At 38.7% G+C, this 72,089-nt stretch overlaps 3 protein-coding genes and 2 long non-coding RNA genes across 7 annotated transcripts; 4 read left to right on the forward strand and 1 right to left on the reverse strand.

Moving 5' to 3' along the window:
• Positions 1-16,190: 16,190 nt before the first annotated feature.
• LOC113359796 lies at positions 16,191-16,844 on the forward strand. The gene has a single exon (XM_026603374.1). It carries the CDS (start codon positions 16,191-16,193, stop codon positions 16,842-16,844), a length of 654 nt encoding a protein of 217 aa, XP_026459159.1.
• An 18,241-nt stretch (positions 16,845-35,085) lies between these two features.
• On the forward strand, positions 35,086-37,630 carry LOC113359797. Its single transcript, XM_026603375.1, has 5 exons — positions 35,086-35,367; positions 35,468-35,677; positions 36,213-36,450; positions 36,701-36,897; positions 37,052-37,630. The coding sequence occupies exons 1-5, from the start codon at positions 35,086-35,088 to the stop codon at positions 37,628-37,630; spliced, it is 1,506 nt and encodes a 501-aa protein (XP_026459160.1).
• Positions 37,631-47,493: 9,863 nt separating this feature from the next.
• Positions 47,494-49,744, forward strand: LOC113361520. Of its 2 annotated transcripts, none has more exons than XR_003365161.1 (6): positions 47,494-47,604; positions 47,858-47,921; positions 48,026-48,112; positions 48,458-48,552; positions 48,670-49,156; positions 49,271-49,744. It is a non-coding gene; the product is annotated as an uncharacterized LOC113361520 (long non-coding RNA). The 2 variants fall into 2 exon arrangements; XR_003365160.1 differs by having other exon boundaries at positions 47,507-47,709.
• Positions 49,745-51,159: 1,415 nt separating this feature from the next.
• On the forward strand, positions 51,160-52,876 carry LOC113361521. Of its 2 annotated transcripts, none has more exons than XR_003365162.1 (3): positions 51,160-51,341; positions 52,383-52,465; positions 52,627-52,876. It is a non-coding gene; the product is annotated as an uncharacterized LOC113361521 (long non-coding RNA). The 2 variants fall into 2 exon arrangements; XR_003365163.1 differs by lacking the exon at positions 51,160-51,341 and adding an exon at positions 51,348-52,020.
• A 1,270-nt stretch (positions 52,877-54,146) lies between these two features.
• On the reverse strand, positions 54,147-54,676 carry LOC113359798. The gene is made up of 2 exons (XM_026603376.1): positions 54,197-54,676; positions 54,147-54,152 (listed from the first exon to the last, which is right to left on the reverse strand). The coding sequence occupies exons 1-2, from the start codon at positions 54,674-54,676 to the stop codon at positions 54,147-54,149; spliced, it is 486 nt and encodes a 161-aa protein (XP_026459161.1).
• Between the last annotated feature and the right edge of the window lie 17,413 nt (positions 54,677-72,089).

Consider the following 72,089-nt stretch of genomic DNA (forward strand, 5'->3'; position numbering starts at 1 on the left):
TCCCTCGTAATTCCTCTCTACTACTTAGTTGTTCTGTCTGAGCCTCCCCACCCTATCTTCAGTGGGTGGCGTCCCCGAGCTGATATGGCTTCGAAACGAAAGGGACCGGCAAAAATCTCGTATCAAAGATCTGGTCGAAAAAATTAAGAGCGAAGCCAAAAAGTGGGACGCTCGAGCTGAGGGATGGCGCGCAAGGCATGTTCAGATGGTTGATATGCAGAATTTATATAATCATGACCGTACTTTGTTCAATGGTACGCTGCTGTGGACACGTGAGAATCTGCGGGAATCCCGTGAGCGTACTTCGTTGTTGGAGTCTAGAATACATCTTCTGGAAGAGGAATTACAAAAGGCTCGCTCCCTTCCTTTTCCGGGAATTAAGGAGAGTATGTTGTGCCTTACTAGAGAAAGGGACGATGCCAGAGCCGAAGTTGGGGATCTCAGCAAAGCCCTTGCCGCGTCTCGCGCTGAAATAGCCCGCCAGGATGAGTCTGAGAGGAATATTGAAGTATGTATGTACAGACTTAGCAAAGGGGTAACAGAGATAAAAAACGAAGTCAACCACCTTCGTCACATGGATTCGATGAAGCAGGTAGAATTAGATGCCAGTCAATTTACTCTCACCAACCTTCAACTAGATTATAAGAAATTATCCGAGGAATATGACTATCTTGATGAAGCACGAGATGCGGTTGTTAATGAGTATGAAGAGGCTTCGGCTTGTGTCGAAGGTATAACCCTATTTCGTCGAGTGTGATTGTGTCTTTTCTGTGCTAACTCCCTTGTGTTGTTTTTTTCAGATCTCGAGGGACAATACCGCGTTGCAAATGAAAAATTTGAAAAGGCTCAATCTTCCTTAGCGCAGCAGGAAGAACAGACTAATCATTTTAAGAGTTTGGCGGCATCCCACGAGGAGGCCGTTGGTGCTGCTTCTAAAGAAGTGAATCGTCTATCTTCGTTGTTATCTCAAGCCCACCAGCGGACGACAGTTATTATGCATAAGGCTCGGTGTCAATTGGATGAGGAGACAAACAAGATGCTGGAGAAGATTGAGCTTGGCCTTAAGATCGAGCATGGCCTCGTGAAGAGCTATCCGTGTCGTCCTGTACCTTCCTCCTTGCCTGGCTCCTCGGGACCCTCATCTGGTGGGAGCGTCCCTTCAACTCTTCGGAACAACCCTGCTGACGGGGCAGCATCATCTAAGTAGAGACCGCGACATCATTAGCCTTCCTTTGGATGTATATTGTAAAAAGAATATTTTTGATGTGTTTTCCTTGTATTGGCCTTGCCGCTTTTTGTAACCAACCTTTATGAAATGGATCATTCTTTTGATATACCTGCAATATCAGTTTGTTGTTTATTTTAAGCATTGTTAGGAAGGACATTAAAAACAAAAGAAGTGTTTTAAGTGTTTGGGTGCGATATCGAAGGGAGGTACCTTCGTGATCGTCTTGAGACCTGTCACCCCGCTGGCGAACCCTTGGCCAGAGGATTCCCAGACGGTGGGGGTCGAGGCAACGTTCTAGGATATGGGGTAAAAATGTTTACATACACCCATTCCGTCGACCCGTTGCCTTAAGATTGGTTGGGTATCTCTTTCTGCTGGGTGCCTTCTCCCCGGTCTTACACTTATGGACACTGATGGGAGAGCCCTGAGAGATTGTAGGTTGACTACTTTCCCCAATATTGTTGATTATTTTTTTTTACTCGAATTTCAGAAAGCTTGTTTGATTGATAGGTTGAGGCTCGCTACTCCTCGTCCAGAGATAGAAACATGTAGAGCGGTTACGCTGCCTTCTTCTTCTGGGATTCTTCACGCAGATGCAAAGCTGCGTTGCACCTATGCGTAGTATGGTTTGAGCCACTTAGCATTCCAAGGATGTCGCAGAACCTCGCCTTTTAGATTACGAAGATGGTAGGAACCGTTCCCCGCAATGTCGTGTATTATAAAAGGTTCTCCCCACGTAGGTGCTAGCTTTCCCCATTTCTTTTCTCGTTGATACTGTGGGATTGTTCTTAGCACATACTTCCCCTCTACAAAATTTTGAAGTTTTACCTTTTTGTTGTACTCCCTTGCTAGTCTTCGTTGATAATTTTCCATCTTTTGCAATGCTGCTTCCCTTCTTCCTTCCAGGTCGTCCAATCTTTCCAACATCATGTCTGTTATGAGATTTTTCTCCCATGCTTCAGTCTTTGTGGTTGGCATGAGGATCTCTGTTGGGATGACCGCTTCAGCTCCATAAGTAAGGAGAAACGGGGATTCCCCAGTGGCAGATCTTCGTGTTGTCCTGTATGCCCATAAAACATTGTGCAACTGTTCACACCATCGCCCCTTATGTTCGTCTAATTGCTTTTTGAGGATAAGGGCGAGGGTCTTGTTAGTGGCTTCCGCTTGTCCGTTGCTTTGAGGGTATATGGGGGTGGATTTGTTCTTCCTTATTTTGAAAGTATCGAAGAGCATGTCTATATTTTTCCCTTGTAGCTGCTTACCATTATCGGACACGATTTCTGCTGGTATGCCGAACCTGCAAATGATGTTTTGGAATATGAAAGTAAACACATCCACGTCTTTGATCCTGGCTAAGGCTTTAGCTTCCACCCATTTACTGAAATAGTCCGTGGATACTATCAAAAATCGTCTTTTCCCTGATCCCTCGATGAAAGGACCGACGATATCTATGCCCCATTTTTCAAATGGCCACGGGCTACCTACATAATTTAACGTTGTTGCTGGCGCGTGTATCTTTTTGGCGAAACGCTGACATTCTTCACATCGTTGGGACATTCTTGCGGCATCCTGTATCATTGTGAGCCAGTAATATCCTTGCATTTTTTCTTTGTCGGCTAGTGATCTCATGCCGCTATGATTCCTGCGTCGCCATAATGGATGTCGTTTAGAATTCGATGCCCCTCTTTCCTGGACAAGCAGCGTAGTAACGGTCCGAGGAAGGATTTCTTGTACAGGATTCCATCCCGGAGGTCATATCTTCCTGCTTTGGAGAGTATTTTCCTGGCTTGTTTATGATCCGCGGGTAAAGTTCCTTCTTGGAGAAACGCATGGATCATTCTCCAATCATCTTCGTTGCTGAAATCTTCGTCTTGATTTGCTCTTGACAGGATGTCCTCTTCGTCAAAATCGTTATGGATGTCTTCTCCTACCTGGTCTTCGATATTTTCTTCCACTGTATCTTGATTGGTAGCGAAGGAGAATTGTGATGCAATCGAAGGCTCGTATACCCTTTTTTTAATAGCTTCGACGCTTTTGTCCTTCAGCATGGATGATATATTGCTAGGGCATCCGCGTGCCTGAGATCCCTTCTGCATAAGTGCCGAAACTTGATGTTTGGAATTTGTGATGCCAATGTTTGGACCAAGGCCATGTAAGCTGAGAGGGTGTCGTCGTACACATTGTACTCGAGCCCTATTTTCTGTATGAAAAGCTGCGAGTCACTTGTCAGTCTTACATCGGTTACCACCATTTCTATTATTAAACGGAGGGCATGTACGACTGCCTCATATTCGACGATGTTGTTAGTATGCTCTTTGAATTCTAACCTGAGTTCCTGTACGATCCTTTCTCCGGTTGGGGTGGTGATGACGATGCCTATTCCTGCTCCTTCCTTATTTTTGGAACCATCGACGAAGACTTCCCATTGTCTTTGACTCGCGGGTTCGAGGATATCCATTGGATCCTTGCTTTCTTCCTCGGCTTCTGGTATTCCCTCAATCTCCTCGTCGTTGTCCAGGGGGAGGTCTGCTAAGAAATCCGCCAAAACTTGGGATTTTCGGGAATGTTGAATTTCATGGATGATGTTGAATTGATCCAGGTGGGTGTTCCACTTGGCTATTCTGCCCACTTTTCCTGCGCTTTTAAGGACTGCTTCCAGTGGTGCTTTGCATGGGACCCGGATGAAGTGAGTTAGGAAGTAGGTTCTCAGCTTTTGAGTAGCCCATACCAATGCTAGGATAAGTTGTTCGATCTTCGTGTAGTTCCTTTCTGCCGAATTGAGGGTCTTACTGACATAGTAGATAGGTTGTTCTATCTTCGTATTGGTTTTGACCAAAACTGCGCTAACTGCGTCTTCCGTCGCTGCTATGTACAATGCCAAAACCTCATCAGGATCAGGCTTCTGCAGGATTGGAATTGAAGCGAGGTGTTCTTTGATTTTCTGGAAGGCCTCTTCGCATTCTGCGGTCCATTCAAACTTACTCCCTTTTTTGAGAATATTGAAAAAATGTTTGCATTTGTCCGAGGATCGGGCAATAAATCTGCCCAAGGCTGCTATGGACCCATTGAGCTTCTGCACTTCTTTTAAATTCTTCGGGGAGGCATTTCTACTATGGCTTGAATCTTCGCTGGGTCTACCTCAATGCCCCTTTTTGTTACCAGATATCCGAGGAATTTCCCTGAAGTGACACCGAAGGTGCATTTCTCTGGGTTTACTTTCATGTGATGTTTCCTCATTGCTTCGAATATATCTCTCAGATCCTGATGGTGATCTTTGCGCAGCTTACTTTTGACGAGCATGTCATCAACGTAGACTTCTAAGGTACTACCAATCCATGGCCTGAAGATAGCATCGACCATTCTTTGGTATGTTCCCCTGCGTTTCGAAGTCCAAAGGGCATTCTAGTATAGCAATAAAGGCCATGTGGGGTGTAGAAATGTGTGTAGTTGATCTTCTTCTGCCAGGGCTACTTGGTTGTAACCAGAATATCCATCCATGAAAGACAGCTCTTCGTATCCTTCTACTGCTTCAACCAGCTGATCTATGCTTGGCAGGGGATAGCTGTCCTTTGGACATGCCTTGTTGAGGTTAGTAAAATCGATGCATATCCTAACCCCTCCATTTTTCTTAGGAACGACGACCATGTTGGAGATCCATGTAGGGTACTTGACTTCTTTGATGAACCCCGCTTCTAGTAGTTTCCGAAGTTCTTTTTCCACTGCCTTATGGTACTCCGGTGCAACTTTTCTTATTTTCTGCCTGAAAGATGGCGTGCCTGGTTTGATGCGTAGCTCATGTTGGATTATTTTCGGGTCAATCCCCGGCATATCTCCTAGATTCCAGGAGAATACATCCGCGTATTCTTTAAGTAATTCAGTTAAGGAATCTTCTCTTCTTTCGTCCATTATGGTCCCTACTTTGATCATCTTCGGGTTTGCTTCCGTTCTTATGTTGATTTCTTTCACGGGCTCTACTGGTGTGAACACCGGCTTCGGATCCCCGAGGACTGGGACGTTCTTTGATTTCTATTTGGTATGTTTATGTCCTTTGTTGGCTGCTGAAGTACCTGTTTCTGTGTTTAGGGCATTATCATCCTTTGTCAAACCCCTCCCTGTGGTTTCCTTGAGGAACAGGTCTATGGCCTTTTCTTTCGCAGCTTCTTTATTTTTAATTCTTCGGGTTTTTTTATGCTCATGTTCGTTGTTGATACGATCCTGAGTGGCTTGGCACTCTCTTGCAGAGACTCGATCTCCCTTGATTTCCATCACTCCCTCAGGTGTAGGGAATCTGAGATATTGGTAGTAAGTTGCCGCCACTCCCTTGAGTTTATGTAGCCACTTTCATCCGATAATGGCGTTGTAGGGGGATGGGGCGTCAACCACGCTGAATCGTGTTTCTACTTTCATGGGTCCGGCGCTAACTTGCAACATGATGTCTCCCAATGGCTTCGTGGGTGCCCCATTGAATCCGTAGATGGTGTAATAAGATGTCATCAGCCGTTCTTCATGGAGTTTCATTCGTTTGCATGCGTCGTAGAATAGAACGTTTACTGAGCTTCCCCCGTCTATGAGGATCTTTTTGAGGTTACATCCAGCCACTTGTAGTGTCAGGACCAGGGGGTCGTTATGGTCTTCCATGTCTTCTTCGATATCTTCAGCGTCGAAGATAATAGGTGAGTCCATCCACTCTTCATGCTCGTCCATTTCTACACCATCAATCTTATACAATTCGCAGTGGTCCTCGAACTGTATCCGTAGCCTCTTTTCTATTTGTGCTGTAAGTGAGGGCCCCACGGCTTCAGAACACGAGATGGTATTGATTGTGCGGTTCCCCTCCGGAAGTTGGACTTGCTTTGTTCGTTTGGATCTGTCCTCGGTAACCTCCTTTCGTATGTATTGCTTGAGTTCGCCAGCATCAATCAATTTTTGGATCATTATTTTGAGGTTTTTACATTTCTCGGTCTGGTGCCCGTTGAAGCAATGATATTCACAGTAATCTTTAGACTTCTCGGATCTAGGGGCTGTTTTCCCTTAGACCATGGCCACTTCAAATTTTCCCTTCCTTTGATCTCTCGCAGGATCCGGGCATAGCTAGCATTGAGCTTCGTGTAAACTTGATCTTCGAATTTTCGATCGTCTTTTCGTCGTTCATCCCTTCGTTCCTTCCTTTCTTCGTGGGGCCGTTCTACTGAGCTATTCCTTTTGACCCCATTGGTTTGTTCTGCGGAATTGGTACGGTGAGACCTCTGCGGATACGCCCTCGGGTTTTTACGCTGGATTTATTCAAGACGAGCGTGATTTTCGATAATTATTCGAAGATCTCCCTCTGTCTTTGGCACGCTTCCATGAATCTCAACAAATAGTGGACTCATTCGGTCTAATCCCCACTTATAGCAGTTGATACTTACCACTGGGTCCACACTTCATATGGCTTGGCAGATCTTGTGCCATCTGTTAGTGTATTCCCTCGTGGTTTCCTTGTAGCCAATTGCTAGCAAAAAGAGCTTATCCATTCCGGTGTTAACGGCTTTGTTGTACATGTAAGTTCTCAAGAACTTTTCTGCGAGTTGGTCGTAGGAGTGGATGGAGTCCGGCGGCAAATTATCAAACCAAGACAATGTCGATCCCTTCAGGCTTGATGGGAAGTATCTACAGAGTACGGCGTCGTTATGACTCCATCTGGCTAAAACACGGTTATAATACCGAATATGTGCAGCGGGATCACTGGATCCGTCATATCATTCGAAGGTCGGGACAGGGCACTTCAGCGGAATAGGGGTGTTGGCCAGGCGATGAGTTAGGGGCGTAGAATTAGCCTCTCTCATGACCTCCTCTAACCTTCCCCCGCCTTGTCTAGCTTTTAACTGCTTGATCTCGGCATCATTTCATCACGCAGCTCTTCCATCGCACGGTGGTGCCCTACGCTCTTCTGCTCGTGATATTCTGACTCTGCGTCATTAGAATCCGAGTCGGACGCGCTACTTCCCCTAGCCGCGTCTCCCTTAGCTGCTACGATGACTCTTCGGTCTCGATTAGGTTCTGGTGCCTTTGAATTGGCTTCATCAAGTTGTTGGCTGGTCTTCGTACTTAGGGCAATCCGGTCTTTTAAATCTTGGTTTTCTCTGGCCAGCAGAGATACAACATCTGCGTAAACCTGCTGGCTCTTCTTAAACTCTTCAAGCTCAGCCATCAATCGATGTGATTGGTTTGACCCCTGATTGGGAGTCCCAGCTCGTTCTACTACGTCCATGGTGCCGCCTTCTTCTACGGTCTGTACTAAAGGTGGTAGAGGTTCAGCTTCGATTGTTGGAATTTCCAAATCGGGCTGAGTGCCCATCTGCGGTGTTAGAGCCGCCGGCACAGTTTGATTCTGATCGTTTGTTGATGGCATTCCGAAGGTTGGCGGGTGCGCGGGTTGATGTGTTCTGGATTCATCCACCTTTTCTTTTGGCTGATGAAATTGATTCGTAGCAAAAGTTTTGCTGGCTTCTGCAGCCTTCAGGGTTGCCGCCGCCGTATTGTACTTTGTCGCCGCTGCTCTGAGAGCCGCGGCTGCAACGGAGTTAGCATTCATCGGCGAAGTGATTTCCTCGGTATCTTGCCTCTGACTAGTCATTTTGGATTTGTCCCCTTTCTGCTTGCTTCGGGTGATGACCGGGGTTGTTTTTGGTGCTTCCTTTGACGAGGCTTTGGACTTTCCTGCTTTCTGCATCTTTTCCATAATGGTCCTTTTGTCGCTTTCTTTCTGCAAAAGGTAATTTTAAACAACGAGAAACAGAAATGTCCGTGCGGATCGAGTTAGTTTGTGAAATACCTTACTCCAAGACAGGGAAAAACTGCCCGATGGCCACAGAGAGAACTCTTAGGGAGGCTCATTCGATTAAAACACATGAGTTAAAATACACGGGCTAAAGTCTTACTAAAAGTGTGGATTCATTGAAAGTACGTGGAAACGCGAGAAGATCCCTTTTTCTTAAAATGCATGTAGATCCTTTAAAAATTTACGAAAACCCACCGGTAAGACATGTCCGCACGAGATCTAAAAAAAATGTAAATTCATGGATCTAGGTAGTAAATCTTTTAACCAATAAACAAAGATACTGCCGGAGCTAACGAAGATAACGGGTGCGTTTTTTTGAATATGGTAAAATAAATACTGTCAGAGCTAATGAAGCAGAGCAATCATATGCTAGTTTAATATGAAATCACAGGATAAGATAAATCTTTTACCGGGACAAAGTCCCTGTTTCTAGCGCCAAATTGTGAACACGTAAATCACGAAGGCATCTATATGTTCACAAACAATGTTCGCACTCTAGGTACATACTCGCATTGATGATACAATTGCATTGATTCCTTGGCTCAAAACCTTCGGGTTTATCATAGCCTCATCTAATAATATCGCGAGAGACGTTTACGCAGGGGAAGATAAAGAAAACGAAGTATAAAAGTAAAACTCATGGAGCGTTAGACGAATATAAGGTGCTGAAATGTAAATAAGACTGGGATTTACGTGGTTCAGCACTAAGGCCTACATCCACGGGGTTGTTGTTTCACTATGTACTTGATGATTACAGAGATAGTCGAATGACTTTGGAGTTTACATAGGTCTGTGTATTGTAAAGGACAAACTTACACTCACAATCCTTCTCTCTCTCCTTCTCTCCATCCTTTTTACGATCCCCTCACTCTTGGTGGAGAGGGAGTATTTATAGGGTTAGAGTGTGGGACCCATTTCTGAGGGCCGTTGGAACCTTATCTTCTTGTGTTTTTTGTCCATCACGCGGAGATCTTCGCTCATTACTTGATCACGCAGAGTCATCCTCGTTCGTTCCACGGGTTGATCGACACGTATACTGCTCAGAGTGTTTAATGCGGGTAGTTGAGACGCATGCTCGTGTCAGACAAGTGTCTTCTTCCCCTGTCGCATCCATGTCAGTTAACCTTCTCTTCACCGTTGATCTTAGCTTCTTTTGGGGATGGGATAAAGTAACTCTTCGGGAGTTATTTGGTGCTCCGCAGTACATCGTGTTTTCGATACATCTTTTAACTTCTGTCCTTAGATTTGTTCGGGCAAAGATCCGACGTCAACGGGACGGGCTTCTTGGCTGTGGGCGTGTGTCATCATGTTTTGATGACTTTGTCTGCATGCTCTCCACGTGTCTTCCTGTATACACATGTTTGATGATGAAATATATACACACAGGGAAAAAATAGATGTATATTGACAACAAAGAGTATCCGGTGCATCTATAAAGAAAATGTCCAATATGATCATATAGTCACACACTATGTTAAAAATACATTCTTGTTAATGTTTACAAAAATAATCACAGGAGATGTATTTACATTAAGTTGAAGCACATTAAAGCAGGAAAAGGACAATACAGACATGGTTCCAGAAGTTATTTGTCATGATAGCACACAAGAAGGTAGAATTAACATAGCTATTCCTGATGCATTTCTTCCTCCAGAAGGTTAGACAACTACAGCTCTCACCCAGTGAACATGAACAACAGTTTACTGAGACCTTCGACAGGAAGGTCTTCTACGCGGCAGATCTGCAGACAAAAGCAAGCAAGCGAAAGTAATATTAGAATAAATCATTTGAAGGAGGATAGGGAACAACAATTACTCAATTAGACATCGCAATCTTGTTAGACAATCTAAACATTGGAGTTTTGTGCATTCAGGATTTCCATGTGAGATTGTGCAATGAGGATTGCCACGTGAGGCTTAAGAAACATATTTGATCTCATGAGGAATAAAGCTGGCATGTTAGTTTTTCGGAAAGGCCCACACTCAGCTCATTACTTACACCTTTTAACGGTCCGCGAGTTATAATCTCAGAGGTGTCACCATCCTTCCACGAAAAACCCATCAAAATAAAAGTAATACAAAAACCCCATCAAAACAAAATTAACACAAAAATTCTAAATTTAAATGTTGGTTTCATCAAATTTATTTTGGTTTCATCAAATTTTGTAATGAAACCAAAATAAAATTTGATGAAACCAACATTTAAATTTAAAACTTTTGTATCATTTTTTAAAAATTTGGGATTTTTGTATCAATTTTTTTACGATAGAGTTTTAGTGAATCCCAACATTTGAGTGGGGTTTTTGTACCACAAGTTTGGTCACCTTGAATTTTTATGACTAGTTTTGTACCTTTAATGTCTTCTAAGCAATGTTACAATGCGCACCTTGAAAAGCTTCAAGTCAACTTCATCCGATATTTTGTAATCATTTCAAATTTTTAACTGAATAATGTAGAAAGTAATGATAACAAAAATCCTTTATAGGATAACCAAAGACACCTGGCCCAAAAGTAAATTGATCAACTCATTCAATTATTACGCTCTTTAGAAACAAACATAGAACATATGGAGTATTTTGATGGACATTAACATATACTTTTTACAATGTTCACAGTTGTTACTCCTTCTAAATGATAATAAAAGAAAAAAGTTTGGAAAAGTAAGATTGGAGAAGAGGAAACTTAGAGAAAGAAACTACACTGAGGTGGCAGAAAGCAGCGCATCATATTGAAAAAGCGGGGGTCTAACAACACCACCCAATATTTCGCTTAGCAATCTGTATGGAAAAACTCGAATATATTTTTAAGAGAATCAACAAGACTCAATAAATTAAAAGTATATCAACGAGTTTATATATCTCGCTTGATTTGATTTACTCAAGCAGGAGCTGCGAGTTCTAATCAAATACAAGGAATAACTCGGATGTTACCAAAGACCAATATCCGAGGATCAATCAATGACAATCAACAACCTAAGGTTGGATTACTCTAATTGATGATCTAACGCACAACCTGTATTATTTCAATTATAAAGATAAAACAACATAATGTGGAAATTGAAATAACACAGATACCAGAAATTTTGTTAACAAGGAAACCGCAAATGCAGAAAAACCCCGGGACCTAGTCCAGATTGAACACACACTGTATTAAGCCGCTACAGATACTAGCCTAATCCAAGCTAACTTCGGACTGGACTGTAGTTAAACCCCAATCAGTCTCCCACTGATCCAAGGTACAGTTGTACTCCTTACGCCTCTGATCCCAGCAGGATACTGCGCACTTGATTCCCTTAGCTGATCTCACCCACAACTAAGAGTTGCTACGACCCAAAGTCGAAGACTTGATGATAAACAAATCTGTCTCATACAGACAAGTCTATCGAAGGATTAATCTGTCTCCCACAGATAAACCCTAAAAGGTTTTGTTCCGTGTTTTGATAGTAATCAAGGTGAATAGGAACCAATTGATAATCCGGTCTTATATTCTCGAAGAACAACCTAGAGTTATCAATCACCTCACAACAATCTTAATCGTATGGTAGCGAAACAAGATGTTGCGGAATCACAAACAATGAGACGAAGATGTTTGTAATTACTTTTTATATCTTGCCTATCGGAGATATCGATCTCAAGCCAATCAATATGATTGTACTCGTACGATAGAAGATGCAAGGTCAAATCACACAACTACAATAAAGTAGTATCGGTCTGGATTCACAATTCTAATGAAGTCTTTAAGTTGTTAACCTGGTTTTAGAAGAAGAAATCCAAAGGTTAAAGGAGAACCGACTCTAGCACGCAGACTAGTATCACACGTAAGGTGTGGGGATTAGTTTTGCATTGATGCTAGATGTCCCCTTATATAGTCTTTCAAATCAGGGTTTGCCATTAAGTTACCTTGGTAACAAAGCAATCAATATCCACCGTCAGATGAAATCATGATTTAGATTCAAGCTAATATTTCTCAACCGTTAGATCGAAAACTTAGATTGTTACACACAATTGAAATGCACGCTTCTAGGTTTATTAACCGTACCCAAACGTATGCACTTTTTGGTTCAATAATAGTTAACCAAAAGGTTAGCCATATGAGCATTTCATATCAACCATGTTCTTCTTCACCATAACTAGTTCAGATGACTTAAATGAACTAGTTAGAGAGTTGTTCAATTGCAAAGAAATCTTATGTAACTACACAAGACACAATCGAAGCAAAGATGATTTGATTCACTTGAATCGGTTCATGAACTTTTATAGCCACGGTTTGCAAACTGCATTCCTTAGTATTTTTAAGTTGAAGTTCAGAAATCATCTTCAGATATATGACCTTCTTAAGTTCGTAGACTTGGTTTGCGGACTTAAGTTACAGGGCAGAGTTTAAAAACTCCAGCTGAAATTCTCGGGATGAGAACTTCGCCGGTTCGCGGATTGGGTTCGCGGACTGAGTTCGTGGACTTAGCTTCACGCACTAGTTTGTCAACTCCACCAGAAATTCTCGGGTTTGAGAACTTCGGCAGTTCGCGGACTTGGCTCACGCCTATAGATGGTGGGTTTTCGAAAAAGGCTAAAATCGTAAACCCATAATTATACGAACTTCTGATCCAGCAATCAGATGCGAGTATCGAGACACAGGTCTCTCATCGAATCTCTGACTAAGAATACTGTCTCTCATAGTACATGAAGATATGTAGTCTCTCGGCTAGGCAACGGCATATCTCATGAATACCGAACACTTCAGTAATTACTTCTATATAGAATCACGATATTGGATGGCTCCTAGACATCTTGCCTGCTAGTATAGAGCAATAACGTCTTCAGGATACAAACAACAGTTTTCCCTGACTATATAAAGGATGTGACGCTTCAACTAGCTCATGTTGCTCAGAATAATTAATTCTCCTAGACGATCGTACTAGTATAGAGCCATCAATTAATTATTCCTAAATTCTTGGATTCATCCACTTAATTATTGAAAATATTCAAATATTTTCGTAATATTTCGTTACTTCAATATATGGTTCTTCCCAGCAGAATTCCATGGGTTAGTAATAAAATATTCAACATACGGGCATCTGAGTTACCTTGGAGTAAGCCCCGACTCAAAAGGTGCAAGTGTATTCGACGATGATGCACTAACAATCACCTGAACGCACGAACGAGTATTTCAAAATACGACGAAAGATGAACCTATGCAAAATAGGAAAAAAAATAATAAATAATAAAATATTGACCAAGGCGATGGGGGACTGGGCCCACTGCCGGCTGGCCGTGCCGTGGCCAGTCCCATGCCAGTTTTATATTTTATCATATTTTTGTTATTTTCCTTGATCTTATGAAAATTCTTTCATTTGAACAAATATCCTTCGTTTCGAGGAAACTCCTCAGTTTCATGGTGTTTCCTTCGCACCAAGGAAATAATATAAAATTGGGAAAATATCGTGGGGCCGTGTTTATTGGCCAACCGGCCATGTCTTGATCCCGACCGGCCCCACACCTCATGGTTCCTTATTATTTTATTAATATTTCCCTAATCTCTTGAAAACTCCTTAATCTCATGGTATTTTCATAAAACCATGAAAAATATAATATAAAATTAGGGAAACTCGTGGGACCGGGCCCCGGCCGGCCGGCCATGCCCTAGCCGGTCCCACACGTCCATTTATTTTATTATTATTATTTTAAGTTTCCTTGATCCCATGAAATTCCTTGATTTCATGGTATTTCTCTCAAATTATGAAAATTCTTTCAAATCATGGAAATAATACACAAAAATTACATAAAATTAGGGAAACACACGGGACCGGGACCCAGCCATCCGACCATGCTCAAAGCCGGTCCCACACGCCCTTATTTTATTGTTTTAATATTATTTGTTTCCTTAATCCCATGGAAACTCCTTCACTTCAAGGAAACTCCTTAATTTCAACAAACTCCTTGATTTCATGATAGTTTCATAAAATCATGAAAAATAATATAAAATTAGGAAAAGGCACCATGGGATCGTGGTCACTGGCCGACCGACCATGCCTTGGCCTCATCGGTCCTACGCCTCATCATTCCTTAATTTTATAATTATTTTCCTTCATTTCACGAAGTTTCCTCAGTTTCAGCAAAACCCTGATTTTGTCATATTTTCTCAAATGGTTGCTCAAACGCACGCCAGAAAATATCAAATTCTCAGGACTGAGACACAAACGTTTTGACGACGTGAGCATGTTACCTTGACCAACCAAGGTTGGCTCTTTGGCTCGGACGGAGCCGGTCCCACGTATTTTCATGATTTGACCTAATTGCATGTATTAGGTCCAAAACTCCTCCAAATAATTTTGGAATTTTCATAGAGTGATCGTCATTCGATCCCGTGACCATCCAGGGCCGGTTTCATGACCCCTTGGTCGGTCCCTCACCTCTTCATAATTAATTATGTTTTATCACCTAAGGCTGAGACGAGCATTGCGTGAGGAATGATTGAACCAGCATTTGATCATTCTTTCACCAACTCTTCAAGAGATCTTGGTATTTGCTCACTCGAGCATTCGGGCGCTACATGGTCGATCACTGATCCCATGTAGCCGGTCTCTCCTTCATTCCTTGGTTTAATTTTCAATAAACCATGAAATTGGTCATCAATGGATCAAATTAGGGTTTCTGAGTCCAAGGATCATAATTCCAGATTCGAACGCTAATAATTTTGCGACGATCTCATGATCACCATTTTATTATACTCGGTTCAACTATCAGTATTCTAATTAATATTTTATTTTCGTCACGCTAGCAATAATTCATCAGACGAGCAACACTTGCTCAGATGAGCAATATTTGCTCAAACCAAGGAATATTGGTTCAACCCTCAATATTCAACAATTTATCGAATGAGCAATACTTGCTCGCCTCAACTATCAACGTGAATTATACTTCTGTCTCAACATACACGTTCAATTCATGAGTCTCAGAATATTTTGCAAAATCATGTTCAACTCAACAAATACATGGACTCATCGTCCCATGAAGTTATGAAGTCAACAACTGACTAATTACACCACGAGACGTTAATTGTGTCACATGGGGGGATATTAACCAGGATTTTGGTCAGGCGGTCTACGGCACGTGTGTTCATACACACGATAGAATGTGAGCAAGTCGTGCAATCAGTTGAAGGAGTTAACAAAGTAGTGGATGGAAAATCGACCAAGTCTCCGCACGATGAGCAACTGGTTTCAAACACGATTTCCATTTCCCTGCTCTTTGATTCCATCAACTGTCACACTTCATGAGATCATGGTGTCTACAATTCCAGCAATATAAATAAGTCTCTGAATCATGATTGAATATACAAGAATCTCACGTCAAACAGACAACACGAGATTAACAACTCAACATCTGAGTAATCACTCTCGACAGAGATTCAATCATTCAGAACTTATCTTATTCAGAATACATAACACACCTACAATCTTTGGTTACCATTGATTCCACACATTTCTCAGCTTCCCTCCTACAGATCGACCCATCCTCTCTTGTGACCGAATTTACTCTGGAACAACCATTTCTTGGTTTAGGACGGAGTAATACAGATTGATCTCTCGAATTCAAAGCACTCCCTTCTTGCAGTGCATCTGTGTGAGGTTGAACATTTCGCTCGGTTCAAGGAGTCTCCTCTGTACGGTCGTCTCCTTAATTCCGTAAAAACCAGCAAATCGTTTTTCCCCATCTACAGATTGGCGACCACTGTGGGAGATTAATCTCTCGGTTGCAATCTCAATTCTCATAAAGATGGTCGGTCTTAGGTCTTCATCAGAAAATCTAGATCCTAACCAGAGTATTTCAAATGGCGACACTCCTCATGCTCGATCGAACGACATTGGAGGAAATCGATGAACTATCTCGGCTCTACTGCCATCAATACCCCTCAAACCAACAGTTTCACTACTTACGAGAAGCCGGTTGATTAGGAAGTTACGCATTTCATCGATAGTTTATGTGAGCTTCTACACTTCTCCAGAGATCAGCGTACGAGCACATTTGCTGCACTCAACCAAATATCATCCGACGCGAAAGTAACTCCACCGTCTCCAGTCGTTGAGGTATCCATGGTATCTGAATATTCAATCGACAACATCACGTTCGGGGAATAAGACCGCATGGCAGATGAAGGACATAACCGAGCTCTATACGTAACCGGTCTTATCAAAGACTCTGAATTCAAGAGAGCTCTCGTTGACACAGGCGCTTCCAAAAATATCATCACTATGAAGACTCTCAAGGCGGCCAAATTCCCACAGAATAAGATTGTTCTCCATCCTATCTTGATGACAGGTTTTGAGGGAAGTCAGATTCATACATATGGGTACGCATACATAGACTTGAAGGTGGGGCCCATTCAATCAAAGACCAAGTTTCACGTGATCGAACAGGAGCCTGACTATCACATGATACTCGGACAACCATGGCTCTATGACAATAAAGTGGTCCCTTCAACATACCATCAATGCATGAAGGCTCTGCTCAATAACAAAATCGTTCGTATTGCGGCTTCAGCATCTCCTTACGCCCCAGTGTATGACGCTGAATTCCTCGAGTCTCAGCAGGACATCCCTGAACCTCCGAACAAGATTCACAGCACTCCACTCCCAATCTGGAAGTCCATTGAAGAAGAAGTCACGGATAAACCATCATCCTCAGACGTTAAGTCGATTAAGTCGTCTGCTACGCCGATTAAGCGCCGCAAAGGTCAAGTCTCAACTCCTAGATCTAACTTCATAACCAGTCATGATGCGGAGGGGAGAACCATTTAATGCAGACGCAAAGATTAGCAATTAACAGGGGAGAACGATGAAAAGTCTCCCCACCCCGAAGAACCATGTCAAAGCGAATCATCACTCGAAGAAGAGGTTCAAGACGCTCCACGACAACGGCAAGACGGTACTGAATCCACTACTGACGACCTCGAAACAATCAACATCGGAACAGAGGATGATCCATGGCCAATCCTAATTAGCTCAGCACTGTCACCAAAGGAGCGAGAAGAACTGATAAACTTATTGAAATAATATCAAGACACCTTCGCCTGGACGTACGAAGAAATGCCTGGTCTAGATGACAAATTGGTTACACATCATCTGCACATCACTTCGGGCTCCAAAGCTGTCAAACAACCGCCTAGGAAATTCAGACACGAAGTCAAGGAGAAAATCAAAGTCGAGATCCAGAAACTACTAGCAGCGGGATTCATCAAGCCTATTCAACATCCAACGTGGCTAGCAAATGTTGTTCCTGTCAAGAAGAAAAATGGTCAAATCAGATGCTGTGTCGATTTCAGGAACCTGAATAAATGTTGTCCGAAAGATGATTTTCCTCTACCCAACATTGATATGCTCGTCGACGCAACCAGTGGCCACGGTATGTTCTCGTTCATGGATGGTTACAGTGGATACAACCAGATCAAGATGTATGAGCACGATGCCAACAAAACTACATTCCGTACTCCCATTGGGAATTTCCACTACACTGTGATGCCCTTTGGATTAAAGAATGCAGGTGCCACTTATCAACGAGCTATGACTGCCATATTCCACGACATGATGCACAAACAAGTGGAAGACTATGTTGATGATGTGGTGGTGAAATCGAAGACTCGAGAATCTCACCTCGAGGTTTTAAGACAAGTGTCTGAGAGATGCAGAGAATACAAATTAAAGATGAATCCTCTGAAGTGCGCTTTTGGTGTTTCCTCTGGAAAGTTTCTAGGATTCCTGGTCACGGCTGAAGGAATCAAAGTCGATCCAGACAAGACGAAAGCTATCACCACCATGCCTTCTCCACGCACTGTGAAGGAACTACAGAGCTTTATGGGCAAGGTGAATTATATTCGACGCTTCATTCCTGGATTGGCTCAACTCATTACTTCGTTCACTCCTCTACTGAAGAAAGGAGCAAGTTTTACCTGTACGAATGTTCAACAAGAAGCCTTCCAGAAAATACAGCAGATATTATTGTCTCATGCTGTCATGAAGTCTCCAGTACAGGAACGACCCCTGATACTTTACACAGCTTCCAGTGATGTTGCTATTGGAGCGCTCCTTGCTCAGGAAGACGACGAAGGCATCGAACTACCGATCTACTACTTCATCCGCACAATGAGAGATGCTCAACTCCGATAACCAAAGGCTGAAAGAGCATGTATAGCATTAGTGCATGCGATCCAAAAGTTCAGACACTATTTGTTATCTAACAGGGTTGTACTCGTCTCCAAAGATGATCCTATAAAATTCCTACTATCAAAGCCATCCTCGATAGTAAGACCAGAGAAGTGGTTACTAAGAATTTGACATAGCTTGCACGCCACCTAAAGCAATCAAAGTCCAGGAAGTTGCAGACTTGCTCGCTGCTTTTCCAGGAGAAGATACGGCAACGTTACATGAAGATGTCTTAGTTATCAAAGAAGAAAACATGGATTCTATACTTTGATGGATCCGCCACCCCTAGAAATGACACCGGAGGAGAAGGCATAGTGCTGGTGTCTTCCTCTGGTGAAGTTTTCTCACATTCGTTCAAGTTGGATTTCCACTACACCAACAATTCAGCAGAATATGAAGCTTTCTTATTAGGGTTGTCCCTGTCCAAGCAAGCAGGAGCAACACACCTTGAAATAAGAGGAGATTCAAAATTACTAGTCAATCAAATGAATGTAACATACTCTCTCAAAGAAATCACGCTCGCTCCATTCAGAACTGAAGCTCAGCGGCTATTAACCCATTTTGCCGATGCCACGGTCGTCCATACTGGACGAACTAACAACAGGCATGCCGACTGCCTGTCAACTCTCGCTTCTAAGCTGCAATTCAAAGGGGTAGAGAAAAAAATCACCGTACAGAGTCGTGCCGTGTCTTCCACCTGGCTCACTCAAGTCGAAGACATTCCAGAAGATGATTGGCGAGCGCCCATCATTCATGAATTGAGCAGCTCGATTTCAGAAGGCAAAATCAGCCTCAAAGAATTAAAGAATTATTTCTTGCTTCACGGGGCGCTGTATCATCGAAACCCTGATAGATCCCTATCACGGTGCCTTAGAAACGACGAAGCAGAAGAACAACTTAAGCGCATACATGAAGAAATATGTGGGCAAATGCTAGTGGTAACACTTTACAGAAAGCTTCAAAGGGTGGGATACTACTGGCCTTCCATGGAGACTCAGTCAAGAGCCTTACAAGGGTCTTGTCCCAATTTCCATACACCTCTTCAACACTTAGAGGTTTTGGCAGTACATCACACTGGGGACTGGAGGGAACCTTACACCAAATACCTCCAGGACAATGAACTACCGCTGGAAAAGAAGCAAGCATTCAAACTCATTCACAGAGCTAAGAGATTTGTCTTTCTTGACGGAATCTTATACCGCAAAAGCTTTGGTGGAAACTTACTGAGATGCTTGGCTGAGCATGAAATCCCGAAAATTCTGAAAGAAATGCACGATGGAGAACATCAAGGAAAGAGAAAATTATTTCTTTAAGTTCATGAGAAATATTATTGGCCGACCATGGAAGACAATGCAGCTGCACACGTTCAGAGGTGTCACCAACGCCAAATCCATGGTAATCTCATCCACACTCCTTGTCTCCCATTGAATTCTGTGAATAGTCCATGGCCTTTCTATAGTTGGGGACTAGATATCATCGGAAAGATCAATCCAGCGTCTTCAAAGCAGCATGAATACATCATCACCGCAACTGAGTATTTCATTAAATGGGTTGAAGTTATTCCTCTTCGAAGCACCACCGGAGTCCCGATTGCAGCCTTCATCAAGGAGCACATAATATGCAGATTCGGAGTTCCTAAGCACATTGTTACTGATAATGGAACTCCTTTTGCCAACAAGCACGTGACTGAACTCCTCGAGGAATACGACATTAAACAAGTCTTCTCCACACCTATTATCCCAGGGAAACGGAAAAGCAGAGAGCACCAACAAAACTTTGATCCGAATTCTCAGTCGAACAATTCATGACAATCCTCGAACGTGGCATGAACAGTTTCCTATGACTCTATGGGCTTATCTAACCGCGCCAAGGAGCTCAATCGAGACTTCACCATATTCCCTCGTCTACGGATCCGACGCCATACTTCCAGCAGAGATCAAAATCCCTTTAGCAAGGATTGTAACGTCCAGCGGAGTACAATGGGATGAAGCCGAAGTATCCAAATCAAGAATCGCTGAGCTAGATATGCTCGAGTCAAGGATGGCTAAGGTGAAAAAATACGTAGAAGCCTACAAACAAAGGATCTCCAGAGCCTATAACAAAATGGCGCATCTGGTCCATCTCCTCAATGATCGGTAGCAACCCTGCAAATGTAGTCAGGAGGGTTGGTAGAAAACCTTTCCACACTTCGGTCGTAGCAATTTTCCCGTATCTTTTCCAAATTTTAGTGTAAAGGGGCGTATGACACTTGGGAATGACGAATCCACCGACTACTTCATTGTCCATGAAAGTATTGATCAAAGGAGCTTCAAACAAGAGGCCATCTGTTGGATATTCACGAGCATGAACTCTGTCTTCAACCTCCACGTATTTTGCAGAGTCTTCACCAACTCGGTTGCTGCTGTCTTCAACCTCAACCACAGTCACGAACTTTTCACTCCTTCTCCTTCTAGCATCGACGACGACACGAACATTCGCATGTGACGAAATGAGGAAGTGTTTAATTTTATCAAAATTGAACATGATAAAGCCTCGAAAGCTATAAGATTACTTACAAATGATCCATCCTCAGCATGAGCCGACCTGTACCGCGCAGGAGCTCTAACGGTCCGCTTGGGCCTCGAATTATGATAAGAATGATTCTTTTGGTTATCCTGCAACAAATGCAACAAATATTTATCTTATGATAAATAACCTCGATCAAACAGAGACGGAAAAGATGTGTAACTTACTGAGATGTACGCTTCTACTTCATGCTTCGACTGGAGTTCATTTCGGGAAGAAGTACTATCGCTGGACATAGTGATGGAAGGAATGACGATCAAAGTTTCTTCTGCGATAAAACTAACTCAAGAATAGAAGAAATATCTGCGCAAGTATTAAACCCTAAATCTTGAAGATATATACAAAATACAGTGGGCTCTTATCTTCTGCAGATAGTTAATTCAGTTGCGAGTTTTACTGAAACCCTAAGTCTCGAACAAGGTCAATATCGGAGGTGCGGAGTATAATAATACACTGGGGACTGACCAAAGATGAGCATGGTCATAAAGTCACACGGCCCCTATGTGTTACATGTCATCTGTGATTTTCCTTAGAGCAAGCAAAGGAAAAATCACGATGGTATCGGCGTATTTTCAATCAAGAAAAGCCAATATTAATAAAGAATATCTCGTTTGGAAGGAAAATTATTAATAAGAAGTCCTCCAAATAAGATGTCTACTACGAAGGCTAAAGAACATTCAAATGTTTAAGAAAGAAAAGAGGATGGAAGTAAAGCTACTCGTCAGACTCATCCGAATTATCGGATTTGTCATCACTGTGATTCTCGTCATCCGAGTTATCAGATTTGTCATCATTGTATTCCTCTTCGTCGGAATCAGCATCGTCGATAAAGTCTGGATGGGTATCAGGATCGTCTGAGTCCGAGTCCTCTTCTGCTTCAGCTTCAGCTTCAATTTGCTTCATAGTCTTCCGGAACTCTCTTTCATATCGGTCAGGCTTGATCTTACGCTCTGTAAACACCCACACAATTTCTTCTTCAGAATCATCAACATCAGAGTCAGAGGGTACCCCATCAAGGAATTGACGTCTCTCCTCAGCCTCTTGTATTCAACATCGAATTCAATCCTTTCAGTGATGACGATTCTCTGCTTCATCATCTTCAGCCTTTTTCTTCATAAGTTCAGCATAAGTGACTCTCCGATCATTCAAGGGTATGCTAGTTTGCTCCCTCATCATGAGTTATCTTAGCTTCGATTTAGCTAAAGAGGCTTTGGAATCCTCGTCAGAGGAGCTGGAGGAAGAAGAGGAAATAGCTATAATCGTAATCGCTGTTGTTGGGAGTTGACATTTTCTGGAACCAGGAGCACAAAATTACCAACATGCAAGTAAATCCATCTACAAAATGGTAATTCTTAACTCTTACCTTTTTTACGATTCCACTAACAGTAGTGATAGTAATGCAAGAGTTAACACCTCAAAAATCGTTCGTCTCTGCGAAACCTACAAAAACTAACGAAACTCGGATTTTCATAAAATCATGAACTTTTTTACTGTGTGAACATTCACCATGGAATTATGAAAACTAAAACATTATTTCATCATAAATAATTGTTTACTTTAAATATTACTCAAAATCAAACCTGGGTTTTGAAAATATATGTTAACAAAAGCATGAAACATAACTCGCGTTTTTTTTGTGAGTCGTAACTCACGCAAAAAAAAATTCCGTGAGCATGTCACGGTTTTATATACAAAATATTTTTCGTGGACATCACGATTTTATATATATATAAAAAAAAATTTCCTTCGTGTCGTCATTCGTCTTTAAAACGAAGGTTTATTTCAATTTTGTGAAAGCTCACACCTTATAAGATAAAGTTTTGATTTCCATGAAAGCTCATACACAAAATTTTATCACTGACACAAGTCTATATATATATATATAAAAAAAACTTTTTTCCTTCGTGCTATCGTCATTCTTTAAAACGAGGGTATATTTCGGTTTAGTGAAAGTTCACTCCTTTTGTGATAAAACCTTGGTTCTCATGAAAGCTCATAAACAAAGTTTTATCACTGGACCTAGGTCTATGTATAAAAAAAAATCTCTCATAAATCAGGGATTTTTATTAGCTTCTCAAACTAACGATCAAACGAACATACGTTTTCAAAGAAAAATGGGTTTTTCAACAAAACTCACACTCATATATATGCACATGTATATATAACCCAAACATGATCACTTCATGGAACTCTTATGAACTTCAAAAAAAAAAAAAATCCGTACCTAGTCGGCGCCGGCCGGACGGTGGCAGCGACGGTCGGCGGCGTTGGAAACTCCGGCGAAATTTTCTTCCTCCCTGACGTGAAGGTGAATAGGTGAAGTGAAAAAAAAAAGGATTAATTCCCTTTTATATCAAATTTTATTTCCAAAACCTAATTTCACAAGGATTTCCTTATTGGGCTCGGCCCCGCGAATCCTAAACGACCAAGGTCCCGTCGTCCAAATCAGCGGTTCAACACCAATTTATGCTCATTAGACGATGATCTATCATGCCACTGGGGTCTTCATTCAAGTCGTGGTTTGCTCGGACTATCAGAAATCCGGTAACATCTTAGCTTACGATTAAGTTCAATTACTTATATTGTTATAACCGGAAAATCACCATTTAATGCTGACTAAGGAACACGACTGTTCCTCACTAAGCAGGGGACTTAATGTAGATGGTGGATTTTCGACAAAGGCTAAAATCGTAAACCCATAATTATACGAACTTCTGATCCAACAATCAGATGCGAGTATCGAGACACGGGTCTCTCATCGAATCTATGACTGAGAATACTGTCTCTCAGAGTATATGCAGATATGTAGTCTCTAGGCTAGGAAACGGCATATCTCATGAATATTGAACACTTCAGTAATTACTTTTATATAGAATCACGAGATTGGACGGCTCCTAGACAGCTTGCCTGCTAGTATAGAGCAATAACGTCTTCCGGATACAAACAACAATTTTCCCTGACTATATAAAGGATATGACGCTTCAACTAGCTCATGTCGCTCAGAATAATTAATGCTCCTAGACGATCGTACTAGTATTGAGCCATCAATTAATTATTCCTAAGTTCTTGGATTCATCCACTGAATTTTTGAAAATATTCAAATATTTTCGTTATATTTCGTTATTTCAATCTATGGTTCTTCCCAGCAGAATTCCATGGGTTAGTAATAAATATTCAACATACGGGCGCCTGAGCTACCTTGGAGTAAGCCCCGACTCAAAAGGTGCAAGTGTATTCGACGATGATGCACTAACAATCACCTGAACTGACGAAATAGTATTTCAAAATACGACGAAACGATGAACCTATGCAAAATAGGAAAAAAAATAATAAATAATAAAATATTGACCAAGGCGATGGGGGACTGGGCCCACTGGCCGGCCGTGCCGTGGCCAGTCCCATGCCAGTTTTATATTTTATCATATTTTTGTTATTTTCCTTGATCTTATGAAAATTCTTTCATTTGACATGGTGTTTCCTTCGCACCAAGGAAATAATATAAAATTGGAAAAAATATCGTGGGGCCGTGTTTATTGGCCAACCGTCCATGCCTTGATCCCGGCCAGCCCCACACCTCATGGTTCCTTATTATTTTATTAATATTTCCCTAATCTCATGAAAATTCCTTAATCTCATGGTATTTTCATAAAACCATGAAAAATATAATATAAAATTAGGGAAACTCGTGGGACCGGGCCCTAGCCGGCCGGCCATGCCCTAGCCGGTCCCACACGTCCCTTTATTTTATTATTATTATTTTAAGTTTCCTTGAGAAATTCCTTGATTTCATGGTATTTCTCTCAAATTATGAAAATTCTTTCAAATCATGGAAATAATACACAAAAATTACATAAAATTAAGGAAACGCACGGGATCGGGCCCCAGCCGGCCGACCATGCTCAAAGCCGGTCCCACACGCCCTTATTTTATTATTTTAATATTATTTTTTTCCTTGATCCCATGGAAACTCCTTCACTTCAAGGAAACTCCTTAATTTCAACAAACTCCTTGATTTCATGATATTTTCATAAAATCATGAAAAATAATATAAAATTAGGAAAAGGCACCATGGGACCGTGGTCACTGGCCGTCCGACCATGCCTTGGCATCAGCGGTCCCACGCCTCGTCATTCCTTCATTTTATAATTATTTTCCTTCATTTCATGAAGTTTTCTCAGTTTCAGCAAAACCCTGATTTTGTCATATTTTCTCAAATGGTTGCTCAAACGCACGCCAGAAAATATCAAATTCTCAGGACTGAGACACAAACGTTTTGAGGATGTGAGCATGTTACCTTGACCGACCAAGTTTGGCTCTTTGGATCGCAAGGAGCCGGTCCCACGTATTTTCATGATTTAACCTAATTGCACATATTAGGTCCAAAACTCCTCCAAATAATTTTGGAATTTTCATAGAGTGATCGTCATTCGATCCCGTGACCATCCAGGGCCGGTTTCATGACCCCTTGGTCGGTCCCTCACCTCTTCATAATTAATTAGGTTTTATCACCTAAGGCTCAGACGAGCATTGTATGAGGAATGATTGAACCATCATTTGATCATTATTTCACCAACTATTCAAGAGATCTTGGTATTTTCTCACTCGAGCATACGGGCACTACATGGTCGATCCCTGATCCCATGTGGCCGGTCTCTCCTTCATTCCATGGTTGAATTTTCAATAAACCATCAAATTGGTCATCAATTGATCAAATTAGGATTTCTGAGTCCAAGGATCATAATTCCAGATTCGAACGCTAATAATTTTGCGACGATCTCATGATCATCATTTTATTATACTCGGTTCAACTATCAGTATTCTAATTAATTTTTTATTTTGGTCACGCTACCAATAATTCATCATACGAGCAACACTTGCTCAGATGAGCAATATTTGCTCAAACCAAGAAATATTGGTTCAACCCTCAATATTCAACAATTTATCGAATGAGCAATACTTGCTCGCCTCAACTATCAACGTGAGAATTATACCTCTGTCTCAACAGACACGTTCAATTCATGAGTTTCAGAATATTTTGCAAAATCATGTTCAACTCAGCAAATACATGGACTCATCGTCCCATGAAGTCATGAAGTCAACAACTGACTAATTACACCACGAGACGTCAATCGTCTCACATGGGGGGATATTAACTAGGGTTTTGGTCAAGCGGTCTACGGCACGTGTGTTCATACACACGATGGAATGTGAGCAAGTCGTGCAATCAGTTGAAGGAGTTAACAAAGTAGTGGATAGAAAATCGACCAAGTCTCTGCACGATGAGCAACTGGTTTCAAACACGATTTCCATTTCCCCACTCTTTGATTCCATCAACTGTCACACTTCATGGGATCATGGTGTCTACAATTCCATCAATATAAATAAGTCTCTGAATCATGATTGAATATACAAGAATCTCACGTCAAACAGACAACACGAGATTAACAACTCAACATCTGAGTAATCACTGTCAACAAAGATTCAATCATTCAGAACTTATCTTATTCAGAATACATAACGCACCTACAATCTTTTATTACCATTAATTCCACACATTTCTCATCTTCCGTCCTACAGATCGACCCATCCTCTCTTATGACCGAATTTACTCTGGAACGACCATTTTCTTGGTTTAGGCCGGAGTACTAAGATTGATCTCTCGAATTCAAAGCACTCCCTTCTTGCAGTGCATCTGTGTGAGGTTGAACATTTCGCTCGGTTCAAGGAGTCTCTTCCGTACGGTCGTCTCCTTAATTCCGTAAAAACCAGCAAATCGTTTTGCTCCATCTACAACGCCATTCTTCCGATTCTCTTGATCAACAAAGTTCGCAAACTTTGGTTCAAGGAATATGACTTATACATAAATTTGTTTCCATAACAATGTTATGTCCACCATTGGTTATGTAATGTAAACTCTCATTTCAATCACTGAAGTTTTCAAAGCAATTTTCAAAGTGATTGAAACATATCATGACTTTCGTCACTAGGTAAATATAAACTTGGTCGAAGCGAAAAGCTTACCAACACATATTTCGAGATATAGATAGGCAAGGTATACTCGGCTCGAGATACCAACTGTGTATAATCAAAGTCTATATATAGCATACAACTTTTTGTCTCAAGAAGTAGGAGATAGAATAGATATACTTTTGAGTGATAGATAAGTTTAAGTCTTCACATACCTTTTTGTCGAGAAGTTCCACCGGCTCCTTGAGTAGTTCTTCTTCTTGTATGATGAATCGCCATGAAGTCCTTGAGCCCAACTACACTTTCTATCCTAGTCCGAGACTTAGCTATAGTAGACTAAAAATCAAGACTTATAGTTTTGATCACTAACATTGACAAACATGCTTGAGATAGCAATGCATGCGAGTTCGACCGAGCAATGCTCTAACACCATATGACCAGCATGGAGAAGAAACTACAAGGAAGTGCGAAATGCATAAGCAACAAGTAATGTCATAACTAACCTCGATCTTAAATTTACTCATCATAAGTTTGTATGCCATGAGTTCGGACTCAAAATATGAATAATGCGCTAACCCAAAGACCGTAATATAGTGAGCTGCCCACGTATCTACAATATTAATTAAAATATGATGTTAAAACCATTAGCAGGATTATACATATTTTCATCCCAGAACTAAAACGAATGTGAGAATGAATCCAACAGAGATGTTTAAAGCAGGAAAAAAAGGCAGGGCCCAGGGCTAATCCTTCAGCCCCTCCTTAGTCAGTGGGCAAAGCCAGACAGCTGCATGTACTTGAAGAATGTCTATCAGTTTGTTTTCCGGTTGGCAACTTGGCCTTGCACATTTTTTTTATACTGAAACAACACAGGGGAGGCAAACAAATCATTTATTTTGTCTCCATTTTTCAAGATAGGCAAGGCAATCTACAACTAGCAAATCTTGAATTGGTAGAACTGAGCGTAGAGAGTAGATGGCCTTCTATTTAAACATAACAGGCCCTTTGATGCAAAACATGTTTATAAATACAACAAATGACCTCAAGTGCTACATTAGTACATTGTACAAGGTCTAGTACCTGGAATACCTGAAAACGACTCTAAAGCAAAGGAACAACATCCCTAGCATGGTCATGACCATAGCCATTTCTCCAGCGTGTCTGAATAGGAAACTCGAGAAGAAGTGTATCCATTCGAGTTGAATGTCTTGATTACAAATAAAAAGGCTTTGGAGATAGTACCAGCAGCATCAGAATTTTCTAGGCAATCATAGCTTCTTCCACCTACAAATACGAACTTAAAATATTTCAATCGAGATAACACATTGCCTGCACATAAAGGAAAGATAGATCAACAGATGAGCATAATCTCACACTCACCATGGACCAATATTTCTGGTCATTGAGCCTGCTGTAAACATTAGCAGCAACTCCGCCGCCCAATATCTTTTGAACCATCACTTGTGAATAAAATGTAAAGTTGATAGTAATTAGTACTCCCTCCGTTCCTTTTTAATAGGCTGGTTTTCTAAAATAAATGTTTCAAAAAAATAGGTTGGTTTTCTAATTGGGAAAGTCAAATGTTACTTTAGTTTTCTGGGACCACTTTTCTCTTAACTTCATTTGATGACAAGTGTCTTGTGGACCATTTCGCTATACTTCTTTTGCTGGTAAGTGTCATGGGGACCATTTCACTTCACTTTTTTTATTGACAAGTGTTATGAGGACCACTTTCAATGATTAGTTCTCTTAATTTCCTCTAAAAACAAAACCAACCTATTAAAAAGGAACGGAGGGAGTATGATGATTCTGAAAGTTAGAAATTGAAAGAAGCTTAATGGTGAATATTAATCCTTGCCATTTACAAATACAGAATTTCATCATCCAATCAAAACAAAAACAAGACAAAAGCTTAATTTTTCAATAGATTTCCATGGATAAGACTATACTTCTGCAAACAAACCCTCTTCAAAATCATATGATTTCGATAACTTCAAAAGCAAAAAATGATTTTTTTTTTCCTGTAGAAATCTCTAAAGTCGGGGATATTAATCAAAATCTGAACCATATTAGCCCAATAACAAAAACCCAGTCCGGAATTAATCAAAATAACCCAAAAATATTGCTAAAAATCTGAACTTTGGATTTAATTGATTCTTTTCTGGGAAAAATAAAATAAAAGAGAAAGCGGAAGAAACAAGGAAAGGGAAAAAAATGTATAATTAGCGGGTTATGATTGATTTGGTTATGGTTTCGCGAACATGTGTTAATAGGTTCGACACATTCATGTACAGAGGTACGTAGAAGAAGGAAGAACCAAATACTGGATACTGGTTGGTTTGTGTGAGAAAGAGAAAGAGAAAGAGAAATGAGGGGAGGGATTATAACCACCTGAATATATACTTCCCAAACCCACAGTCGGACATAAAGTCGAATGTAAAGGATGTTTCGTTTAGTCAAAGTTAGTCAAAGGTCATAATAAGACAAAAATAAATTTAGCAACCTCTAGTCGAGCAATTCTACGAGGCAAAGCAACTAACCAATTTGTCTGATTTTTCCACAAGTCTAACTTTTACCGAAATAAATTGCTTGCTAGATCCTAGAGAATCGAGTGTGCACGAAGTATCACAAAGAACAAAATACCAAAAATAAAAGGTCTTCAAGTCTTCAAATCTTCAACCTTCAAAGTACCTCCACAAACAACTTGATTCCTACAAATGATCAATACACGTAGAACGGAATCTGTTAACTTTGATTGATCAAATATTCTATCTTCATATCTCAAATCACTAGATCTGAAATAGTCAATCTTCAAACAAACTTGAGTGGTGTTATATCAGAATAAAAGGACCATGGAATAAAAAAGTTTGATCAATCAAGGATAACTATACCATTAGTCAACCAAATCAATAATCGAAAACTAAAATAACAACGCGATTTAGTTTCCCACTAGTGATATTACTAAAAGCTTCTTGATCCCAAAGAAGACTTTAAACGATGGCAACACAAGAGATTTCACCTAATTAGATTACCCTCATCTATCTACGAGTTGGATTCCACACAAACGGTTAAGCAGTGTGTCAAGGAATGAGTTTGTAAGAATACAAGATATAATATTTATAGTGTCGTAACCAAGGTTTGTTTGGAAGACAATGTGTTTCCATTTTCAAAATTCCCAAAAGATATCCAAACATTATTGTTTCTGAAATTATAAAATACAAATGTATTCCAACTCATAAACCGAAACCACTCTTAGTTGAAAATTATATAGCTAGCATACATTCATATGCTTTCATGATATAGTAACTAGAGATATGCAAACCTCTGGGATATGGTAAGCATATATATTCGATTATCTAACAAATATTTGAATTTTGGTTTTTAGGATCTCATCTTGAGTACGAAGGAAAAATACTTAAACATTAAGTATTAAAAGTTTAAAACATGTCCAAATCACTATGTTGACATTATGTGAACATTCCAAGTTTAATCCGTGTACATATCGATGCTTTTCAAAACCTTAAGATCACCAAACATATCGAAAATGTAAAACCAGATTAAAGTTTAAACATGATCAGTCAGGATATCAGTCTTTCACCTGAGATTGGTCTTTGCCACAAGGGATCGATCCAAAATTCTCTTTTGACTACAAAATGTAGTTTTTCAAGTTTTCCTTAGATTATGTATATGACATTCCTTCGTATGTTTTCCCAAGGGTTGAATTCGTTCTGGAAGTTCAACTCACTAAATAGTACAAATTATCGTAATATCAACTTACAAATCCTATAGATAAACCATACTCCATAGCTCACATACATTATACTTTGTACCAGTTGGAAACCCGCATAAGTTCGATTATTCTAAGATGGACTGGTTTGTTGGTTAGAAAAAAACTATACACCTCATGGTTATGGTTACTTTTTATTCTATCAAATCTTAATAAATATAATCACTAAATATAAAAAAACGGGGAGAGAGGTTAACATTTAAGTATATGTGAATCTCACCCAATCTTACTAAAGATTGTGCTCTTAAATACTTGGTCGTTTATTGAAAACTTTGTATATGTTTCTTAAAGAAAATATCCTTTATATTGATCGAGATAATATGATTAATTAGGTGATATATTTTGGGATGGAGATCAACATTTTCAATAGGCAATCTGAAAAATTTGCTCATGATTTCTATATAAGTTGACTAATGTTTATCATGAGGTTTCAGAGCATATATATATAAATATATATAAATATTGTCTTACAAGTATCCACGTGCAAATTGAACTATTCTTTCATTCAATACCTATAAAAAATATGTTTTAAATATTAAAAGTTATCCATGTGTTTACCGGAAATCACCTAAACGGCTTCATTCATTGTGCCTTAACTTTTCTCAATCCCCTTATAACAATAATGTAAGACGATTTGACAAAGAATACATCTGATTTATGTACAAATACCATTATCTTCATGTGGTAACAGTAAGCTCATATATCATAAGTTATTTAACCTTGCTAAAAATTCCTTCAATTTATGCATGACCCTTCATTGTTTTCTTGCGGTTAGGAACTACACAAACACAACACACTACAAGAATTCAATATTTGCAAGTTTTTTTTTTGTTAATTTTTTTTTTATTATTATTATTATTATTTTAGATTTATAAATAATTCTACTCGTCTTTCGTGATGATCGATTATATGTTCGTGTGATTGTCATGTCTGGTTAACTAGTCTTCACCGCACAAACAACATGCTTTAGTAAGCCTAGTATTTCTTACTTTGCATTTTTTCATTATCTCCTGCAAAGAAGTAAGTGTTTGGAAAAACAAGATGATGATTATGATTATGCATTATGCGTTGTTGATTCTTTACCTTGATTGATTTGACTATTCATCGCGATATAGGAAACAAACTTTCTTAGAAGAATAGATTAAATAATAAGTAGCAATTTTAATTCGTTGATTTGAAGGGAGAGAGAGGATAGAGATTTACTAATTAATTCGTTGTTTTCAGATAATCCAAACAAACACCAATTAAAATTGAATAAACGACTCACATGTTGCTGCTTGGTTATCCATTTCGATATCTTGCATCTGTAATCGGTGTTTCTGAGCGATATCTGGGAGAGCGAATTTTGGGAGAGAAACTGTTTGGAAAACAAAACACAGAGATAATTTCCTTTTTCCAAAATAAGAAATGCTAATTTCCCAAATAAGAAAGGCTAATATAAATGGTGGTACATGGACATATTTACTTGGACGAGTTTCTAATTTATATTTCTGAATTTATTTTTTCTTTATAATTTTTATATCATATGGTTTTTTCAGATTATATTTTGTTAACTTTAAATAAATTACCGTACTTAAAATATCGTTTATTACATTGAAAATAATTTTGATCAATAAAATTATCAAACATTAGCCATCTAGTCATGTATTTCTGTTCTTTTTTTGGAAATTGACGAATACCCATTTCATATTTATATCATTGTATCTTTGTCGGTAGCTTATCCACCAATTCAGTTCATCCCTTTAAGCGCTCAGTCGCAACCTGCCTCAACTTTCAAAGTTTTAGTTCTTTTCCATGAATGTTCGTACAAAGTTATCAAACATTAATGTGTATGTAATTATTTATATTATTTTAAGACTGCCTTTTCCTTTTCGCGTAATTCAAATGTTTATAAGCTGAATTAGGCAAGCGGTATGACATTCAGGATTTCAATTATCATTAAATTTCAGACTTTACAAGTACAATAGGAATAATAGACATACAATAGGACTTGGGACAACTCTTCGTCATAACTATCTCGCTTTCCAATTCTAAGAACAAATATATTGGTAATGTAGTTGTAAATGACATCACAACAAGAAACTTGTCTATATTAACAACAATTGTGGGATTATCCTTCTTAACAATGAGAGTTATAAAAGCTTATTCACCTCTTCCAGGAGCTTGGACTTTTTGATTTTTTTTGATTTTTTGACTTGCAGCAAGAAAGTCATCTCCCACCACATCCCAACTAGTTTTGAATAAATGACTAGAAAATCATTTGGACCAGGAGATTTTACTGGACCTAGTGTAAGCTAAATCAATAACAATGTCCTCTCTAGAAATAAATTTTATTAGGTCGGGCACATCACTCTGTTGAACGTAACTAGAAAACTCCAAACCTTTAAAGAAACCGTCTTAAACATATACACCAGGATTATCAAATAACTCAAAAAAATAGCAGATACATTCCAGAGATATCTTAGAATCCTCCTCAATTTTAAAATTATCATTGTTAGTATGAGACAAAGTGTTGCTCCTTCATTTTTTCCCCTTTAAATAATTTTGGTAGAAGGAGGTATTAGAGTTACCAAGATCGGGCTATTTTATTCCAGATTTTGTGTTAGTCTCAAAATGTTCATACTTTATAATCTTAGCATACTCTTGAACATAAGGTATTTCTATTCTAGCAAGTTCTAGGTTAAGAGAATCAAATTAAAGAAGTAACTGAACGCCATCCATACCCTCTTTATCTTAAAAAGAGAAGAAGAAATACACTTGAAACTTTCCTTCTTCCAAATAGTAATATCCTTATCACCCTCTTCAGTTTAGGAACTAAAAAAAAACATATGAACTCTAACTTTGTAAGCCCAAGTTCTTTGAATAATAAATAAAAAATCCAATTCTTTAGTAGGATAATTACAAAACTTGGAAGAAGTAGGATGATGCTTTTTTTTCTTTCCAAAATAGACATCACATACTAGGTGAGTGATCAGAAATCCCAAGAAGGAAAATTTTTGGCATTAGATAGCTGAAACTGTTAAATTCATTCCATGGTGATCAAACTCTAACAATTTCAGATTAAATCTTATTATACCATCACCTTGATGACAATTACGCTAAGTATTGAAAAATCCAGAAATCTTATATCAAACAAATGGGTATACTAAAAAATCCACATAGAGGTGAGGTAGAATTCTAGGTCCTACCACTCTATTGAAAGGAGACAACTGATAATTAAATTAACCTAAATGAAAAATCGCGGGTACCAAAATACACCACCACTTTTTTCTCAGTCAATCTGTATGGACAAACTCAATACAACTCTGAGAGTTAAACTCAGTCAAGGAATAATATCTAGAGCTATATATCTCTCTCTCTCCTACGATTAGACCTTTTACAGAAATAAATCCGTGAACCTAATCACAAAGAGATTACTTGGACGGTACCAAAGACCAATGTCCAAGAATCAATCAAGTTGTATCCAACAAACTAGGTCGGATGTCTCTGCTATGATTGATCAACGCACAACCTGTGATATTTCAATTATAAATATAAACAATATAATGCGGAAAAGAAAAAACACAGACACCAGAAGTTTTGTTAACGAGGAAACCGCAAATGCAGAAAAACCCCGGGATATAGTCCAGATTGAAAACCAAACTGTATTAAGCCGCTACAGACACTAGCCTACTACCAATTAACTTCATACTGGAATGTGGTTGAGTCCTAAAAGATATCCCACCGATTAAGGTACAGTCGCGCTCCTTACACCTCTTGAATTTCACCAGGATTCTGCACAAATGATTCCCTTAGCTACCGTCACACCAACTAAGAGTTGCTTCAACTCAATTGAAGACTTTGAACCAATCTGCCTCCCACAGATTAATCATATATATGATTTCTTTTTACAATCAAATAGTTTGATCAAAAGTGATGGAAATCGATAACAATATACAAAGTCTAGCTAACCTCAAAATCTGGACTTATGCAACCTGAAGTGCATTCTAGATTATTATTCACCTCACAAGTATAAAACCTGTGGAATTAACAAAATTTGAGACGAAGAGAACTTTGATGATTTCTATCTATCTTGATCAACTGAGTAACTCAGAATCGATCAAGATCAGGATACACAAGTTATCAAAGAAAGATAACTGGATCTGGCTTCACGAATCCCTATGAAATCTTTGTAGTCGCTAAACCCTAAAAGGGTTAGGAAGAGGACGACTCTAGATACAACTAGGACATACCAAAAAGTAGTGTCGGGATTCAAAGATCCCGGTTGCTTGAAGTCCCCTTTTATAGATATTCAAAGCATATGTGGTTGTAGGTTTAGTTAAGCTAAGATAGCTTTGGAACCAAGCAAACAATATCCACCGTTAGATGAATCTTTGATCAGATTCTCATAAACAAGATATATGCTCTGGTTAGGTAAGACCGTAACCGAACCGTGTACAAAGACCATGTTGATTGCACTTATTCTCATGAATTCTGGACTCGTTAGAGAGTAATTACAATGCTACTACCAGATCTCGTTTTATGCAGTTGAAAAGTGATCTAATTACAATCAAGAAAGGATCTGATTCTATGCATTCTCACTTCAATAAGTCTCGATCTATTGCCTTTCAACTTTCTCAGATTGATCGTCCACTTCCAAATGAAGATCTTGATTTTCACATTCTTCAAGGCCTACATGCAGTATTCTACGCTTTCAAGACCTTCGTTAACACTCGACAGTTGAAAAATCTCAATCATATTACTTCATCTGATCTTTTAGGGCCTCTCTTATCTGAAGAAGCACGAATTATTGCTGAATCACAAGTAGATCTAATTATTTCCTATGCCCATCCACCACAACACAATTTTAATTCATCTTCATCTTCCTCATCTTTGGTAACCTCTCATGTGAACAAATTTTCAGGAAATTTTTCACCTAATTCCTCATATTCAAATTGGTCACCCAATCCTTCTCGTAGTGGTGAATATTCTCGATCCTATTTTGGTGGATGAGCACATAACTTTACAAGAGGAGGACAATTTCATTCAGTTGGAAGATCTAATTTTGGAGGAAGATATCCTTCTAATGGAAGATTTCAGTCTGGAGGCCGATCTAATAAAAGGTTTGGTAGAGGTTCTTCTCATTTTTATCCACCTGTGAAGTATGACTATTATATTGAGTGTCAACTACGCTGTACGCCTGGTCATTCAGCCAATGAATGTCAAAATAGATATTTTAGCACTCATTTCTCTACATCTCAAGCCTATAATGCATATTCTGATTATGGATACACTAAGTGTAGTGAGTATAATGATTTTTGGATCCACGAACCTGAAGCTTTTGCAGTCTACAATGAAGATTATTCAACTCCTTCTACTTCCTGAATACCAGACTCTGGTGCAATACATCATATCACTTCATATTTTTCCAATTTAAATCTTCGTTCTGAGTATCAAGGTTCAGATCAAGTTAAAGTTGGTAATGGCTCAGGTTTTCTTATAACTCATGTTGAATTCTCTTTTTTTCATTATAATGATACTAAGTTAGCTCTTTCAAATGTTCTTCATGTCCCTAGTATTACTAAGAATTTGCTTTATATGCTTCACTTCAATTTTCCAAGGATAATAACTGTTATTTTCCCTTTTATCCCAATTATTTTTGTGTTAAGGATTTGGTTGCTCACAAAGAACTTCTCAGTGGACCTGTTAAGAATGGACTTTATGATATTCAGTCATCATCTGCTCATCTCAAGCAAACATTCTCCACCTCTTCCAGTTCAGTTGATTGGCATAAGAAGTTAGGTCATCCAGCATTCAAGACTCTCAAGCATGGTTTATCATATGTGACTGATATTATAGAAGATCATCTTTCTAGTTATATTTGTGGTAATTGTCAAGTTTCTAAAGGTATGCTTTATCATTCCATGTTGTGTCTTAGAATAAAACTCATGGTCCTTTGAATCTTATTCATACAGATGTATGGGTTTCCCCAGTTTGCTCAGTGAATGAATTTAAGTACTATGTTTATTTTGTTGACTCATTTAGTAGGTTTACTTGGTTTTATCTTCTTTCTTACAAATCAGAAGTACTTCATACTTTCATCAAGTTCAAATCTCATGTTGAAAAACAATTTGCAACTTCTATTAAAATGGTTCAGTCAAACTGGGAGGGGAATATAGGAATGTGTCTTCTTATATAGATTCTTGTGGAATAGGTCATAGAGTCTCATGTCCACATGTTAATCAACAAAATGGCAAAGCAGAAAAGAAGCATAGGCATATTATTGAAACTGGTCTTGCTCTCCTCTCACATGGTTCTCTTCTATTTTCTTATTGTTCATATGCCTTTGAGACGGTTAATTTTTTGATTAACAGATTTCCTACCTCTACATTGCATCAACATTCTCCTTTGGAGACTTTAATTCAATTAAAACCATATTACAACTTTCTTAAGGATTTTGGTTGTGCTTGTTACCCTTGTTTTAAGTTCTTTTAATGCACATAAATAGGAGCCAAGGTCAGTCAAGTGCATGTTTTTGGGTTCTAATGTTATGCACAAGGGTTACAGATGTTTAAACCCTTTGACAAATAAACTTATCATTTTTAGGCATGTTATTTTTGCTGAGACTGAATTTCCTTATCCTTCACTATTTAATACTCATTCTTCAGTACCTCACTCTACTCAAGATGCTACTTTGTCTACCATGTCAGTTTCTTCAATAATTTCAAATGATCCCGATGCTTCATCTAACATGCCGTCATCTACATTTGTTTCTGACTCTCAAGATCAGTTTGCTTCAAATACTTCTCTAGTTCGGCCAGTTCAGATTGCTACAAATACTTCTCTAGTTCAGCCAGTTCAGAATGCTCATCCTATGCACACAAGAGGCAAAAGTGATATTCCCAAACCTGAAGTTTTTGCACCTGATGTTCAGTCTGTGAATGAAGATATTACAGTTCCCACTTCTTTTACTGCATCCAATAAGATTCATGTCTGGGAAATCTCTATGTGCAAAGAAATAAATTCCTTATTGCAGAATGGAACATGGATTCTTGTTGCTCATGATCCTTCTCAGAATATTGTATGATGAAGTGGGTTTTTAGATTAAAACATCATCAAATGTCTGAGCAATCACTCCACGCAATTGATTCCCTTAGCTGACGTTACACGAACTAAGAATTGCTTCAACTCAATTGAAGACTTTGAACCAATCTGACTCCCACAGATTAATCATATATATGATTTCTTTTTACAATCAAATAGTTTGATCAAAGGTGATGAAAATCGATAGCAATAGACAAAGTCTAGCTAAACTCAAAATTCGGACTTATGCAACTCGAAGTGCAGTGTGGAATATTATTCACCTCACAAGTGTAAAACCTGTGGAATCAACAAAGTTTGAGATGAAGAGAACTTTGATGATTTCTATCTATCTTGATTAAGTGAGTAGCTCAACAATCTATTAAGATCAGGATACACAATTTATCAAGGAAAGATAACTGGACCTAGCTTCATGAATCTCTATAAAGTCTTTATAGTCGTTAAACCATAAAAGGGTTAGGAAGAGGACGATTCTAGATACAACTAGGACATACCAAAAAGTAGTGTCGGGGGTTCAAAGATCCCAGTTGCTTAAAGTTCCCCTTTCAAAGCATAGGTTGCTTTAGTTTAAGCTAAGATATCTTTGGAACCAAGTAAATAATATCCACCATTAGATGAATCTTTGAATCTGATTCACATAAACAAGATATTCGCTCCGGTTAGGTAAAACCGTAACCGAACCATGTACAAAGACTATGTTGATTACACTTATTCTCATGAAGTATGGACTCGATTAGAGAGTAATTATAATACTACTACCAGATCTCGTCTTATGCAGTTGAAAACTGATCTAATTACACTCAAGAAAGGATCTGATTATATGCATTCTCACTTCAATAAGGATCGATCTATTGCATTTCAACTTTCTCAGATTGATCGTCCACTTTCAGATGAATATCTTGTTTTTCACATTCTTCAACACCTACCTGCAGAATTCGACGCTTTCAAGATCTCTGTTAATACTTAGCAGTTGAAAAATCTCAATCCTATTACTTCATATGATCTTTTAGGGCTTCTTTTATCTGAAGAAACACGAGTTCATGTTGAATCACAAGTAGATATAACTACTGCCTCTGCTGATGTTGCTCATCCACCACAACACAATTTTAATTTATCTTTCTCATCTTTTGAAACCTCTCCAGTGAGCAATTTTTCAAGTAATTTTTTTTACCTAATTCCTCATATTCAAATAGGTCACCTAATCTTTCTCGTGGTGGTGAATATTCTCGATCCTCTTTTGGTGGATGAGCACATAACTTTACAAGATAAGGACGATTTCACTCAGGTGGAAGATCTAATTTTGGAGGAAGATATCCTTCTAATGGCATATTTCAGTCTGGAGGTCGATTTAATGGAAGGTTTGGTAGAAGTTATTCTTATTTTTATCCACCTATGAAGTATGACTATTATATTGAGTGTCAACTACGTCGTAAGCCTGGTCATTTTGCCAATGAATATCGATATAGATATTATAACACTGATTTCTCTACAGCTCAAGCCTATAATGTATATTCAGATGATAGATACACTGAGTATAGTGAGTATGATGATTTTTGGATCCCTGAACCTGAAGCTTTTGCAGTCTACAGTGAAGATTCTTCAACTCCTTCTACTTCCTGGATACCAGACTCTGGTGCAACACATCATATCACTTCAGATTTGTCCAATTTAAATCTTCATTCTGAGTATCAAGGTTCAGATTAAGTTAAAGTTGGTAATGGCTCAGGTTTGCTTATAACTCATGTTGGATCCTCTGTTTTTCATTCTAATGATACTAAGTTAGCTCTTTTAAATGTTCTTCATATCCCTAGTGTCACTAAGAATTTGCTTTATATGCTTCAATTTGACAAGGATAATATATAACTATTATTTTTCCATTTATCCTAATCATTTTTGTGTCAAGGATTTGGTTACTCACAAAGAACATCTCAGTGGACCTGTTAAGAATGGACTTTATGATATTCAGTTATCCCCTGCTCATCTTAAGCAAGCATTCTCCACCTCTTCCAGTTCAGTTGATTGGCATAAGAAGTTATAGGTCATCCAGCATTCAAGACTCCCAAGCATGTTTTATGATATGTGACTGATATTATAGAATATCATCTTTCTAGTTTTATTTTTAGTGATTGTCAAATTGCTAAAAAGTCATGCTTTACCATTCCCCGCTGTGTCTCAGAATAAAACTCATGGTCCTTTGGATCTTATTCATACAAATGTATGGGTTTCCCCATTTTGCTCAGTGAATGGATTTAAGTACTGTGTTTCTTTCATTGACTCATTTAGTAGGTTTACTTGGCTTTATCCTCTTTCTTACAAATCAGAAGTACTTCCTACTTTCAATCAAGTTCAAAGCTCATGTTTGAAAAACAATTTGCAACTTCTATTAAAATGGTTCAGTCAGACTGGGGAGGGGAATAGAGGAATGTGTCTTCTTATATGGATTCTTGTAGAGTAGGTCATAGAGTCTCATTTCCACATGCTCATCAACAAAATAGAAAAGCAGAAAAGAAGCATAGGCATATTGTTGAAACTGGTCTTGTTCTCCTCTCACATGTTTCTATTCCACTTTCTTATTGGTCATATGTCTTTGAGACAACTAATTTTTTGCTTAACAGATTGCCTACCTCTATATTGCATCAACATTCTTCTTTGGAGACTTTAATTCAATTAAAACCAAATTACAACTTTCTTAGGTTTTTTGTTGTGCTTGTTACCCCTGTTTAAGGTCTTTTAATGCACATAAATTGGAGCCAAGGTCAATCAAGTACATGTTTTTAGGTTATAGTGTTATGCACAAGGGTTACAGATGTTTAAATCCTTTGACAAATGAACTTATCATTTTTAGGCATGTTATTTTTGCTGAGACTGAATTTCCTTATCCTTCGCTATTCAGTGCTCATTCTTCATTACCCCACTCTACTCAAGATGCTACTTCGTCAACCATATCAGTTTCTTCAACAATTTTAAATGATCATGATGCTTCATCTGCCATGCCTTCATCTACAGTTGTTTCTGACTCTCAAGATCAGTCTGCTACAAATACTTCTCTAGTTCGGCCAGTTTCAGACTGCTATAGATACTTCTCTAGTTCATCCAGTTTACAATGCTCATTCTATGCACACTAGAGGAAAAAGTGGTATTACCAAACCTGAAGTTTTTGCAGCTGATGTTCAATTTGTGAATGAAGATACTACAGTTCCTACTTCTTTTGCTACATCCAATAAGATTCCTATCTGGAGAATCTATATGTGTGAAGAAATAAATTCCTTATTGCAGCGTGAAACATGGATTCTTGTTGCTCCTGATCCTTCTCAGAATGTTATAGGATGCAAATGAGCTTTTAGATTAAAAAGGAATCCAACTGGTATCATTGAGTTATTAAACCTACAACTTTTAGAATGATGTTTTGTATTTTTCTTTACAAGGGCTGGACAATAAGGCAGTTGGATGTTAAAAATGCTTTCTTACATGGTTATCTTTCTGAGAATGTATACATGAGCCAACCTCCAGGTTTTCAAGATAAGCAATTTCCTAATCATGTTTGCAAACTCAAAAGGTATTTGTATGGCTTAAAGCAAGCTCCCAGCCTGGATTGATAGGCTAAGTCATATTCTTCTTCAATCTGGATTTACTGTTTCTAAGACTGATACTTCTCTGTTCTTTCAAGTAACTTCCTGTTGATGGTGGTTTTTAGACAAGGGGTAAAATCGTAAAACCTTACGCATAGCATGACGTCACCCGTGACGCTAAACACATTTATTAGAAAATTTAATGCACTTATGTAAAAAATTACCAGGGTATGTTTTTTCAAATGCTAAACTAGGGTTTCGACACACAAAACCCTAAGCCGCACAATCGCTGCGCATCATGGCAACTATGCCAAAACCAAAGCCGCACAATCGCTGCGCATCATGGCAACTATGCCAAAACCAAAGCCGCACAATCGTTGCGCATCATGGCAACTATGCCAAAACCAAAGCCGCACAATCGCTGCGCATCATGGCAACCATGCCAAAACCAAGCCGCGCAATCATTGCGCCACACGCGCCATTGGAACATGCCAAGGGATGCTTGCGACCTAGCATGCCAAGCCGTGCAAACCTAGGGCCAAGCCGCCACACGCGTCATTGGCACATGCCAAGCGACGCTTGCGACCTAGCATGCCAAGTCGTGCAAACCTAGGGCCAAGCCGCCACACGCGCCATTGGCACATGCCAAGCGACACTTGCGACCTAGCATGCCAAGTCGTGCAAACCTAGGGCTAAGACGCCACACGCGCCATTGGCACATGCCAAGCGACGCTTGCGACCTAGCATGCCAAGCCGTGCAAACCTAGGGCCAAGCCGCCACACGCGCCATTGGCACATGCCAAGCGACGCTTGAGACCTAGCATGCCTAGCCGTGCAAACCTAGGGACAAGCCGCCACACGCGCCATTGGCACATGCCAAGAGACGCTTGCGACCTAGCATGCCAAGCCGTGCAAACCTAGGGCCAATCCGCCACACGCGCCATTGGCACATACCAAGCGACGCTTGCGACTTAGCATGCCAACCGTGCAAACCTAGGGCCAAGCCGCCACACGCGCCATTGGCACGTGTCAAGCGACGCTTGCGACCTAGGATGCCTAGCCGTGCAAATCTAGGGCCAAGCCGCCACACGCTCCATTGGCACATGCCAAGCGACACTTGCGACCTAGCATGCCTAGCCGTGCAAACCTAGGGCCAAGCCGCTACACGCGCTATTGGCACATGCCAATCGACGCTTGCGACCTAGCATTTCAAGTCGTGCAAACCTAGTGCCAATCCGCCACACGCGCCATTGTCACATGCCAAGCGACCCTTGCAACCTAGCATGCCAAGCCGTGCAAACCTAGGGCCAAAGCCGCTACGCGCGTCATTGGCACATGCCATGCAACACTTGCATTTTGGCATTACCACCTGCACCTGATGCGCAACCTACAACCAAGGCATTCCACACAAGCCATTGGCACATGCCATGCAACCCTTGCACTTTGGCATGCCGCGCCTACATCAAAGGCCATTATTCCTCTCAAGATGCAAAATCTCGACCGTCGAAGGTCGCTACTGAGCCGACACATCTCTCAAGCTCAACTTATCAAACATCAGCGACATGCTACACGTTTTCCACGAAAAAACTCGAGACATCAGTACATGTCACAAACTGGGGATGCTCTTTAGGGTTTTGGTTTGGCGGTTTACAGCGTGCGGCATACACAAATGCCTGTTTCAAGACAGTGTATTAAGAATAAAACGGTTAGTAAATGCAGGAAGTAATGGTGAAACGCTCTTTCATTATGGAACATCTTCCATCAATACCAGGCGTTACCACCTCTTCCCATTTAACTCATCAGTTTCTTTTTCTTACGAGGCCAGAGCACGTTTCACTTAGACTTGTATAAATAGGTCTTACCTGTTCCCACCAAAAAACAATTTTTTGGTCAGGAGAAATGCAATACTCAGAAAGGAAACTTTGCTAGATTTCCCAAAAGCTTTCACCTTCTGATACAAGTCAAGTACTACTCTTCTAGAACTGTTCTGGTCTCAACACTCTCTTCGATTCCCTCCCTAAACCATCCCTTCTCCTCCTCTTTGTGACCGAAGAAAATCCGGAACGACCATTTCTTGGTTTAAGCCGGAGTTGTACATATTGATCTCTCGAATCTAAAGTACTCCCGTGCAGTACATTTATTTAGGGTTTAGATTTGATTCTCACTCACCTACCGAAATTACCAAAATCGACAGAAACGTTTTTCACCCATAAACAATTGGCGACCACAGTGGGAGATTGATCTTTCGGTTACAATGCCAGTTTTTAATCCTCGATCTCATACTTCGATCCAGACCTCAGGACGGTGAAAACAAGCGATTTTTTCTGGGATCTATAGCTCGATTACCAGACAACCTGGTTACCAGCCGTGATCCATAAAGAGATGGCTGGGGACTTCACAGGAAGCTCCAAAGCGACTGGGGACTTTCCACAATCGCGTCGGTGCTTCCCACAAAACCCGATCTTACACACGGAGGATCCCTTTTTCATCAGGATATCCCGGAAACCGAGTAAGTCTTTCCTAGACAGAATATATGGTTTACAATTTCAAGTTTTCACGGGAATGATAAAACCGATAGCCATGTTATGTTTCATCCCATGTCATCTACCAACACGCAACATTCACGATTCCATATCTTCCCTGGGATGATCGTATCACTTACAATCATAACCAAAAAATGAGATCATCCTAAAACGGTTCATCCCGAATAATAACCCAAAACCCCCATAAGTAACACTTGTCTATCAACCCAGAAATCCAGAAAATCAAAACCATAAGCCAGGTGTTTCATTTTCCTTTCGAAAAAAAAAACAGAAGAATTTCAGAAGACAGAATTGCATCCAAAGGAAGCCATTCAACGGTGGTTTGCCCTTCTCGAAGAAAACGTCCTTCATCATTTAGAGGACCGCCTGTTTCAGATCCAACTCTTTGTACAACCTTCCAACCTCCGCCTCTTGTTGTTTGACCACGTCTGCAGAAGGACCTTCGGTTACCTTGGCCTGCAACCTTTTATCTCAGGGAAACCCTAACGCCCAGTCTTCGTGGAATCAGTTGCATGCCCATGTGTACCTACCTTGCATCATAACGATTACCAGTCACTATTCATGAGGTAGCTGACGCTACCACGGTAATATTCGAAGAGAAGAAGAATATTTCTACAAATTTATGGAAGGCATACCTATGGATAGGGTTTGCACCAACACAAGAAACACTGGAGTACGTACCTGGAATATGTTGTCCCACTTTACTGCTACTGTGCCACGCCAAGACAGCGCCCACGCCGAAACCATCCCCCATGCCAAGCCAGCGGTCGTTCCAACAAGATCCAGCGCTGGCAGCTTACGTCCTTACGATACCGGCAGCTTGCATCTTTTCCAGCGCGCCGACAACTTGCGTCCTTCCAGCACCGGCAACTTGCGTCTTCCAGTGCTGACAACTTGCGTCCTTCCGATACCGGCAGATTGCATCTTTTCCATCGCGCCGACAGCTTGCGTCCTTCCAGCACCGGCAACTTGCGTCTTCCAGCGATGACAGCTTGCGTCCTTCCGATACCGGCAGCTTACATCTTTCCAGCGCCGGCAGCTTGCATCTTTACAGCGGCCTGCATCTTTACATCAGCTTGTATCCTGCCAGCGCTGGAAGCTTGCATCCTTCTAGCGTTGCATTTGAACGCCCCGTAGGGAATCAGCAATCCGATTTCATCACACGTAAATATCAGGAACGACTTCTCCAAAATCGAAGCAAGGAAAATCAGCAAACCCCCTGGGTTCACGAAGATTCTTTTCCTGTCAAGAGACGCGTGATTTCTGGGGACTTCGCCTCACAAAACCGTGCAGTCCATGATGAAACATTTATGTGAGATTCAATGTTTTCGCAAGGCATAACTTCAAGACATATTCGCAGCAATCAACCGCACCGCACCAGGGAAGTAGCCGTTTCCAACAAGAGAAGTCGTTCCTAAACCCCAACCTCTCCTGGAAAGCACGATTGATACATGGAACTGGGGACTCCACCATTTTTCGCCTGAAGGGTGTCCAGTTTGACAGCCTACTGATTAATGCAGCCGCTCCGCTTCAACCTTCACCCGACAGCTGCTTCGCTTCAACGCTCGCTCCAGCAGCCGCTCCGCTTCAGCGTTCTCTCCATAAGCTGCTCTAGGATCCGAAGCCGAAGCTTTGGCGTTTGGCTTCTTAAGTTTCGACATCCTCTCCAAGAGCCGAAGCTGCTTCAACGCCGCTTCTTCCTGCAAAGGGTCGTACCACCACGCTCCCCATGTCAAGGATCATGGTCACATCCAACCAATCCTTTTACTTCCACGGAAGCCCATACGGGTATGCATACTATGGTTCCCGGACATGGATTAGATATATGCAAGAGTGCATAACATGTTTACAATCAAATGTTGGTTAAGTGTTCAAAACTCTGTTTCAATCATTGAAACTTTCTTAGAGGATGACAATAATCGTTTTCACACACTATTAGCATCAAAGCAATTTTCAAGTTATTGAAATAATCATAACGAAACATTCCAAGTCTACACCAAATGATTGTATCACACAAACCATGTAAGATGTTACTCGGCAATTTTCACATGATCATCTTTTGACTTTCGTCAACAAAATAAAATGAATTTGGTTGAAGCGAAAGCTTACCAACACATATTTCGAGAAATATGTAAGCGAGTTAAACTCCGCTCGAAATCTCAAATGTGCATAATCGAACACTATATAGTAATACGACTTTTGTCTCAATATAGGAGATAGAGTAGAAATAGACTTTCCAAGTGATAGATGAGTTTTAGTCTCCACATACCTTTTGCTGATGAAGTTCCACAAGCTCTCCTTAGTAGTTCTTCATCTTCAATTGATGAACACCGTGAAGTCTAATGCTCAACTACACAATATATCCTAGTCCGAGACATCACTATAAGTAGACTAGAAATCAAGACTTATAGTTTTGATCACTAACATTGACAAACAAGCTTGAGATAGCAACGATAACGAGTTCGACTGAGCAATGCTCTAACACACCTAACATTTCAATCTCCACCATTGATTTAATTTAAGGAGTTATGTAACGAGGTTCGAAATTCTAAACATGAAGAGTAATGGGGACATCAGTTAAACAATCAACCAATCAGAAGAATATGTTAAATATACACTCTTTAAAGGAGTATGAATAAATTTGGACTCGAATTTATGGACATAAACGGTGATTTTTTTATCTCCGTGGAGTTGTGTTGGTGAGGTTAACAAGTGCAAATTTATTTTTCCTTCCCTTTAATTGTCGGTTTTTGTTGACGTTACTTTTGGTTAGCTATAATTTTTAGATAACTAACAAGATTTGTTTATTTAAAGGGAGGATAAATTAGGGGAATAAAATCAAAACTTAAATCCGCTGGAATCTATAAAAAAAAATGCCGGCTTGTGATTGTTCCCCATGCCCTGTTCAAACTTTGCCCCATCCAGTTGTTTTCTTTCTTTGTATCCCCATGCCCTGTTCCAATTTTGCCCCAATTTTGCCCCATCCAGTTGTTTTCTTTCTTTGTATCCCATGCCCTGTTCAAACTTTGCCCCATCCAGTTGTTTTCTTTTGCCCAATGCCTCGTTCAATTATATATAGTTGTTTGCATGAAAGATAGACGTATATATCACGCAACCAAATAAAGGAAAATTGCTACATTCATTTTATAAAATGCCTCAAAATTCAAGAGTATAAAACATAATTTGGCTAAGTTTGTCTATGTAAGCGGTGGCTCAGATTTGTCCTTGGTATTGATAAATCTATAGCTGTGGTTGTCCAAACCAAACCCCTTCTACCGCACGTGTGGCGTTTGATATTATGTAGGAAAAAAAACTGTTCGTCGTTACCATTAGGCTAACCCCTATGGGCTAGATTGGAGTGATAGATTGGCCAAAAAGTGTTGCAAATCAAAAAATAAGTGTTGGGAAAAAGTTAACAGTGATAGTTGATAGTTCTCTCTCCTACCAGGTGCTCGCAGTCCAACTATCAGCGAGGTTGAAACGCTGAACCGTTCGGCGCTCAAAAAGTGGTCTAAACGCTGAACGGTTCAGCGTTGGGAGAAAATTTTCTGATCTAACGGCTGAGATTTAAAGCGTCGAACGGTTCGGCGTTATATGGTGGTCCCGCTGCTAATCTAGCTACTAGATTAGCCATCCCATAAGACTTAGAAGGTTGCCCATGCTGACGTGAATGGTCAATATAGCAGCTACATATCTAGCCCAGTGGACTAAGCCTTAACTTGCGCATATCTTTATAGCCTCCCTCTTCCTTCTCCCAAATCTCGCGTGTTTGGTATTCTTTGCGATAAATACAATATCAACATCTCTGTAAATACTCTGGATTATGGTGGATCCAAATCGCAGCAGAGGTAACAGCTATGAGATATGTTTTATGGTATTCTTTTTCACTGTATGCTTCAGTTTAGGTTTTCACTTTCTCCAGAGATCTACACTACCACCAAGTACTTCAGAAGGTAGTATAATTTCTTAATTAAATTGGTTTTTGTGATCGATTACAATTAAGGTTTATACAGTTGAGGTAATAACTTAATTTTTTTGATTTACCAGAATCTTCATTTTCTCTAATTTCATTTGGGTTTTGCCTGACGGTGAGTATTTTAGGTTATGGCTTTCTCCAGATAGATACACATCACCACCACCACCTCCAAGAGGTTATGACTTTCAGGTTAAGTAACTTCTGTAATCCTTGGATTTACAGGGAACCGTAGGTCACGGGTATCTGTACTAATCTCTTAGATTATTAAATATTGTTTGGGTTATAAATTACAGAAACTTGGTGGCAAAGGATAGTATTACGACTACATATTGAGATTGGAGATGATAAGCTAATGCTGCATCAAAATGTACCAATATCAGGTTTAGTTTTTATGTTGGATTTACAACCATTTGATTTTCTTTCTTTCTGTGTGAGCAAACATTGTATGTAGTTCATTGTGATCACAAAATGCAAGGAAGATACCAGCGTTCACCTTTTATTCTGAAAGTTAAAACAATTTCTTAGTGATCCATTGGTGTTAGCTAGATCTGTACATACATGCTTTCCTCATTTATGCAGTGAGTCCAAAAGAAAAACATGAGCATATTTTGTTGACGTTGTAATCTTAAGGTTTAGGAATTCATTGACTTCAACATATTTCCTTCATGCTTATTCAAATGTATTTAGAAAAATTAAGCTAATGAAGAATAATCTATTGGATACAGGAAATCGAAGATGAAAATGTCACACTTAAGGTGATGTTTTTTTGGAATCACATTAACAGAAAATGGGGGTATTCTACTTACCCTATGGTTCCTAGGTAATAAACTTTTGATTTCCCACTTCTATATGCATTGCAGATTTATTTTTTTCTTATAGAGGAATGCATACTATCAATGATAGTATCAGTGCTTGAAAATTGTAATTTGAATGCCAGCGGTGTCTGTAATGCAACCATGAGTTCATTGGCATTGTGACTGAGGAGGGAAGATGGTGTCAAGTGTAAGCAGTCCACACAGTATCTTCAGGTTTCCTTTCGAAAATGAATGGGCAACACTGTTAAAAGGGGAGTTTGTGAATGCATTATTTAATCATGTGTTAATAGTTGAAGTCAATTTAAAGTCTTTTAGAAGCAGTTAGTAGGTTTGCACTTGGGTAAAAATGTATACAGGTAAGAAACAATTACAGGTAAATTTAAAGTATATTCACCATGTGTTATACATTCTACTGCTCTATCTTTAAGAGTTTAAATTGGTTGTATTGTCTATTCTTTTCTTTTTCCTTCTTGCAACCAGGTAAATATTTGCGAACATGTAAGGAAGTATGTGACATTGTGATGAGAGGTGGATTCACCATCCACAGCTGTGGTGTTGAGAAAGTTAAAATGCAAATCATCATCATTTCACTCTCCGTCATTGCAAGAGGTAGGTTTTCCTCGCTGTCAACTTGATAAAAGAAACTTCAATGTCTGCCTTTCGATTTTTACTCTCTACTGTGCTCCATTCTGATGTACCATTCTCCATTGGCAACGTTCCCAGTTACAGGCCAACAAATCATATTTGCAAGTTAATATCCCATGTACGCTAAGGGATTCTCTAGTAACGGAAACGTTCAACCACACTGGTGAGAAACCAAAGCTCAGGCATTCAAATGAACTACTTGCTTTTTTTCAAGTGGATTATGGAGATTAAATCTCTGCAGCCATATTAGAACTCTTCCAAGACACAAGTTTTCCTCTGTCGACTACGAAGGCTTGCAATTAAGAATGAGCAACAACTCCTAATAGGTTTCCACCTAAACTAAATATGGTTTAAAAATGTCGTGCAATAATATCAAAACTGGGCTATTTGTATCCGTGTGGTTGGGATTTTGAGATGGCTGACAGATATATTTGGAAAACCACGTGTTATGTGGAAACTGACAGTTGAGAATCTTTGGTACACCCAACGAACTCCTGACATCTATGTAAACGAACCATTGGGTGATTAATGAAAAATAATCTTGCGCTGTAATTTTAATTTTTGTTCTTTCTCTTTATGTCTTTATAAGATTTTACTGTTAAATATTGTTTCACTTCGCACTTTTGAAGAACTCATTCAGCCACAGTAGAGTTTAGGAGATAACTTTCTAAAAAACGGAACAGAGCAGGTCCGTTTAAAAATGGGATCGCGGAGATGCCCATGGATACCGAAGAAGTTGTTGGACGCTGAACTTGACCTTCATCGAACCTACAGGGTAATATAGTCGACGAGCAGTTTGATGAGTGAGCATTTATTTCTAAATTTCTTAGAAGTTTCGTTTTTAAAATAGAGGTATTTTCACTTTATCATTTTAAGGCCAAAAAATACGCCAAATTGAAAAAATTGATTTTCTTTTTTTATTAACGGTGGGAGTATAACCAACAAATTTATTGGTAAAAGCTGCCGTGACTGCATTTTTTGTATTTATCTGAAGTCATTATGTTGACTTACTTATGAATCTATGTTAGTGTATACTTCAATATAAAATGGAAAAGTGCACTTTCCAAAGCTATGGTTTTGGTGCTTTGTCTTTTACTATTCTTGGTGAGTTCGGGGATGCATCGACTGAGTTTCTTAAACGTCTTCGTAACTACATGGCCAGCCATAATGCTAACGTGCGAGTTGGAGATTTTTTTTCATAGGCTAAGTGTGGTAGAACAAAAAGGGGTTGGAGCCCAGCTTGTTGCTCAGCTTCCGACTTGTTTCCTGTCTCGTTAGGATCCATTGTAAAATTATGTTTTTCTAAATGTCAAAATGGAAAATAAATAACTATACAAAGTGTGTATGTTGATTGAAGGACGACATCTGAGAAGAAAAAAAATGATCGTCCATTTGGGAACAAAGTGGCTGCTGGAATTGAACTTAAATTTCTGAAAAATATCACGTATTTTACCTTGCATTTTGTGCACCTATAGGCCGATTTTGCTCGACTGCATTTTCAGAGTCATATCTCTCAGTTTCAGCGCTATACCAAGCCGGTAAACCCTATCACATTTCCCAGTCTCTTCCAATCATAGACTGTACGTTAACTACCAACGAAACTGCATGGCAAGGTCGCGTCCAAACAAGGGTCTAAGAGAACTGTAAGTCTTCAATACACGGCAATGGGACGATAGACTCGGAACTCTTTTGTCGTTCAAGGTTTTCTTATAACCAGATAGGACCTTGCCCGGGTGATGGTTTCAGAAAAAAACAACATTCCAATCCGGTTTTAAAATATAAAAAAAATAGATTATTGTATACCACTTTAGTAGGAGTAGTAAATATGTTCACCAGTTCGCGTAATAAGGTTTTCATTTCTTACCTACTACTGCTACTCCAATTTGATAGGGATAAAGTGTTTTGACACTTTATTTCATGCCCTTTCCGCTTAGAAAAGAGATTGCTCATTCAATGTCAAAGTTCAAATGCAGGTGGATGAGCTCTGTTGGAAAGTTAGTGGTTGAGTGATCAGTTATTGGTTATCAGTTTTTCTTCTTCTCAATGAAATCATTTCTCTCACAAGCCTCACGTCTAAGATAATACGAAGGGAAAAGAACAACCATCCAACTCCGGAAATTTTTCAATATGACTCGTCCTGCCAACCAAGGTAAGTTGGTCTTTCGTCTCCCTCTCTCTAGAAAAAACTTAGGAATCTTAACAAATCAGGGATTTGTACATTTTTTTCTGTGAAGCAACGGTTTCAAGTTGATCACGTTCCATTAAGCTATTCCTTTCAATTCATAAAAGAGAAATTAAAAGACTTCTCATTTTCCACTACTGCATAGAATTGATCTCTAAAAATTTATTCAACCCTCCTCTTTACAGGTTAACGAACTAACCCTCATCCTAAATTTCAAACCTGATTACAATTTCGATGAGTTTTACAGGCTAACCATGGCGGTCTTGATATTTTTGTATGCAGTTTTAAAACTGATATTTTTGTAGAGCTTCTGACCCCACTTCATTTCGTAAACCAATAGGAATCTAGGATTTTGATATATTTTCGTGGTTTTTTTTACGGCACACAAAATGGGTAGATGGTCAATTACGCAAAACCAAACCAAACCCCCTAATTCAATTGTCTTCGCTTTTCCATTCTCATCTCTTTTTTATGCCGTCACCACTGATTCTATTCTGAAACAGTGGGTAACCAAGATCGAGATCATCTAACAAGTATTATTACTGTGAACATTGGGTAAACAAGATATATTCTCTTCGGTTTTCTATTATACAATGTATGAGGACTCACCTCTCCGTGTTTTCATTATTACGGAGAAACCCTAGCTGTAATACCTTCTGCCTTTGATCTTCCTTTCTCTCTTCTTTTATTTTTCTCACAATTTTCTGTTCTATAATTATATTTTGATCCATAGGTTAGTTGTTTTTCACCTTTCATGTATTTACTTTTGACTTTTAAGCTGGGTAGTTCAAATCGAATCTGCATGAAGTTGTGTTCTCATGAAACTAACTAGAGTTGATAAATTGATTGACGTAGTTAAAAATTTAACGATCCGAAAGAAAATGTAGTTCAGAGAGAACATATTCTTTTATCTCAATCTATTGTTACTCCTATACACTGCACTTATCTTTTATTTGAGTTCTGCGAGAAATGTGAATGTCTTAAAATTGGTTATTTCTAACTCTATAGCCGGGGGAGATGCTGGATTTAGTTCGCATCATTTGACTAGACAAAGAATACAATGAAAAATTCTTACTGAAGGGGAAGCACAGGTGAGCCAGAATTTCTACTTTCAGTTACTGTCACTGTAAGATTGATTCTGATATGAAATCGTAGATGTTTTATAATCTTTCGGGATATAAAAACTGTTACATTTTTTTTTTGCATGATGTTTCCTCTTTGATGTTTTATAATCTTTGATTTGTATTCTTAGCTGAAGGGGATGATGGAGCAGAATTATGACAGGTTTAGTTCAGGATTGTCTACTCTAGCAATAGATGATCCAAGGGGGAGGCTTACCCTTTCGTTATCTAGGCCTGGCCAGGTTAAATAAGTTCATGAAAATCAATTCAATTTTTTTTAATGTAATAGGATTTAGCATTCGTTATCCTTCTATTTGTCTAAATACATTCCAGTTTCTCAGTTAATTCTATTCCATTTTTATATTGCTAATCACTGGCCATCACATTGCACCCAGATGTTGCAAGACCTTCATCTTGCTATCTTGGATATTATACTGCCGATACATTTTCTTATATTGTTACTCGCTTACAAGGAAGATAGCTTAAGAAAACAGTAAAGATTTATGGCTGTATGATTCACAATATTTTATTGCCATGATTTGTCCCAAAAGAGTATTCTTTTTCAGCACTGCACGTTTGTAAGAACAAAGCCTTCTGAGCACTTGGCGGAGAGAGAGTTATTTCGATTGGGATTCCTAAAAAAAAAAATTTGGTTCTTGGTAAAAAGATGGGTTTGAACCGGGAGTATCTACGGAAGACAATACATATTTGGTCGACATGTCTCTGTATTTACGCAACCATTTGTACGTCCAATAAGATTATATGATTTAAAATGTACTTAGTTTTGGGACGATCAAATTGAGCCCGTGCAGAACCATTTGTAAGTCCAATAATATTATATGATTTAAAATGTACTTAGCTTTGGGATGATCAAATTAAGCTCGTGCGCTGCACGGGCGTAAGACTAGTAACATTAAAATTAGAATACAAGGGTAGATATATGGGAGTCGTCTTAAGGTTCAGAGACCACATAATAATAACAAAAACATTCTTTTTTTTTTTCTTTTTTTTTTGAAGATAAGATTTATATTACTAGGCCAAGCATTAATCTGTCAATTCAGGCTCTTTAGAGCAACTGCAGTGGTGCGATCAAAACCAAAGATCAAAGATCAAAAAAAAGACCAAATTTGGGGTTTAGTCCGTGTTGTGACGCAACGGTACATGATTAAAATTTCGTCAGGCGGACTTTAAAAGTCCGCCCCATTTTTTTTTCGTAAAATTTCATCAGGCGGACTTTAAAAGTCCGCCCCATTTTTTGTAACTTTCATCAAGCGGACTTTAAAAGTCCGCCCCATTTTTTTTTCGTAAAATTTCATCAGGCGGACTTTAAAAGTCCGCCTCATTCTTTTTCTTTTTTATTTAATTTGAATTTTCATCGGGCGTAATTTAAATCTCCGCCCGTTAACAAGCGTACTTTAAATTTACGCCCAGCAACAAGCGTACTTTAAATTTACGCCCGACTATATTAGAATTTGGGATTTGGTCGCGACCATATTTGGTCTGGAATTTGATCTTTGGTTGGGATTTGATCTTTACTCCGTCCCACTGTGTTAGGATCTCATCCCAAATTTTTGGTTATACTCGCCCACTGTGGATGCTCTTAGAGACTAATTCATGGTGAGTTGTTCGTCCGATGGTTGAATTTGTTGGATTAATCCTGGCAGGACAAGATACATTAGTAGAGTCATTAAAGTTACAAACTTCATATGCTTTGACAGTGTCAAAAGCAATTGCAGGAAATAAAAGGCTAGGAGCTTGATCAGTCCAAAAGTCTGTGCTACTTGATCTTCGCCCTTCTTTTGCTAACAAATCTGCCACTTTGTTTGCGCGTCTATCTACGTACTGAAAACCTATAAAAGAAACTAATTCAGATGCTACCAGTTTAACCTCTTCCAAGATTGCTAAGCATTGCCAGTTAACAGTGATTAGCTTTCCTTGTAAGTACCGTATGGTTTCCTTGTTATCCCCTTCTATCGCCAGATTTTGTATATTATATCTGATGGCCCATTGCACCGCCTTTAGCAGAGCTACAACTTCTGCCTCTTGGGCTGAGAAGGTCCTGCACCATCCGCATTCTGCTGCTTGAAAGGTACATGAAGAGTTACGTAGAACAAGACCAAAACCAGCATTAGTAAGTTCTGAAATCCATGAAGCGTTACAGTTTATCTTAACAGTATTCATGCTTGGTAAATGCCAGTAAGGTGTGTTATTGGTGCGGCTGTTAGTTTCAGGGGTTCTGTTTTTCAAGTTTATTGGATGCCAATAGTCGTAGTGTCTTATATGTCTAAGGCAAGCTGAGTAGGAGATCTAGATTTATCCTCAAAAACTCTTAAGGAATCTTTCTTTCCAAATAAACCAACATTTGGTTGCAGCAAGAGCCATAGAAACAGAATTTATATCCCCTGCTAACCATTCATTGTATTTATGCAAGAAAATATTGTGCAAATTATTAGGATTATGAGGTTGAGATACTCCCTGTGTATCAAAAAAGAGATGGTAAGTAGTTTCAACAACATTATTACAAAAAACACACTTATCATCTATGGATCTTAATTTTTGTTTAGTTGGTAATGCATCTTGTAGGCATTTCCATATAAACAATTTGATCTTTTGTGAAGTGTCCATACTCCATAGACCTTTTCAAAAAAAAAAAGGTTTTGGCAAGAGTTGAAATTGAAGGATTAGAGAGTTTAGCGTAAAGTGATTTAACAGAGAATTCTCCATTCTTTGTTAAAGTCCACCTAAGTTTATCTCTTTTCAAGTAACCTGCAGAAGTAAGATATAATCTAATGTTGGTAATTTCTTGCACAGTTGAGTTATCAAATAAAGAATGTAACAAAGTAGTATTCCACTTATTTGTGTTTGAATCTATGAGTTCAGACAAAAATGTTATAGTAGTGTTTCTAGAAGGAAAAGACTCTGTCAAGGTCTCTCTTCTACCTGACAACCAAAAATCATCCCAAATATTTATAAGTAAACCATTTCCTACTTCCCAAATGCTATACTTTTTAATGTGAGAAATTCCTTGTAAAATACACTTCCAAATCCAAGAAGCCTGAGATTTCTTTTTGGAGTGTAAAACTCCATATTTCTTAAAGTATTTACATTTAAGAATTTTAGCCCAAAGATCATCTGGATTGCTCATAAGACGCCAAGCTATTTATCACTTTCTGAGTGCGATTTGTTAGCTTATCATGAACAACAAGTGTTCTTTCCTTTTTCTAATTCATCGGCCTTTTCAGAAGCTGAAATCATGGTAGATTCTTTGGATGCACTATCGCAACGTGGAGTAGTACTCAACAGTTGTTCGATTTCTAAGGTATTATCTTTAAGTTTAGCCTCGAGCGAAATAATTTTCAGTTTCACTTCGGCATCTTCTTCAAGAAGAATCCTTGTTCTAGAATCACGTTCATAAATTTAATACCAATGAGAGTATTGACTTTGTGTTTCAGATAATTGACCTCCGAAGACTGAAATCCTACATGTTTTAGAATCTCAGTACTTTTTTTGGCCGCTACCCGTTATACTTCTGAGTCAGACTCATCAATAAGCCAATAGGGATTGCACTCATCAATTTTTAACTGTTTTTATGGGAATAGAGTTTTCATCTATATGAGAGTTTGAGAACTCAGACTCTTTTACAGAATTCATAAGAAAAGTGTTTTCCAAACTAGTGGTACGTTTATCAGATATTTCGCATGTGTCCATATAGTCATATTGCTTCAAACATAGACTTATTAGGTCTTTCGCGTGTTTGCCTGCTATTATACCAATTGAAAACGTAGGGGGTACCAAAATAAGCCACCAACTTTTTCTTAGACAACCTGTATGGACTAAACTCAATTACAATTCCGAGAGTTACAACTTAATGAATCTCAATCAGGAATTATAAGAAGAGCTTATATCTCTTTATCTCACAATTAGAATGTAAACAAAGACAAGTCTGTGAACCTGATTATTCCATGAGAGTACTTGGACGATTCCATATATCAATATCCAATATCATTAAGTCGTATACAACAAACAAGGATGTATATATATATATATATGTTTGGTTGATTTATTTACAATCTATGATATTTCAATTATAAAAATAAACAATATAATGTGGAAAAAGAAATAACATAGACACCCGAAATTTTGTTAACGAGGAAATCGCAAATGCAGAAAGACCCCGAGACCTTGTCCAGATTTGAACACCAAACTGTATTAAGCCGCTACAGACACTATCCTACTATCAGAACTTCAGACTGAAATGTAGTTAAGACCGAATCTATCGTCACAGTAATTCAGTTCAGTTGTGCCCCTTACGCATCTTGGATCGCAGCAGGACTCCATGCAATTGATTCCCTTAGCTGACGCCCTTCAAAGCCTAATAGTTTCTTTAACTCAATTGAAGACTTTAAACCAATCTGCCTCCCACAAATAAGCCTATATGCGTTCTGATCAAAGATCAAGGTGACATATGAAATCGATTGCAATAGAAAAACTCTAGCAAACCTCAAAATCCGGTCTTATGACTCCCGGAGAGCAGCCTATATTATTATTTACCTCACAAGTAGATACTTATGGTATCACAAAGTCTGAGACGAAGAAACTTTGTAATTTCTATCTATCTTGTCTATTGGATCAAATCTCAACAATCAAAGCAAGATCAGGATACACGAACTATCAAGATAGAGATAGTTGGATCTGACTTCACGAATCCCAAGGTGAAGTCTATTTAGTCTCTAAACCTAAAAAGGTTTAAAGAAGAGGACGAGTCTAGTTTACAACTAGGACACACAAGAATAGTGTCAGGGATTCGAAGATCCCAGTTGTTAGAGGTTCTCCTTATATAGACTTTCAAGGTCAAGGTTGTTTTGGATTTAAGCTAAGGTAGCATTGGAATCAAGCAATAAATAATCACCATTAGATGATAAACTTGACTTGAGACTAACATAACATAACATAATATACACTCTGGTTAGGATGAACCGTAACTGAACCGCGTAAAATGACTTGTTCATGGAAGGTTAGACGAAACTAGCCAACCGAATGGTAAGCTTAAACAATTTCTTATAACACTTTAAGACTTAAATTTTGAGTCACACTTGTGATCAAACATGTCTAGATAGTGTTTTAGAAAGTTGTTCAAATGTCGATTATCTCATAGAAATAATTTTGATGCATCTGAAAATATTCAACAAGGTAATTACGTGTACTTGGTACATGTACTATATTCCTGTTTCTGACTATTTATGTCATGGTACGTATACCGGGTTTGTATACCCATAAGACAAAAACGGTATTTAGGAATTCACATATCTTTTCCGGTTTGAATACTGGGTATGCTTACCTTTTCCAGTTTAGAAACCAACAGATCTTTTCCGGTTTACATACGAGGTATACGTACCTTCCTGGTTCACGAGTCAACAGATTTTTTATGGTATGGATACCGGGTATGCGTACTAAAAAGTCGATGCCGAACTATCGTTTAACCGGTACGTGTATTGGGTACATGTGATATGGCTCCTGACTTATAACAGTTGTCCTAGTATGTGAACTGGTATGCATACTGTCATGTATCCAGATTTACAGTAGTTCTATATCTCTATAATAATCAATTCGAAACATTCCCGAATAACATCAATTACACGTATCAGTGTTCCAGGCTATTTTCAAATTATTAAATCGTGAATCATAATTTAGGTTATAAACAATAAATTGTTCCTAACCAAATTCATCAAGTATGAACAAATATTCTTAAGCTTAGTCAGCATATTTCAAGAACGATCTTCAGGTATTCAAGGTAATACTTTACGTCTCAACATTCCTAGACTTTCTAGTCTAACTTAAACGAAGTTGACTCTAGTACATTTAATCAAACGACTCTAATTGAGTTTTGATACTAAGATATACCAACACTTGGTGGGTTCAACCGAGCAATGCTCTAACAATCTCCCACTCTGTCAATTTTAGTGACAACTCTAATACATATGGAGATAAAAGAATTACAAAATAACTCATTCTTCATACGCTTGATTCCGAGTTTCAACAACACAATATCCTGCACATTTTCAAAAAAAATAAATGTCGTTATTGACATTTGAATAACACAAGCTTTACTCCCCCTAAAGAAAAGCTATGTAAATAATCAATCCGAACATTATTCCCCTTTTGTAGTATAAAATACTATACATCAAGATGATATGTTTCTTCCTCTTTGTCTATGCTTTACTCTTCCGTTAGATATAACGATTTAAGAACATATATCCTTTCCCAGTGATCATAAATCGCTTATTCACTCCACATATTTCTCCCCCTTTTTGTTACAAAAAATGAGAAAGAAACAAGTAAACATAAGAGCAAGCCGAAAGGATCTTACAAATCCATAAGACTTGTACAACCTGTAAGAGTTAAGCACGACGGTTTCACATACCATTTAGATAACTAATACTAAAACCGATACTACCTAAGTAATCTTGTCTTAGTATGTTATCAAGGAAACAATTTCCCAGAGCAATTTTCCTTTAGTACGATTGACAACCAAGATAACTTAGTTACAAACTGAACCTAATATGTATAATTGTTTTATTAGATAAGACTCAAAAAGAGATTAACTCATCTCTTATTAGGTTCTAATTATTCATAGAATAACTTAGACCTTCTTTTACACAAGACAAAAACTAGGTTAGTTAACTAGTTTTTCTTATCAAGGAGTCCAATAGACTTGAATAATCGAATCATATATTTGACAAGCCTGAACTAAGATCAGAATTAACTTAGTTACTCTTATTAGGAATCAAAGAGACTAAAACAAATGATCCATATTTCGTTTAGAAAAAACAATTGATACCAATCAACTCAAAATAGATACCAATTTAATAAGTCAAAAATAGAATTGACATAGTTTTTCTTAAACGGAAACAATTGAATCACACGATCAATCCATACAATCATAATGGAAATATAACAATTGCATCGTATTTCGTTAAGAAAAAGCAAAATTAACTTAGTTTTTATACCAGGAAAGATTAAAAGCATAATTCTTCCCTCGATTTCCACAACCACTCTTCCTACAAAGATATATCATTAAGCACCAGTTCAATAAGAACTCTCCGCCTGTTAGTTGTTATTCCCCTGCAGAAACTAAAGAACAACAACAAAAACAACCTTTACCAAAGAAAGATTTAAACCGGTTTTAGCTATTACATGCCAATAGTAAAATCCTAAACTGAAACTCTTATGTTATGCTAAATACACAACTAATGTAGACATAAATCCATAGTAACATCATTGTGACGTTCACACATGAGTTTATCAGTATCTCTTCATGATCCTTTGATAAAGCATACCTAAAAAGGCTAGAACTTAATCCCGCTAAATCAAAAAATCATACAAATCATAAGAGATCTCCATAATATGAGACCGGAAATCAGGTAGTGAAAAACGAAATAACATCTCATAAACGAAAGCAAAGCATAAAAGATATCCATCCATAACAAACTATGCAATAGGAACTACCACAAAGAATGATACAAAAGATTTAAATAAAAACTTAATAATCCATATTGATAGTTTTGAATAGACTTTACACATACATTTAAATAAATCAACAATTAATTAGTCTATTACAAATATATTTCCAATACTTGATATTTGATCTAGTGCAATCAAATAGGCTTATCTAATAGAGGCATATTGGTATCAAAAGTCTTCACTTAGGTTGAAGCAAGTCTTAAGCCGTAAAGGACGTCAGCTAATTGAATCAATTGCGTAGAATCTTACGAGGTTCAAAATATGTAAGGAGCGGGACTGTGAATGAATTGCTTAGAGGATGAATTCGGCCTCAACTACATTCCATTTCGAAGTCTGATAGTAGGCTAGTGTCTGTAGCGGCTTAGTATAGTTTGGTGTTCAAATCTGGACGAGGTCTCGGGGTTTTTCTGCATTTGTGGTTGTTAGAGCATTGCTCGGTCGAACTCGCATGCGTTGCTATATCAAGCATGCTTGTCAATGTTAGTGATCAAAACTATAAGTCTTGATTTCTAGCCTATTTAGTTAAAGGTCTCGGACTAGGATATAAAGTGTATTTGAGCTCAAGACTCCATGGCAATCATCATACAAGACGAAAGACTACTCAAGGAACTAGTGGATCTTCATCGACTAAAAGGTATGTGGAGACTTGAACTTATCTATCACTCAAAAGTCTATTTACTCTATCTCATACTCTTGAGAAAAAATTTATTTTGGTATAGACTTTCATTATACACATTTGCTATTTCCAGCCGAGTTTATCTCGTATATCTATTTCTCGAAATATGTGTTGGTAAGCTTTTGCTTTAGCCAAATTCATCTTTGCCTAGTGACGAAAGTCATGTAATGTTTCAATCACTTTGGAAATTGCTCTTACGAAAAATAGTCTGTGATTAACGGCTATATAACGTTCTCTGAGAATGTTTCAAATGATTGAAATGAGAGTTTAGATTACATAACCATAGGTAGGATATAAGCATTGTTGTGGAAACACATATATGTATAAGTCCTTATTCCTTGAACCAAAGTTTGCGAACTTTGTTGATCAAGAGAAATGGAAGTGGCGTGAGCCAAGTCCGCGAACTGGCGAAGTTCTCAAACCCGAGAATTTCTGCTGGAGTTTGTGTACTCCTTCCATGAGCTTAAGTCCGCGAACCCAGTCCGCGAACTTGAGCAGGTTATATCTAAAACCGGTTGTTCTTGAACTAATGTTTAAATAAACTAAGGAATGCTTTTGCAAACCGTGGATATAAAGTTCATGAACCGATTTGAGTGAATCAAACCGATTTTGCTTCGATTGTGTCTTGTGTAGTTACATAAGATTTCCTTGCAATTGAACAACTATCTAACTAGTTCATTTGAGTCATTTGGACTAGTTATGGTGAAGAAGAATATGGTTGATATGAAAGTGATCATATGGCTAACCTTTGGTTAACTATTGTTGAACCAACAAATGTTAATGTTTGGGTACGGTTCATAAACCCAAAATTGGACATTTCATTTGTATATAACAAGCTAAGTTTTCGATTCAACGGTTGAGAAATATTAGCTTGAATCTAATCAGGTTTTCATCTAACGGTGAATATTAAATGCTTTGTTACCAAGATAACATTGATTACAAACCCTGATTTGAAAGGTTATATAACGGAGAACTATAGCAACTGGGAAACCTAATCCCCACACATTATGTGTGATACTAGTTGTGTTAAGCTAGAGTCGATTCTCCTTTAACCTTTGGTTTCTTCTTCTAAACCAAGTTAACGACTTAAAGACTTCATTGGGATTGTGAAGCCAGACCGATACTACTTTTATCGTAGTTGTGTGATCTGATCTTGTTGTTTCTATCGTTACGAGTACAATTGAAATAATTGACTCGAGATTTTATATCTCCGATAGGCAAGATAGAAAAGAAGTCACAAACATCTTCGTCTCATCATTTGTGATTCCGCAATATCTTTTTTCGCTGCGTCCATTAAGATTATTGTGAGGTGATCAATAATACTAGGTTGTTCTTCGAGAATATAAGTCCGGGTTATTTATTGGTTCTTGTTCACCTTGATATATCAAAAGACAGAACAAAAACTCGTAGGTATATTCGTGGGAGACGTATTTATGTATTACCGTAGACTTTTCTGTGTATTTCAAATTTTTTTATTAAAGTCTTCGACTTTGGGTCGTAGCAACTCTTAATTGTGGGTGAGATAATCTAAGGGAATCAAGTACGTAGCATCCTGCTGGGATCAGAGGCGTAGGAGCATAACTGTACCTTGGATCAGTGTGAGATTGATTGGGGTTCAACTACAGTCCAGACCGAAGTTAGTTTGGAGTAGGCTAGTATCTGCAGTGGCTTAATACAGTGTGTGTTCAATCTGGACTAGGTCCCGGGGTTTTCTGCATTTGTGGTTTCCTCGTTAACAAAATTCTGGTGTCTGTGTTATTTCTATTCCGCATTATATTTGTTTATATAAGTGAAATATCACAGGTTGTGCGTTGTTCAATCAATTAGAATATCCGACCTTTTGGTTTTTGATTTAGATTGATTGACACTTGGATATTGGTCTTTGGTACCATCCAAGTTATCTCTCTTTGATAAAGACTCGCATATTTCTATTTGCTTGAGTAAAGATCAAATTGAGAGATTGAGATATAAACTTTTTGATATACTTTTCTCTAGGTTGAGTCTGACTCTCTAGTTGATTCTCTAGAGAGTATATTGGAGTTTTTCCATACAGATTGCTAATCGAATTGTTGGGTGTGGTTGTTGTACTCCCACTTTTTCAATTGGTATCAGAGCAGGCAAACACGTTTAAGACCTTACAAGTCTGTGTTTGTAGCGATCTGATTATGGACGAATCTATATCGAATGACGTACCAGTTCAAAAATTACCAGATGATTCTAAAAGCTTGGTCTCACCGGAGAGAACTGTCACATTTAAGTCAATATCTTAACATTCTCTTGATGTAAAAACTGTTGATTGGGAAACCCTCCTAGAAGAACAGTTGGATGAACTTTCTGATGAAGGTGATTCAGATATTGATAGAGATGTTGATGAGGAAGTTTCGGAGTATGTTAAGTTTACGGTGAAAAAGCCGGGGTCTAACAACACCACCCAATAATTCGATTAGCAATCTGTATGGACAAACTCCGAAATACTTTGCTGGTGAATCAACTAGACAGTCAGACTCAATCTAGATTAAACTATCTCAAGGAGTCAATATCTCTCACTTGTTTTGATTTACTCAAGCTAAAACAATAGCGTGTCTTTAATCAAACACAAGGAATAACTTGGACGGTACCAAAGACCAATATCCAAGGATCAATCAATATCAATCAACAACCAAAGGTTGGATTTCCAATTGATGATCTTAACGCACAACCTGTATTATTTTAATTATATAAAATATAATGCGGAAAAGAAATAACACAGACACCTGAAGTTTTGTTAACGAGGAAACCGCAAATGCAGAAAAACCCCGGGACCTAGTCCAGATTGTATACACACTGTATTAAGCCGCTACATACACTAGACTACTACAATCTAACTTTGAACTGGACTATAGTTGAACCCCAATCAGTCTCCCACTAATTCAAGTTACAGTTGTACTCCTACGCCTCTGATCCCAGCAGGACACTGCGCACTTGATTCCCTTAGCTGATCTCACCCACAAATAAGAGTTGCTGCAACCCAAAATCGCAGACTTGATAATAAACAAATCTATCTCACACAGAAAAGTCTATCAAAGGATAAATCTGTCTCCCACAGAAAAACCATAAATATTGTTCCGTCTTAAGATATAAAATCAAGGTGAGCATGAACCAATTGATAATCCGGTCTTATATTCCCGAAGAACAGTCTAGATTAATCAATCACCTCTCAACAATCCTTCTTGACAACACAAGCAGTTTGTCGAGGAATCACAAACAGCGAGACGTAGATGTTTGTGACTTCTTTATCTTGCCTATCGGAGAACTCTCACGATCTCAAACCAATCAAAGATTGTACTCGTACGATAGAAGATGCAAGATCAGATCACACAACTACGATAAAAGTAGTATCGGTCTGGCTTCACAATCCCAATGAAGTCTTGAAGTCGTTAACCTGGTTTTAGAGAAGAAAACCAAAGGTTAAAGGAGAATCGACTCTAGCGAGCGCACTAGTATCACACAGACGTGTGGGGATTAGTTATGCACAATGCTAGATGTCTCCTTTGTGTAGCCTTCAAATCAGGGTTTTGCCTTAGTTACAAAGCAATCCATATTCACCGTTAGATGAAAACCTGATTTAGATTCAAGCTAATATTTTTCAACCGTTAGATCGAAAACTTAGCTTGTCACACACACTTGGGTAGACGTTTACTGGTTTTGTAAAAACCATGCCCAAACGTGTACGTGTATGTTGGTTCAACATAGTAACCCATAAGGTCAACCATATGAGCATTTCATATTAACCTTGTTTTTCTTCACCATAACTAGTTCAATTGACTCAAATGAACTAGTTAGAGATTTCTTCAATTGCTATGAGATCTTATGTAACTACACAAGACACAATTGAAATAAATATGATTCGATTCGATCGAATCGGCTCATGAACTTTATAACCACGGTTTGCATAAAGCATTCCTTAGTAATTTAATTTTCATATTCAGAGCACATCTTTAGATCATAACCACTTAAGATCATAAACAAGTCCGCGGACTTAAGGCAACCGGCAGAGTTTTCCAAACTCAACAGAAAATCTCGGCAAAGAGACTTCCGCCAGTTCGCGGACTAGGTTCGCGGACTGAGTTCGTGGACCAAACACGCAATCGAGTTTTTGGAAAATCCCAGTAGAAATTATCGCCAAGAGAACTTCTGTCAGTTCGCGGACTGGGTTCGCGGACTTGTCAAAGCCAATTCCTCCGGTTTTTCTCAATCAACAAAGTTCTATAACTTCGGATTAAAGAATACATGGTTATGTAATCTAAGCTCTCATTCCAATCATTGAGACACTCTCAGAGGACGTTATATAGTCGTTATTCACAAACCGTTTCACGTCAGAGCAATTCTCAAAGTAATTGAAACTTTTCATGACTTTCGTCACTAGGTGAAGATAAACTTGATCAAAGCGAAACGCTTTACCAACACACGATTTCGAGAAAAAGATAAGTAGTGAATAATTAACTCGAAATGTCAAATGTGTATGATCCAGTCTATATAGCATACGACTTTTTGTCTCATAAGAAGTAGGAGATAAAATAGATGGACTTTTGAGTGATAGATAAGTTCAAGTCTCCACATACCTTTTTGTTGATGAAGTTCCACGATTCCTTGAATAGATCTTCGTCGTTGTATGATGAATCACCATGAAGTCCTTGAGATCAACTACACTTTTCTATCATAGTCCGAGACTTAGCTATCATAGACTAGAAATCGAGACTCATAGTTTTAATCACTAATATTGACAAACATGCTTGATATAACATCGCATGCGAGGTCGACCGATCTATGCTCTAACAATCTCCCCCTTTGTCAATTTCAGTGAAAAACTATTAATACATATGGAATACAAAAAAGATAAACTTTAGTGGCTCCTATTCCATAGTCTAATCTTCGGCGTTCCTTGAAATCTTCGTCCTTCCAAGTACTCCAATGATCCCAAAGGTTGTAAGTTTAGCACCACCGTTGTTGAAGATCCGTAGCTATAACAATGAGAGAAATAGAGATTCTCGATCATTATTATATAGTGTCATAGTATCATTATGTAACATCAAAGTCCAATTGCATCACGACTTTAACAACAATACTATGGTGATATGTATCACTCCCCCTTAGTCAATAATCCATCTCGATCGTGGAAACCACTTCCCCTTACACAATGATATGAAAACCATATTATTTGTAGTGTGAACTACATTATTTCTCCCCCTTTTTGTCAATAAAATTGGCAAAGGTAAAAGAATGGGATCATAATGAAATTTCCACAAGAGACATTTCATAGACTAAAAGAAAAATACATACCAACTTAATTTAGATGCAATCATAAATCCGAATCTAAATGCATTCATCAAAGAGTTTTAAGATACAAGATAACCCCTTTAAAATTCCACAGCCGCACGCCCCGCAAGATATTACCATTAAGCACAAGTTCAAAATAACTCTCCCTCATTTGATGTCATTCCCGAAAGAACAACAAGAGCGACCTTAATTTCGAAAGAAAAGATGGATTTTGAAGCACTAAAGAGATACTAAAAAGACAATAACGACAATCCTACAGAAACTGAACTGGAAAGTACCTACTAGAGTTTCAGACTCAATTGCCCAAAAGATAAGGATAAACATAGGGGCAAGAGTTAATGAAACTTTTTAATGAACCAAAACAACACCAATAGACTGCCGCAAGTGTTGAAACGTTGCAGTGTCTAAGGGTTTGGTGAGAATATCAGCCAATTGTTGTTCGGAAGGCACAAACTCCATACTGATGATACCATTTTCATAAAGATCACGAATAAAATGGTACCTTATGTCAATGTGCTTTGTTATTGAGTGCTCAACAGGATTCTCAGCAATTCGAATCGCACTGGAGTTATCACAAAAGATCTTCATTATTCCACTATCAATTCCATAATCAGCAAGCATTTGTTTCATCCATAGGAGTTGAGTACAACATGACCCGGAAACAATATATTCTGCTTCACATGTGGACAGGGATTGAGAGTTTTGCTTCTTGCTATGCCATGCTACAAGATTGAGACCTACATAGTAGAAGCCCCCTTATGTACTTTTTCTGTCTTCTACGCATCCTGCCCAATCAACATCAGAATAAGCAGAAAGGTCAGCATTAGTATCAAAAGTGTACGAGAGACCATACCCAACAGTTTGATTTATATATCGTATGATTCTCTTTGCAGCTGCAAGATGAGATTCTTTTGGATCCGCCTGAAACCTGGCACAACAACCAACACTGAAAGAAATGTCAGGTCTAGTAGCTGTAAGATACAAAAGGATACCTATAATGGATCGATACAATTTTTGATCCACTTTTGCTCCTTTCTCATCGTTGTGCAATTTACCAGTAGTAGGCATAGGAGTCAACTTAGGAGACGACTTATCCAGACCAAATCTTGACACAAGATTACGTGCGTACTTCTCTTGGGATAAGTAAATACCCTACTTATGTTGTTGAATCTGTAATCCTAAGAAGAATTTCAATTCACCAACATTGCTCATTTCAAATTCCTTAGCAAGAGAGACTTGGAAATCTTTTGCGAATTTTTCAGAAGTTGATCCATAAATGATATCATCTACATAGATTTGAGCAATGACCACATCTTTCCCACTCCATTTGGTAAACAATGTTTTATCAGCTCCTCCTCTTGAAAAACCTTTTCTAATAAGAGAGGTAGTAAGTTTCTCAAACCAAGCTCTTGGTGCTTGCTTCAATCTATATAACGCATTTTTGAGCTTTAGCACATGATCTGGGAAATCAGGGTTTTCGAACCCCTTAGCTTGAGCGACATAGACTTCCTATTTTAAAATTCCATTCAGGAACGCTGATTTTATGTCCATCTGAAACAACTTAATCTTGAGAAAGCAGGCATGGGCTAATAAAAGTCGAATGGACTCAAGATGTGCCGCAGGTGCAAAGGTTTCGTCAAAATTGATTCCTTCAATCTGTGAATATCCTTGGGCGACAAGTCTAGCTTTATTTCTGACAATTGTGCCAAATTCATCAGACTTGTTTTTGAATATCCATTTGATACCAAAAATATTGACATTTGGAGGACAAGGTACACGTTCTCAGACATCTTGTCTTTCAAATTGATTTAACTCTTCATGCATTGCACTTACCCAAAAGGGATCTTTCAGAGCTTCATCAATATTACTTGGTTCCACCTGCGAAAGATAACAACCAAAATTGCATATATTTTGAAGTTGACCCCTTGTTTTGGCTATAAAATCCCTTCCCCCAGTGATATTGTTGGGGTCATGATTCCTTTGAACCCAAAGATGTCGTGGAGGGACACTTTCTTGTTCATCAGGAATGTCTTGATTAGTGCTCTTCTCCTCGTCACTAGAAATGTCAGGATTAGTAACAGTTGGGATAACTTCAACTGATTCTGGAATTTCTTTGACTTTATCAATTGTCTCAGTTGGAGGAAACTCAGTAGGAGAACTATCTTGACAAAAATTACTAATGTCGTCGATGATAACATTAGCAGATTCCATCATGACTTGTGTTCTGAGATTAAAAACTCGAAAACCACGACTATCAGAAGCATAGCCAAGAAAGATACCTTCGTCACTTTTGGTGTCGAATTTCCCTTTCTGTTCTCGATCTTTCAGAATATAACACTTACTTCCAAACACCCTGAGATAGTGTAGGTTGGGTTTCCTTCCATACCATAACTCATAAGGAGTGTTAAGGGTTTTAGACCGTAAATACACGGTTGATCAAGTAACATGCTGTAAAGACAGCTTCTCCCCAAAATCTTAAAGGTAAGTTTTTGTTGTGGAGCATTACCCTGGCCATTTCCTGGATGTTCCTATTCTTTATCTCAGCAACTCCATTAGCTTGAGGAGTAATTGGTGGTGAGTATTGTTGAATGATCCCCAGTTCGTCACAGAACTCAAATACCTTGGTGTCTTTGAATTCAGTGCCACGATCGCTTCTAATTTTCTTTAGTTTGCGACCTTGTTCGTTCTGGATCCTTTTAACAATAATCTTGAATTCACTAAGGGTTTCATTCTTATGGGATAGGAATGCAACCCAAGTAAATCTGGTGTAATCATCTACCATAACTAAAGCATACTTCTTACCGGCAACAGTGGGTTGTTGAATTGGTCCGAAGAGGTCCATATGAATTAAATCAAGTGGAGCTTTAGTGAGAATATCTCGAGATGATTTGTGGTGAACTTTCGTTTGCTTACCCTTTTGACAGGCACCACATACACCTTCAATCTTTGCATTGATTTTGGGAATGCCTCTAACAAGTTCTTTGTTAATGATCTTAGTTAGAAGGCGATAATTGATGTGACCAAAACGCTCATGCCAAAGATGTGTAGATTCCACCTTAGTCAAATTGCAACGGTTGCTAAACTGAGTATCAAGAAGATAACAGTTGTTTTTACCACGAGTTCCTTGAAAAATCACTTTCCCAGATTTGTCAACAATGTCACATCCATTCGCATTGAAGACAACTCGATGGCCCTTGTCGCAAATTTGACTAATAGAAAGAAGATTAGCAGTCATACCTTTAACGTATACCACATCATGGATTTCTGGAACACCGGGTAGCTTGATCGTTCCCTTTTTGCTAATGTAGCAACAACTTCCATCTCCGAATGTTACAGGACCTCCTTCATAGTCAACAGACGAAACAAACCAAGTGAGATCACCTGTCATATGTCGACTGCATCCACTATCAAGAAACCATTGAAAGGGAGATGTGGATCTTAAAGCAAAGGCACCCATACTACTAGTACTTCTCAATTTAGAGTTTCCTGGTAGTGTTGTATGAACTTTTAGAGAATCATACAGTTGTTTAGCTTTCTTACAAAGATTACTTGCAACGTTAAGACTCTTTTGAAAGGACATACAAGCTTGATGTATATGATCGGATGGATCACAACATGAGCCTATGCTTTGAAGATTGTCTGACTGGTTCCTTGTCATATCAGTTTTCTCAACATTCTGTCGTTGATTACTATCTGATTTATGACTTTTCTTGAAAGAGGAACAACTGAGATTTTTCAACTTCTCAAAGGGAGTATTTCCAGATATCAAATCCTTAAGAATTGCAATTTCTGCAACAAGACCATAGTTGATCCGGATTTGTTCATCCAACCCTTTTTGAAGAGACACCAGTTTGTCAGACCTTTTCTTGCGGTTGTTTTTTAAACCTGGTGAAGCGTCTATTGAGACTTTAGTCCATATAGTCAGATCTACAAACACAGACTTTTGAGGTCTTTAATGTGTTTGCCTGCTCTGATACCAATTGAAAAAGCGGGGGTCTAACAACACCACCCAATATTTCGCTTAGCAATTTGTATGGACTAACTCCGAAATACTTTGCTAGAGAATCAACTAGACAGTCAGACTCAATCTAGATAAAGTATCTCAAGGAGTTAATATCTCTCTCTTGTTTGATTTACTCAAGCTAAAACAATAGCGAGTCTTTAATCAAAAGGAATAACTTGGACGGTACCAAAGACCATATCCAAGGATCAATCAATATCAATCAACAACCAAAGGTTGGATTTCCAATTGATGATCTTAACGCACAACCTGTATTATTTCAATTATATAAAATATAATGCGGAAAAGAAAAACACAGACAGAGAATTTTGTTAACGAGGAAACCGCAAATGCAGAAAAACCCCGGGACCTAGTCCAGATTGAATACACACTGTATTAAGCCGCTACAGACACTAGCCTACTACAAGCTAACTTCGGACTGGACTATAGTTGAACCCCAATCAGTCTCCCACTAATTCAAGGTACAGTTGTACTCCTACGCCTCTGATCCCAGCAGGATACTGCGCACTTGATTCCCTTAGCTGATCTCACCCACAACTAAGAGTTGCTGCAACCCAAAATCGCAGACTTGATAATAAACAAATCTGTCTCACACAGAAAAGTCTATCAAAGGATAAATCTGTCTCCCACAGAAAAACCCTAGGTTTTGTTCCGTCTTAAGATATAAAATCAAGGTGAACAGGAACCAATTGATAATCCGGTCTTATATTCCCGAAGAACAGCCTAGATTAATCAATCACCTCTCAACAATCCTTCTTGACTACACAAGCGGTTTGTCGAGGAATCACAAACAGTGAGACGAAGATGTTTGTGACTTCTTTATCTTGCCTATCGGAGAACTCTCACGATCTCAAGCCAATCAAAGATTGTACTCGTACGATAGAAGATGCAAGATCAGATCACACAACTACGATAAAAGTAGTATCGGTCTGGCTTCACAATCCCAATGAAGTCTTTAAGTCGTTAACCTGGTTTTAGAGAAGAAAACCAAAGGTTAAAGGAGAATCGACTCTAGCGAGCGCACTAGTATCACACAGACGTGTGGGGATTAGTTTTGCACAATGCTAGATGTCTCCTTTATATAGCCTTCAAATCAGGGTTTTGCCTTAGTTACAAAGCAATCCATATTCACCGTTAGATGAAAACCTGATTTAGATTCAAGCTAATATTTCTCAACCGTTAGATCGAAAACTTAGCTTGTCACACACACTTGGGTAGACGTTTACTGGGTTTGTGAAAACCATGCCCAAACGTGTACGTGTATGTTGGTTCAACATAGTAACCCAAAAGGTTAACCATATGAGCATTTCATATTAACCTTTCTTCTTCACCATAACTAGTTCAATTGACTCAAATGAACTAGTTAGAGAGTTGTTCAATTGCTATGAGATCTTATGTAACTACACAAGACACAATTGAAACAAAGATGATTCGATTCGATGAATCGGCATGAACTTTATAGCCACGGTTTGCATAAAGCATTCCTTAGTAATTTAAGTTTCATGTTCAGAGCACATCTTTAGATCATAACCACTTAATCCACAAACAAGTTCGCGGACTTAAGGCAACCGGCAGAGTTTTCCAAACTCAGCAGAAAATCTCAGCAAAGAGACTTCCGCCAGTTCGCGGACTAGGTTCGCGGCTGAGTTCTCGGTCTAAACACGCAAACAAGTTTTTGGAAAATCCCAACAGAAATTCTCGGCAAGAGAACTTTCATCAGTTCGTAAACTGAGTTCGCAGACTGGGTTCGCGGACTTGGCAAAGCTAATTCCTCCGGTTTCTCTCAATCAACAAAGTTCGAAACTTCGGATTTAGGAATGTATGGTTATGTAATCTAAACTCTCATTCCAATCATTGAGACATTCTCAGAGGACGTTATATAGCCGTTATTCACAGACCGTTTCACGTCAGAGCAATTTTTAAAGTAATTGAAACTTTTCATGACTTCCGTCACTAGGTGAAGATAAACTTGATCAAAGCGAAACGCTTTACCAACACACGATTTCGAGAAAAAGATAAGTAGTGAATACTCAGCTCGAAATGTCAAATGTGTATGATCC

Source organism: Papaver somniferum, chromosome 3 (assembly GCF_003573695.1).
Source record: "Papaver somniferum cultivar HN1 chromosome 3, ASM357369v1, whole genome shotgun sequence".
Classification (NCBI taxonomy): domain Eukaryota; kingdom Viridiplantae; phylum Streptophyta; class Magnoliopsida; order Ranunculales; family Papaveraceae; genus Papaver; species Papaver somniferum.

Bases quoted from the DNA above. Each gene is read 5' to 3' on its own strand.
- LOC113359796 (XM_026603374.1), top strand. From the start codon at position 16,191: ATGGCAGATGAAGGACATAACCGAGCTCTATACGTAACCGGTCTTATC.
- LOC113359797 (XM_026603375.1), top strand. From the start codon at position 35,086: ATGCAGTTGAAAAGTGATCTAATTACAATCAAGAAAGGATCTGATTCT. The intron at 35,678-36,212 runs GTTCTTCTCATT...TTTTGTGTTAAG, and splicing joins TAATAAAAGGTTTGGTAGAG to GATTTGGTTGCTCACAAAGA. The intron at 36,451-36,700 runs GTATGCTTTATC...AAAATGGTTCAG, and splicing joins TAATTGTCAAGTTTCTAAAG to TCAAACTGGGAGGGGAATAT.
- LOC113359798 (XM_026603376.1), bottom strand. From the start codon at position 54,676: ATGAATACTGTTAAGATAAACTGTAACGCTTCATGGATTTCAGAACTT.